Source organism: Tachyglossus aculeatus, chromosome 22 (assembly GCF_015852505.1).
Source record: "Tachyglossus aculeatus isolate mTacAcu1 chromosome 22, mTacAcu1.pri, whole genome shotgun sequence".
NCBI lineage: Eukaryota > Metazoa > Chordata > Mammalia > Monotremata > Tachyglossidae > Tachyglossus > Tachyglossus aculeatus.
Genome location: NC_052087.1, coordinates 50507365 through 50568312, shown reverse-complemented (window position 1 = coordinate 50568312; position 60948 = coordinate 50507365). Strand labels below are relative to the sequence as shown.

Below are 60948 nucleotides of genomic sequence, written 5' to 3'. Positions count from 1 at the left end.
AAGTCAGGGAGAGGACAAGGTTTGGGAGGGAAGACAAGGAGCTCAGTCTTCGACATGTTGAGCTTTAGGTGGCGGGCGGACATCCAGATGGAGATGTCCTGAAGGCAGGAGGAGATGCGAGCCTGGAGGGAGGGGGAGAGAGCAGGGGCAGAGATGTAGATCTGGGTGTCATCAGCGTAGAGACTCGGAGACAAGGCGTCAGTAATCAAATGACGCGTGCGCAGTTCCCTCCATCATTCATTCAATTGTATTTAGTGAGCGCTTACTGTATGCACAGCACTGTACTAAGCGCTTGGGAAGTACAAGTTGGCAACATATAGAGACGGTCCCTACCCAACAGTGGGCTCACAGTCTAGAAGGGGGGAGACAGACAACAAAACAAAACATGTGGACAGGTGTCAAGTCAGAACAAATAGAATTAAAGTTAAATGCACGATGGACTCGGAGACAAGGCATCAGTGATCAAATGGCGCGTGCGCAGTTCCCTCTATCCGGGACCCGGACACGGCGTCAGTGATTAAGTGGCACGTGCGCAGTTCCCTCTATCCGGGACTCGGAGACAAGGCGTCAGTAATCAAATGGCGCGTGCGCAGTTCCCTCTCTCCGGGACCCGGCGTCAGTACTCGTGGCGCGTGCGCAGTTCCCTCTATACGGGACCCGCGTCAGTACTCAAATGGCGCGTGCGCAGTTCCCTCTATCCGGGACTCGGAGACAAGGCGTCGGTAATCAAATGGCGCGTGCGCAGTTCCCTCTACCCGGGGCCCGGAGACATGGCGTCAGTGATAAAGTGGCGCATGCGCAGTTCCCTCTATCCGGAGACACGGCGTCAGTACTCGTGACGCGTGCGCAGTTGCCTCTATACGGGACTCGGAGACAAGGCGTCAGTAATCAAATAGCGCGTGCGCAGTTCCCTCTATCCGGGGCCCGGAGACATGGCGTCAGTGTTCAAGTGGCGCATGCGCAATTCCCTCTATCCGGGACTCGGAGACAAGGCGTCAGTCCTCAAGTGGCGCGTGCGCCGTTCCCTCTATCCGGGACCCGGCGTCAGTCCTCAAGTGGCGCGTGCGCAGTTCCCTCTATCCGGGACTCGGAGACAAAGTGTCAGTAATCAAATGGCGCGTGCGCAGTCCCCTCTATCCGGAGACACGGCGTCAGTACTCGCGGCGCGTGCGCAGTTCCCTCTATCCGGGACCCGGAGTCGCCCAGCTAGTGGCGCGTGCGCAGATCAGATGACAAACCAGGCCTAAACGGACGGCGGCTCGCGGCCACGCATGCGCATTACTGCCCAGGTAGCGGAAGCGGCGGCCCCCACACCGAGGAGGAGGAGCGCCAACGGAGGGATCACGTCCGCGACGGAAGCGGCCCCGCTCCTCTTCCGGCAACATCCCGAAGCCCGCCCTCCAACCCGGAAGACTTTCCGTCTGAGCCGGACGGAGGCTTCCGGTGCCGGACCCTGAGGAGTCGCCATGGGCTCCTCGAAGAAGCACCGGGGGGAGAAGGAGGGAGGGGGGGCTCCGCCGGCGGCGGCGGCGTCGTCGTCGTCGACGGCCCCGGCCCCGGCCGAGCAGCCCCCGCGGCACCGGGAGCACAAGAAGCACAAGCACCGCAGCGGGAGCGGCGGCGGCGGAGGAGGAGGGAGCGGCGGCGCCGAGCGCAGGAAGCGGAGCCGGGAGCGCGCGTCCGAGCGCGGGAGCGGAAGCCGGCGCGGGGGAGAGGCGGAGGCGCGGAATGGGAGCGCGCACGGGCGCGAGCGGGGCCAGACCGACGGCCCGGACCGCAGGGCCAAGCGGGACAAGCGCGAGGACGCCCACGAGCCCGGTGAGGGGCGGGGCCCGACGGACAGGGGGCGGGGCCTGACGCGATTGGTCGACGGCGGGGTGTGAGGCGGAGGCGGGGCCTGACGCGATTGGACGAGGCCCTGGTCGGGGGCGGGGCCTGACTTGGTGTGGGCGTGGTCAAGGCCTGTGTGTGGGCGGGGCCCGACGCGATTGGGCGGGGCGTTGGTCGGGGGCGGGGCCTGACTTTGGTGTGGGCGTGGTCAACGCCTGTGCGTGGGCGGGGCCTGACGCGATTGGCTGGGGCGTTGGGGGCGGAGCCTGACGCGATTGGGCGGGGCCTGACTTGATGTGGGCGTGGTCGGAGTCAATAATCATAATGACGGCATTTGTTAAGCGCTTACTCTGTGCAGAGCACTGCTCTAAGCGCTGGGGGGATCCAAGGTGATCAAGTTGTCCCACATGGGGCTCACAGGCTTCATCCCTATTTTACAGATGAGGGAACTGAGGCTCAGAGAAGTGAAGTGACTTGCCCAAGGTCACACAGCAGACGTGTGGCGGAGCCGGGATTCGAACCCGTGACCTCTGGCTCCCAAGCCCGGGCTCTTTCCACTGAGCCACGAATCGTATTTATTGAGCGCTTACTGTGATTGATTGATAGCACAGTGCTCTGCACACAGTAAGCGCTCAATAAATACGATTCATTGATTGATAGTACAGTGCTCTGCACAATCAATCGTATTTATTGAGCGCTAACTGTGTGCAGAGCACTGGACTAAGCGCGTGGGAAGTCCAAGTTGACAACATCTAGAGACAGTCCCTACCCAACAGCGGGCTCACAGTCTAAAAGGGGGAGACAGAGAACAAAACCAAACGTACTAACAAAATAAAATAAATAGAATAGATATGTACAGGTAAAATAAATAAATAGAGTAATAAGCATGTATATACATATATACAGGTGCTGTGGGGAAGGGAAGGAGGTAAGATGGGGGCGATGGAGAGGGGGAGGAGGGGGAGAGGAAGGAAGGGGCTGAGTGTGGGAAGGCCTCCTGGAGGAGGTGAGCTCTCAGCAGGGCCTTGAAGGGAGGAAGAGAGCTAGCTTGGCGGATGGGCAGAGGGAGGGCATTCCAGGCCCGGGGGATGACGGGGGCGGGGCCTGGGGCGGAGGCAGGGCCTGACGCGATTGGTCGGGGGCGGGGGCCTGGCTTTTTGTGGGCGTGGCTTCATCCGGGCGCGTGGGTGGGGTCTGTTTCGGGGCCTGACGTAGCGGGCGTGGTCTGGGCGGGGGGGCGTGGCCTTTCTCGGGGAGGGGCATGACGCTGCAGGGGGCGTGGTCTGGGCCTGAGGCGGGCGGGGCATGAAGGGGCGCGTGGGCGGGGGCAGTCGCGTTTGGTTGTGAGGCGGAGACAGAGCCTGACGCGATTGGGCGGGTCCTTGGTCGTGGGCGGGGCCTGTCTTGGTGTGGGCGTGGTCAAAGCCGACGTGGGGGCGAGGCCTGAGGAGGCGTCAGGGTCTGACGCGATTGGTCGAGCCACTTGGTCGGGGGCGGGATCTGACGTGATTGGTCGGGGCGGGGCCTGATGCGATTGGTCGAGGCCTTGGTTGGAGGCGGGGCCTGTCGGATGGGGGCGGGGGGAGGGCACAGTTCATTCAATCATTCAGTTGTATTTATTGAGTGCCTACTGTGTGCAGAGCACTGGACTAATAACAATGGTAATAATAATAATGATGGTGAATTGCCCTTCCCAAGCGCTTAGTCCAGTGCTGTGCACACAGTAAGTGCTCAATCAATACGATTGAATGAATGAATGGTATTTGTTAGGCATTCTCTACATGCCAAACATCGTTCTAAGCGCTGAGGTCATAATAATTATGATGATGATGGCATTTGCTAAGCACTTACTATGTGCAAAGCACCTGCTCTAAGCGCTGGGGAGGTGACAAGGTGATCAGGTTGTCCCAAGGGGGCTGACAGTCTTCATCCCCATTTTCCAGATGAGGGAACTGAGGCCCAGGGAAGTCAAGTGACTTGCCCAAAGTCACCCAGCTGACAACTGGCGGAGCCGGGATTTGAACCCGTGACCTCTGACTCCAAAACCCAGGCTCTTTAATCAGGTTGTCCCACGTGGGGCTCACGGCCTTCATCCCCATTTGACTGATGAGGGAACTGAGGCCCCGAGAAAAGAAGTGACTTGCCCAAAGTCACGCAGCAGCCAGGGGACGGTGGCGGGATTAGAACCCACAACCTCTGACTTCCAAGTCCAAGCTCTTGCCACTAAGCCCCACTGCTTCTCAGCAGAGCCCGGTTTAGAACTCAGGTCCTTCTGATTCCCAGGCTGGTGCTCTGCCCATCAGTCAATCAATCAATCGTATTTATTGAGCACTTACTGTGTGCAGAGCACTGTACTAAGCGCTTGGGAAGTCCAAGTTGGCAACATATAGAGACGGTCCCTACCCAACAGTGGGCTCGCAGTCTAGAAGGGGGAGACAGAGAAGCCACAGTGGTCATGCCTACTAACTCATTTCCACCCTCCCATTAAGCGCTTAGTACAGTGCTCTTCACGGGAGACTGTTACCTCCTCAGGGGCAGGGGTCTGGCAAAGCCCCTGCCCCTCATGAGGCACGCAGTCTAGGTGGGGAGAAGCAGTGCGGCCCAGTGGATTGAACCCGGACCTGGGTTCCAATCCCGGCTCCACCACTTCTCACCTTGGTCAAGTCACTTCACTCCTGGGCCTCAGATTCCTCATCTGTAAAATGGGGATTAAGAGCGTGAGCCCTCACGCGAGACGCGGGCTGTAATAATAATAATAACGATGGCATTTGTTAAGTGCTTACTATGCACTGTTCTGGGGAGGATGCAAGGTGATCAGGTTGTCCCAGTCTTCATCCCCATTTTCCAGATGAGGTCACTGAGGCCCAGAGAAGTGAAATGACTTGCCCTAGGTCACGCAGCAGACACGTGGCGGAGCCGGGATTCGAACCCATGACCTCTGACTTCAAAGCCCGGGCTCTTTCCACTGAGCCACGCTGCTTCTCTTTGTCCAGCCTTGTGTCTACCCAAGTGCTTAGAACAGTGCCTGGCTCGTAGTAAGCGCGTATCAAATCCCATAAATAATAATAATACGAATTGTACTGTAGTCTCCCAAGTAGCACGGAATTGGGTGCCCTGCTCACAGTAATAATAATAATGATAATGATGACATTTATTAAGCGCTTACTGTGTGTAAAGCACTGTTCTAAGCGCTGGGGAGGTTACAAGGGATCAGGTTGTCCCACGGGGTCTCACAGTCTTAATCCCCAGTTTACAGTTGAGGTCACTGAGGCCCAGAGAAGTGAAGTGACTTGCCCAAAGTCACACAGCTGACAATTGGCGGAGCCGGGATTCGAACCCATGAACTCTGACTCCAAAGCCCGGGCTCTTTCCACTGAGCCACGCTGCTTCCACGGTAGACCCTAAGGTCCTTGAAACTAACTACTAACTCAGTTATATCATCATCAATCGTATTTATTGAGCGCTTACTATGTGCAGAGCACTGTACTAAGCGCTTAAGTTATATCCTCCCGATAAGCACTTAGTACAGTGCTCTGCACGCAGTGAGCACTCAGTAAATACCCCCGATTTGATTACACACTCCTCGAGAGCGGGGATGTGTCTAAGGTAATCCCTTCAGTGCTTAGCACAGCGTTGTGTCAGCAAGGGCGTTTGATAAATATTTATTTATTTTATTTGTACATATCTATTCTATTTATTTTATTCTGTTAGTATGTTTGGTTTTGTTCTCTGTCTCCCCCTTTTAGACTGTGAGCCCACTGTTGGGTAGGGACCGTCTCTATATGTTGCCAATTTGTACTTCCCAAGCGCTTAGTACAGTGCTGTGCACATAGTAAGCGCTCAATAAATACGATTGATGATGATGATGATGATGATGATAAATAGTATCGATCGGGAGGAGATTTCCCCTCCTCTGAGCACGATCGGGCTGCCCGGGACACTGATCGAAAGCTCCCGGTTTCACCCACTCACCGTGTCATTCCTGCCGTTCAAGCGCTTAGTACAGTGCTCTGCACACAGTAAGCGCTCAGTAAGTAATAATAATAATGATGGTATTTGGTAAGCGCTTACTGTGTGCAGAGCATTGGGGAGGTTACAAGGTGATCAGGTTGTCCCAGGGGGGCTCACAGTTTTAATCCCCATTTTACAGGTGAGGTCACTGAGGCACAGAGAATAATAATAAGAATAATGATGGCATTTGTTAGGCGCTTACTATGTGCAAAGCACTGTTCTAAGCGCTGAGGGGGATACAAGGTGATCAGATTGTCCCACGTGGGGCTCACAGTCTTCATCCCCATTTTACAGACGAGGGTCACTGAGGTTCAGAGAAGTGAAGTGACTTGCCCAAAGTCACCCAGCTGACAGTTGGCGGAGCCGGGATTTGAACCCATGACCTCTGACTCCAAAGCCCGGGCTCCTTCCGCGATCGAATGAATGCCGTATTAAAATCCCATCTCCTCCAGGGAGCCTTTTCCGACCGAGCCCTCCCCGCCCCTACTCCCTCTCTTTTCGGTGTGGCCCTCGCTCATGGATTTGAGAAGCAGCGTGGCTCAGTGGAAAGAGCCCGGGCTTGGGAGTCAGAGGTCATGGGTTCAAATCCCGGCTCTGCCAACTGTCAGCTGGGTGACTTGGGGCAAGTCACTTCACTTCTCTGAGCCTCAGTTCCCTCTTCTGTAAAATGGGGATGAAGACTGCGAGCCCCCCGTGGGACAACCTGATCACCTTGTATCCTCCCCAGCGCTTAGAACAGTGCTCTGCACATAGTAAGCGCTTAATAACTGCCATCATTATTATTATTATTATTGTATCCTCCCCGGTGCTTAGAACAGTGCTCTGCACATAGTAAGCACTTAATAAATGCCATCATTATTATTGTTATTATTATTGTATCTTCCCTGGCGCTTAGAACAGTGCTCTGCACATAATAAGCGCTTAATAAATGCCATCATTATTATTATTATTATTATCATTGTATCTTCCCCAGTGCTTAGAACAGTGCTTTGCACCTAGGAAGCACTTAATAAATGCCATTATTATTATTATTATTATTATTATTATTATTGTATCCTCCCCAGTGCCTAGAACAGTGCTCTGCACATAGTAAGTGCTTAATAAATGCCATTATCATTATTATTATTATTATTATTATTATTATTATTATTATTATTGTATCCTCCCCGGTGCTTAGAACAGTGCTCTGCACATAGTAAGCGCTTAATAAATGCCATTATGATTATTATTATTATTATTATTGTATCCTCCCCAGCGCTTAGAAGAGTGCTGTACACATAGTAAGTGCTTAATAAATGCCATTATTATTATTATTATTATTATTATTATTATTATTATTATTGTATCCTCCCCAGCGCTTAGAACAGTGCTCTGCACATAGTAAGCGCTTAATAAATGCCATCATTATTATTATTGCATCCTCCCCAGCGCTTAGAACAGTGCTCTGCACATAGTAAGCGCTTCATAAATGCCATTATTATTATTATTATTATATCCTCCCCAGCGCTTAGAACGTGCTTTGCACATAGGAAGCACTTAATAAATGCCATCATTATTATCATTGCATCCTCCCCAGCGCTTAGAACGGTGCTGTGCACATAGTAAGCGCTTAGTAAACGCCATTATTATCATTATTATTATTATTATTGTATCCTCCCCGGCGCTTAGAACAGTGCTTTGCACATAGGAAGCGCTCAACAAATGCCATTAGTATTATTATTTGCCCTTTTGATTCACCCCACCCTCAGCACTTGTGTCCTTCATTGAACGCCGTCCCTCTCCCATCTAGAGCGTAAACTCCCGGTGGGCGGGGAACCTCTCAATCCACTGTGTTGTACCAGACTCTCCCAAGCAGTCAGTTAAGCGCTCAATAAATGCCCCCGATCGATTTGATTCCAGCTTCCAGCTCCAAGGGCAGCTCCGGAGATGCCTCCTCTCTCAGCATCGAAGAGACCAAGTAAGTGGAGTCGGGGCCGGGGGGCCGGCCGAGCTTCCCCAGAACCGCCTCCCGGGCCGCGGCTGCCTCCCTCACGGGCCTCCGACCTCCCCTCCACCCTTCCCGCTTTTCCCGAGCGGAGCCAAAGCATTCCCGCCGCCGCCACTGGCCCCAGAGGGCCGAAGCGACTGTATCCCATCCGGCCCTCGTCCCGTTTGTCTCGTTCGCAGTAAACTCCGGGCAAAGCTGGGGCTGAAGCCCTTGGAGGTCAATACTGTCAAGAAAGGTGAGAACGGGTTAGGGGCTATTTGGGGGGCGGGGGGGCTTTGGCGTTGGGGGGGTCGCCACCTGGAAACAGCTGCAGGAGGGGTGGGTGCTGGACCCTGGCCATCCTGGCGGGCTGCTCGGCGCGGCAGCACTAGCGAGGATGGGGTCCGATGGGGAAGAGGGGCATCCTAGGTGAGGCTTTCCTCCCCTTTCATTCATTCAGTCGTATTTATCGAGCGCTTACTGTGTGCGGAGCACTGGACGGAGCGCTTGGGGGTCCTAGGTGAGGCTTTCCTCCCCTTTCATTCATTCAATCGTATTTATCGAGCGCTTACTGTGTGCGGAGCACTGGACGGAGCGCTTGGGGGGTCCTAGGTGAGGCTTTCCTCCCCTTTCATTCATTCAGTCGTATTTATCAAGCGCTTACTGTGTGCGGAGCACTGGACGGAGTGCTTGGGGGGTCCTAGGTGAGGCTTTCCTCCCCTTTCATTCATTCAGTCGTATTTATCAAGCGCTTACTGTGTGCGGAGCACTGGACAGAGCGCTTGGGGGGTCCTAGGTGAGGCTTTCCTCCCCTTTCATTCATTCAATCATATTTATCGAGCGCTTACTGTGTGCGGAGCACTGGACGGAGCGCTTGGGGGGTCCTAGGTGAGGCTTTCCTCCCCTTTCATTCATTCAGTCGTATTTATCGAGCGCTTACTGTGTGCGGAGCACTGGACGGAGCGCTTGGGGCGTCCTAGGTGAGGCTTTCCTCCCCTTTCATTCATTCAGTCGTATTTATCGAGCGCTTACTGTGTGCGGAGCACTGGACGGAGCGCTTGGGGGGTCCTAGGTGAGGCTTTCCTCCCCTTTCATTCATTCAGTCGTATTTATCGAGCGCTTACTGTGTGCGGAGCACTGGACGGAGCGCTTGGGGGGTCCTAGGTGAGGCTTTCCTCCCCTTTCATTCATTCAATCGTATTTATCGAGCGCTTACTGTGTGCGGAGCACTGGACGGAGCGCTTGGGGGGTCCTAGGTGAGGCTTTCCTCCCCTTTCATTCATTCAGTCGTAGTTATCGAGCGCTTACTGTGTGCGGAGCACTGGACGGAGCGCTTGGGGGTCCTAGGTGAGGCTTTCCTCCCCTTTCATTCATTCAATCGTATTTATTGAGCACTTACTGTGTGCGGAGCACTGGATGGAGCGCTTGGGGGTCCTAGGTGAGGCTTTCCTCCCCTTTCATTCATTCAATCGTATTTATTGAGCGCTTACTGTGTGCGGAGCACTGTACTAAGCGCTTGGGAAGTCCAAGTTGGCAGCAGATAGAGACGGTCCCTACCCCACAGTGGGCTCACAGTCTAGAAGGGGGAGACGGACAGCAAAACAAAACATGGAGATGGGTGTCAAAATTGTCAGAATAAATAGAGTTATAGCTCTATGCACATCATTAACAAAATTAATGGAGTAGTAAATATGTGCAAGTAAATTAATAAATCTATACTAATATATACAAGTGCTGTGGGGTGGGGAAGGAGGTAGGGCGGGGGGGATGGGGAGGAGGAGAGGAAAAAGGGGGCTTATAGAATAGTAAATATGTGCGAGTAAATTAATAAATCTATAAAGATATATACAAGTGCTGTGGGGTGGGGAAGGAGGTCGGGCGGGGGGGGGTGGGGAGGAGGAGAGGAGAAAGGGGGCTCAGTCTGGGAAGGCTGCCTGGAGGAGGTGAGCTCTCAGTAGGGATTTGAAGGGAGGAAGAGAGCGAGCTTGGCGGATGGGCGGAGGGAGGCCATTCCGGGGGTGGGGAAGGAGGTCAGGCGGGGGGGGTGGGGAGGAGGAGAGGAGAAAAGGGGCTCAGTCTGGGAAGGCTGCCTGGAGGAGGTGAGCTCTCAGGAGGGCCTTGAAGGGAGGAAGAGAGCGAGCTTGGCGGATGGGCGGAGGGAGGCCATTCCGGGCCCGGGGGAGGATGGGGGCCGGGGGTCGATGGCGGGACGGGCGAGAACGAGGCCTAACGGTGAGGAGATTAGCGGCGGAGGAGCGGAGGGTGCGGGCTGGGCTGGAGAAGGACAGAAGGGAGGGGAGAGAGGGGGATGGCTGGACAGCCTCGAAGCCGAGGGTGACGAATTTTTGCTCGATTGGTGTGACAGAGGCGGGCACCAAGGAGGAGCCCCTGTCGGCCGACGTCATCAACCCCATGGCTTTGCGTCAGCGCGAGGAGTTACGGGAGAAGCTGGCCGCGGCCAAGGAGAAGCGGCTGCTCAACCAGAAGCTGGGGTGAGGAGGAAGGGAGGCCCGGGGAAGGCCGGGCCCCGGCGGGGAGACGCTCCCCTCTCCCCCACCCCACAATCAATCAATCAATCAATCAATCGTATTTATTGAGTGTTTACTGTGTGCAGAGCACCGGACTAAGCGCTTGGGAAGCCCAAGTTGGCAACAGATAGAGACAGTCCCTACCCAACGGTGGGGTCGCAGTCCAGGCTCTGCCACATGTCTGCTGGGTGACCTTGGGCAAGTCACTTAACTTCTCTTGTAACCTCCCCAGCGCTTAGAACAGTGCTTTGCACATTGTAAGCACTTAATAAATGCCACTAGAAGCGGCTGCTCAACCAGAAACTGGGGTGAGGAGGAAGGGAGGCCCGGGGAAGGCCGGGCCCAGGCAGGGAGACGCTCTCCTCTCCCCCACCCCACAATCAATCAATCAATCAATCGTATTTATTGAGCGCTTCCTGTGTGCAGAGCACTGGACTAAGCGCTTGGGAAGCCCAAGTTGGCAACACATAGAGACAGTCCCTACCCAACAGTGGGCTCGCAGTCCAGGCTCTGCCACATGTCTGCTGGGTGACCTTGGGCAAGTCACTTAACTTCTCTTGTAACCTCCCCAGCGCTTAGAACAGTGCTTTGCACATAGTAAGCGCTTAATAAGTGCCATTATTATTATTATTATTATTATTATTATACTCTGAGCCTCAGTTACCTCATCTGTAAAAGGAGGATTAAGACTGTGAGCCGTCCGTGGGACAACCTGATCGCCTTGTATCCCCCCCAGCGCTTAGAACAGTGCTTTGCACATAGTAAGCACTTAATAAATGCCATTATTATTCATTCATTCAGTCGTATTTATTGAGCACTTACTGTGTGCAGAGCACTGTACTAAGCGCTTGGGAAGTACAAGTTGGCAACATATAGAGACGGTCCCTACCCAACAGTGGGCTCACAGTCTAGAAAGCGCTTCATAATAATAATAATAATGGTATTTGTTAAGCGCTTACTATGTGCAAAGCACTGTTCGAAGCACTGGGGAGATACAAGGTGATCAGGTTGTCCCACGGGGGTTCACAGTCTTCATCCCCATTTATTATTATTATTATTCTCTGAGCCTCAGTTACCTCATCTGTAAAAGGAGGATTAAGACTGTGAGCCCCCCGTGGGACCACCTGATCACCTTGTATCCCCCCCAGCGCTTAGAACAGAGCTTTGCACATAGTAAGCGCTTAACAAATGCCATCATTATTTATTATTATTATTCTTAAAAGGGGGAGACAGAGAACAAAACCAAACATACTAACAAAATAAAAGAAACAGAATAGATAGGTACAAGTAAAATAAATAGTTAATAAATAGAATAAATTTGTTCTCTGTCTCCCCCTTCTAGACTGTGAGCCCACTGTTGGGTAGGGACTGTCTCTATATGTTGCCAATTTGTACTTCCCAAGTGCTTAGTACAGTGCTCTGCACATAGTAAGCGCTCAATCATCATCATCATCATCAATCGTATGTATTGAGCGCTTATTGTGTGCAGAGCACTGTACTAAGGGCTTGGAAAGTACAAGTTGGCAACATATAGAGACAGTCAATCAATCAATCAATCAATCGTATTTATTGAGCGCTTACTATGTGCAGAGCACTGTACTAAGCGCTTGGGAAGTACAAATTGGCAACACATAGAGACAGTCCCTACCCAACAGTGGGCTCACAGTCTAAAAGGGGGAGACAGAGAACAAAACCAAACATACTAACAAAATAAAATAAATAGAATAGATATGTACAAGTAAAATAAATAAATAAATAAATACGATTGATCATCATCATCATCATCAATCGTATTTATTGAGCACTTACTGTGTGCAGAGCACTGGACTAAGCGCTTGGGAAGTACAAGCTGGCAACATATAGAGACGGTCCCTACCCAACAGTGGGCTCACAGTCTAAAAGGGGGAGACAGAGAACAAAACCAAACATACTAACAAAATAAGATAAATAGAATAGATATGTACAAGTAAAATAAATAAGTAAATAAATACGATTGATCATCATCATCATCATCAATCGTATTTATTGAGCGCTTACTATGTGCAGAGCACTGTACTAAGCGCTTGGGAAGCCCAAGTTGGCAACATATAGAGACGGTCCCTACCCAACAGTGGGCTCACAGTCTAAAAGGGGGAGACAGAGAACAAAACCAAACATACTAACAAAATAAAATAAATAGAATAGATATGTACAAGTAAAATAAATAAATCATCATCATCATCAATCGTATTTGTTGAGCGCTTACTGTGTGCAGAGCACTGGACTAAGCGCTTGGGAAGTCCAAATTGGCAACATAGAGAAACAGTCCCTGCCCAACAGTGGGCTCACAGTCTAAAAGGGGGAGACAGAGAACAAAACCAAACATACCAACAAAATAAAATAAATAGAATAGATATGTACAAGTAAAATAAATAAGTAAATAAATACGATTGATCATCATCATCATCATCATCAATCGTATTTATTGAGTGCTTACTATGTGCAGAGCACTGTACTAAGCACTTGGGAAGTACAAATTGGCAACATCTAGAGACAGTCCCTACCCAACAGTGGGCTCACAGTCTAAAAGGGGGAGTCAGAGAACAAAACCAAACATACTAACAAAATAAAATAAATAGAATAGATATGTACAAGTAAAATAAATAAATCATCATCATCATCAATCGTATTTATTGAGCACTTACTATGTGCAGAGCACTGTACTAAGGGCTTGGGAAGTCCAAATTGGCAACATATAGAGACAGTCCCTGCCCAACAGTGGGTTCACAGTCTAAAAGGGGGAGACAGAGAACAAAACAAAACATACCAACAAAATAAAATAAATAGAATAGATAGGTACAAATAAAATAGAGTAAAAAATATGTACAAACATATATACAGGTGCTGTGGGGAAGGGAAGGAGGTAAGATGGGGACTGGTGATGATGATAGAGTAATAAATATGTACGAACGTATATACGGATATAGAAAGGACACGGGCTGTTGGGTAGGGACTGTCTCTATGTGTTGCCAATTTGTACTTCCCAAGCGCTTAGTACAGTGCTCTGCACATAGTAAGCGCTCAATAAATACGATTGATTGATTGATTGATTGAGGTCGGATCCTGGAGACCGCGTCCGCCCGGGCCCCCGTAGAGAGGTGCGGTGACTGGGATGGCCCCCCGACCCCCGGTCCATCTCCCACCCCAGGAAGGTGAAGACGCTGGGCGAGGACGACCCCTGGCTGGACGACACGGCCGCCTGGATCGAGAAGAGCCGCCAACTGCAGAAGGAGAAGGATCTGGCCGAGAAGAGGGTGAGGGCCTCGGGCCGGAGGGACCCGGCTGCCCGGGGAGGCCGCGGGGGAGCCCGCGGATTGCGGCCCTCTCTCCCCCTCCCGGGTGGCACCAGGCGGGCCGTCCCCTCGTTGCCGAGAAGCAGCGTGGCTCAGTGGAAAGAGCCCGGGCTTTGGAGTCAATCAATCAATCAATCAATCAATCAATCGTATTTATTGAGCGCTTACTGTATGCAGAGCACTGGACTAAGCGCTTGGGAAGTCCAAGTTGGCAACATAGTCCCTGCCCTACAGTGGGCTCACGGTCTTTATTATCATTAATAATAATAAGCAGCGTGGCTCAGTGGAAAGAGCCCGGGCTTTGGAGTCAATCAGTCAATCAATCAATCCGTCGTATTTATTGAGCGCTTACTGTGTGCAGAGCACTGGACTAAGCGCTTGGGAAGTCCAAGTTGGCAACGTAGACGGTCCCTGCCCTACAGTGGGCTCACGGTCTTTATTATCATTAATAATAATAAGCAGCGTGGCTCGGTGGAAAGAGCCCGGGCTTTGGAGTCAATCAGTCAATCAATCAATCCGTCGTATTTATTGAGCGCTTACTGTGTGCAGAGCACTGGACTAAGCACTTGGGAAGTCCAAGTTGGCAACATAGTCCCTGCCCTACAGTGGGCTCACGGTCTTTATTATCATTAATAATAATAAGCAGCGTGGCTCGGTGGAAAGAGCCCAGGCTTTGGAGTCAATCAGTCAATCAATCCATCCGTCGTATTTATTGAGCGCTTACTGTGTGCAGAGCACTGGACTAAGCGCTTGGGAAGTCCAAGTTGGCAACATAGTCCCTGCCCTACAGTGGGCTCACGGTCTTTATTATCATTAATAATAATAAGCAGCGTGGCTCGGTGGAAAGAGCCCGGGCTTTGGAGTCAATCAGTCAATCAATCAATCCGTCGTATTTATTGAGCGCTTACTGTGTGCAGAGCACTGGACTAGGCGCTTGGGAAGTCCAAGTTGGCAACGTAGACGGTCCCTGCCCTACAGTGGGCTCACGGTCTTTATTATCATTAATAATAATAAGCAGCGTGGCTCGGTGGAAAGAGCCCGGGCTTTGGAGTCAATCAGTCAATCAATCAATCCGTCGTATTTATTGAGCGCTTACTGTGTGCAGAGCACTGGACTAAGCGCTTGGGAAGTCCAAGTTGGCAACATAGACGGTCCCTGCCCTACAGTGGGCTCACGGTCTTTATTATCATTAATAATAATAAGCAGCGTGGCTCGGTGGAAAGAGCCCGGGCTTTGGAGTCAATCAGTCAATCAATCAATCCGTCGTATTTATTGAGCGCTTACTGTGTGCAGAGCACTGGACTAAGCGCTTGGGAAGTCCAAGTTGGCAACATAGACGGTCCCTGCCCTACAGTGGGCTCATGGTCTTTATTCTCATTAATAATAATAAGCAGCGTGGCTCGGTGGAAAGAGCCCGGGCTTTGGAGTCAATCAGTCAGTCAATCAATCCGTCGTATTTATTGAGCGCTTACGGTGTGCAGAGCACTGGACTAAGCGCTTGGGAAGTCCAAGTTGGCAACATAGACGGTCCCTGCCCTACAGTGGGCTCGCGGTCTTTATTATCATTAATAATAATAAGCAGCGTGGCTCGGTGGAAAGAGCCCGGGCTTTGGAGTCAATCAGTCAATCAATCAATCCGTCGTATTTATTGAGCGCTTACTGTGTGCAGAGCACTGGACTAGGCGCTTGGGAAGTCCAAGTTGGCAACGTAGACGGTCCCTGCCCTACAGTGGGCTCACGGTCTTTATTCTCATTAATAATAATAAGCAGCGTGGCTCGGTGGAAAGAGCCCGGGCTTTGGAGTCAATCAGTCAATCAATCAATCCGTCGTATTTATTGAGCGCTTACTGTGTGCAGAGCACTGGACTAAGCGCTTGGGAAGTCCAAGTTGGCAACATAGACGGTCCCTGCCCTACAGTGGGCTCGCGGTCTTTATTATCATTAATAATAATAAGCAGCGTGGCTCGGTGGAAAGAGCCCGGGCTTTGGAGTCAATCAGTCAATCAATCAATCCGTCGTATTTATTGAGCGCTTACTGTGTGCAGAGCACTGGACTAAGCGCTTGGGAAGTCCAAGTTGGCAACATAGACGGTCCCTGCCCTACAGTGGGCTCACGGTCTTTATTATCATTAATAATAATAAGCAGCGTGGCTCGGTGGAAAGAGCCCGGGCTTTGGAGTCAATCAGTCAATCAATCAATCCGTCGTATTTATTGAGCGCTTACTGTGTGCAGAGCACTGGACTAAGCGCTTGGGAAGTCCAAGTTGGCAACATAGACGGTCCCTGCCCTACAGTGGGCTCACGGTCTTTATTCTCATTAATAATAATAAGCAGCGTGGCTCGGTGGAAAGAGCCCGGGCTTTGGAGTCAATCAGTCAGTCAATCAATCCGTCGTATTTATTGAGCGCTTACGGTGTGCAGAGCACTGGACTAAGCGCTTGGGAAGTCCAAGTTGGCAACATAGACGGTCCCTGCCCTACAGTGGGCTCGCGGTCTTTATTATCATTAATAATAATAAGCAGCGTGGCTCGGTGGAAAGAGCCCGGGCTTTGGAGTCAATCAGTCAATCAATCAATCCGTCGTATTTATTGAGCGCTTACTGTGTGCAGAGCACTGGACTAGGCGCTTGGGAAGTCCAAGTTGGCAACGTAGACGGTCCCTGCCCTACAGTGGGCTCACGGTCTTTATTATTATTAATAATAATAAGCAGCGTGGCTCAGTGGAAAGAGCCCGGGCTTTGGAGTCAATCAGTCAATCGATCAATCCGTCGTATTTATTGAGCGCTTACTGTGTGCAGAGCACTGGACTAAGCACTTGGGAAGTCCAAGTTGGCAACATAGACGGTCCCTGCCCTACAGTGGGCTCACGGTGTTTATTATTATTAATAATAATAAGCAGTGTGGCTCAGTGGAAAGAGCCCGGGCTTTGGAGTCAGAGGTCATGGGTTCAAATCCCGGCTCCGCCAATTGTCAGCTGGGTGATTTTGGGCAAGTCACTTCACTTCTCTGGGCCTCAGTGACCTCGTCTGGAAAATGGGGATGAAGACTGGGAGCCCCCTGTGGGACAACCTGATCACCTTGTATCCTCCCCAGTGCTTAGAACAGTGCTTTGCACATAGTAAGCGCTTAACAAATACCAAAATTATTATTATTATTATTAGAGGCAGTCAGGCAGTCCCTGTCCCACATGGCGCTCACCATCTCGCCATATGTTGCCAACTTGTACTTCCCAAGCGCTTAGTGCAGTGCTCTGCACACAGTAAGCGCTCAATAAATACGATTGATTGATTGGAACGAGTCCCGACTGGGCAGACCCCTTCACTCTGCTGCCCAGATTATCTTTCTACAGAAACGCTCTGGGCATGTCACTCCCCTCCTCAAAAATCTCCCGTGGTTGCCTGTCGACCTATGAATCAAGCAGAAACTCAATCAATCCATCGTATTTATTGAGCGCTTACTGTGTGCAGAGCACTGGACTAAGCGCTTGGGAAGTCCAAGTTGGCAACATATAGAGACAGTCCCTACCCAACAGTGGGCTCACAGTCTAGAAGGGGGAGACGGACAACAAAACCAAACATACTGACAAAATAAAATAAATAGAATAGATAGGTACAAGTAAAATAATAGAGTAATAAATATGTACAAACATATATACAGGTGCTGTGGGGAAGGGAAGGAGGTGAGATGGGAGGATGGAGAGGGGGACGAGGGGGAGAGGAAGGAAGGGGCTCAGTCTGGGAAGGCCTCCTGGAGGAGGTGAGCTCTCATTAGGGTCAGAGGTCGTGGGTTCAAATCCCAGCCCCGCCGTCAGCTAGGTGAATTTGGGCAAGGCGCTTCTCTGGGCCGCCGTTCCCTCGTCTGTAAAATGGGGATGAAAACCGTGAGCCCCCCCGCGGGACAACCTGATCACCTTGGAACCTCCCCAGCGCTTAGAACAGTGCTTTGCACATAGTAAGCGCTTAACAAATACCACTATTGATTATTATTGTCTGAGCGGAGGCGCCCAGAGGTCGGCCCGGGTGCCATCGGGCGTGCCCCCTCTCCTGAGCCCGCTGGGCCGCGGAGGCGGACGCCTAACGGGCTGCCCCCCGACCCCCAGGCCAAACTGTTGGAGGAGATGGACCAGGAATTTGGCGTCAGCAGCCTCGTGGAGGAAGAGTTCGGGCAGAGGCGGAAGGTGAGGAGGGGTGAGCCGTCCTGGGGCGGCGGCGGTTCCGGGGACCCCCCACCCCGGCAGCGTGCCTCAGTGGAAAGAGCCCGGGCTTTGGCGTCAGAAGTCATGGGTTCAAATCCCGGCTCCGCCACTTGTCAGCTGGGTGACTCTGGGCGAGTCACTTCTCGGTGCCTCAGTCGCCTCATCTGTAAAATGGGGATGAAGACTGTGGGGCCAACCTGATCTCCTTGTGAGCTCCCCAGCACATAGTAAGTGCTTAATAAATGCCATTATTATTATTATTATTATTATTATTATTATCATCCATCCTTCGCCCAGCAGGAGCTGTACAGCTCCCGCGACCTCAAAGGCCTCACCGTGGAGCACACCATCGACTCCTTCCGGGAAGGGGAGACGCTGATCCTCACCCTCAAGGACAAAGGTGGGGGCGCGGAGGCGGGGCGGGGGGGCCCGGCCGGGGTTTTGGGGGGGGTCTCAGCGCCCGTGCCGCCCTCAGGAGTGCTCCAGGAGGACGACGACGTGCTGGTCAACGTGAACCTGCTGGACAAGGAGAGGGCGGAGAAGAACGTGGAGCTGCGCAAGAAGAAGCCCGACTACCGGCCCTACGCCGAGGAGGAGAGCGTGGATGACATGGTCCTGGTAAGGCGGCCGGGGGTGGGTCCCCCGGGGGGACGGGAGGCGGGGTGGGGGGCGTCCCCCCTAACGCCATCCCTTCTCTCCCCGCAGCAGAAACCCCGCTCCATCTTGGCCAAGTACGACGAGGAGCTGGAGGGGGAGCGGCCCCAGTCTTTCCGGCTGGACCAGGCCGGGGCGGCCGACGGGGCCCGGGAGCGCGAGCTGGACCAGATCCGCGCCAACCTCCGCCGCCAGGCCCAGTCCCTCAACGACGCGGGGCCCCGCCTCGCCTCCGAGTACCTCACCCCGCAGGAGATGGTGGGTTCCCCCCCGGGCGGGAGGGGACGAAGGGGGCCGCCGACCTCGGGGAGCGGGTCCCTCGTCCCGGGGCCGGGCCCCCGGACCGATCCCCTGCCGCTCCCGGCCCCCCGCCAGGTGACGTTCAAAAAGACGAAGCGGCGGGTGAAGAAGATCCGCAAGAAGGAGAAGGAGGTGGTGGTGCGCGCCCACGATCTCCTGCCCCTCGGGAACGAGGCCAGCGAGGGGGACTTTGGCTCCAGGTAACGACGACGATTTGGGCCAAGCGCTGTCGGTTGATGCCACTGAGGAGCAGCGTGGCTCGGGGGAAAGAGCCCGGGCTTGGGAGTCGGAGGTCGTGGGTTCAAATCCCGGCTCCGCCGGTTGTTGGCTGGGCGACTTTGGGCAAGGCGCTTCGCTTCTCTGGGCCTCAGTGACCTCATCTGGAAAGTGGGGGTGAAGGCTGTGAGCCCCCCGTGGGACAACCTGATCGCCTTGGAACCTCCCCAGCGCTCAGAACAGTGCTTTGCACATAGGAAGCGCTTAATAAATGCCATCATCATCATTAATCAATCAATCGTATTTATTGAGTGCTTACTGTGTGCAGAGCACTGTACTAAACGTTTGGGACGTACAAGTTGGCAACATATAGAGACGGTCCCTACCCAACAGCGGGCTCACAGTCATTATTATTAGAGGCAGCCAGGCAGTCCCTGTCCCACATGGGGCTCACCATCTCACCATGTGTTGCCAACTTGTACTTCCCAAGCGCTTAGTCCAGTGCTCTGCACACAGTAAGCGCTCAATAAATATGATTGATTGATTGATTTGGATTGATCATTCATCCCCATTTTCTAGATAAGGGAACTGAGGCCCAGAGAAGTGAAGCAGCAGCCAGGAGGAGGAGAGGGGAGGAGGTTGTAGGAGGGAAAGAGGGAGAAGAGGAGGAAGTTTGTGGAGGGAAGGGAGGTGGAAAAGAGGGAAGGAGGAAACGGGGGCGGTGCAGGAAGGCTAGGGGTGGCAGGTGGGAAGGGAGACGTAAGGTGGGACATCACGGGGGGCCCGGTCCTGCTGTCGGGGCGTCGGGGAGCGGTGGGAGGGGGTCCCCCCAGCCCCGCACGAGCCAGACGGGTGCCCGGGTCGGCAACGAGGCTGACGAGACGTCCGGCGCAGGCTGCGGGGCCGGGGGCGGCGCCGGCCGGCCGAGGCCGAGGCGGAAGAGGAGGAGGCGGAGGACGGAGGCGACGCAGGCAACGGAGCCCCCGCCCGGCCCCCTCAGTCGGACGACAACCGCGTGGAGAACATGGACATCAGCGACGACGACGGTGAGGAGCGGGAATCCCGGTGGGAGCCCCCCCGCCGCCGCCACCACGGGCCGGTGCCCCTCCTGACGGCCGGCCCCCTTTGCCCGCAGAGGAGGGCGGAGGCGCCGAGGCGGGCGAGGCCCTGGAGGAGGACGAGGTGGAACTGGAGCTGCAGAAGCAGCTGGAGAAGGGCCGCAGGCTGAGGCAGCTGCAGCAGCTGAAGGACAGCGGCGAGAAGGTCGGTTGCGGGGGTGGGCGCCGGGGGCGGGGGCCCGCGCCCCGGCCGCCGGACCCACCCGGGGCCCCCTCGCCCCGCAGGTGATTGAGATCGTCAAGAAGCTGGAGACGCGGCGGCGGAGCCGGGCGGAGGAGGACGACGACGAGGAGCGGAAGGGCGCCATCGTCTTCAACGCCACCTCCGAGTTCTGCCGCACCCTCGGGGAGATCCCCACCTACGGCCTGGCCGGAAACCGCGAGGACCAGGAGGAGCTCATGGTGCGCCCCGGGGGACCGGGACGGGCTGGGAGGACGGTCCCCCTCCTTTCCCTTCCCGCTGAGCGTCCCGCCTTTCTCCCGCCGCCCCTCCAGGACTTCGAGAGGGACGAGGAGCGGTCCGCCAACGGCGGCTCGGATTCCGACGGGGAGGAGAACATCGGCTGGAGCACCGTCAACCTGGACGAGGAGAAGCAGCACCAGGACGTGAGCGGGGGGCCCGGGGGGCGGGCCGCGGGGGGCCGGGGCCGCCGCGATGCCCTCCCTGCCCTCACCCTCCCGTTCCCTCCAGTTCTCCGCTTCCTCCACCACCATCCTGGACGAGGAGCCCATTGTCAACCGGGGCCTGGCTGCCGCCCTGCTGCTCTGTCAGAATAAAGGTTAGGGGGGACGGGGGGGACGGGGGGATCCCGCCGGGCCCCGGGGGAAGGAGGCGGGCGGACTAGAAGTGAGGCCCCGCCGTGGACACAGGCCTGCTGGAGACCACGGTGCAGAAGGTGGCACGGGTGAAGGCCCCCAACAAGTCCCTCCCGTCGGCCGTCTACTGCATCGAGGACAAGATGTGAGTGGGAGCCGGGGCGGGGGAACGCGCGTTTTATCGTCGTATCGTGTTCTCCCACGCGGTAAGCGCTCAACGAGTACCCCCCCTCCCACCCCTCCTCCCGGCCCCAGGGCCATCGACGACAAGTACAGCCGGCGGGAGGAATACCGCGGCTTCACGCAGGACTTCAAGGAGAAGGACGGCTACAAGCCGGACGTCAAGATCGAGTACGTGGACGAGACGGGCCGCAAGCTCACCCCCAAGGAGGTAGGAGGGGCCCGCCCGCGAGGCGCCTCGCTTCTCCGGCCCTCGGTCCCCTCGTCTGGCCGAGGGGGATGGAGACCGTCGGCCCCGCGTGGGGCAGGGGCCGCGTCCACCCCAGCGCTTAGTACGGCGCCTGGCCTGGAGTGAGCGATAACCCGGCGCGGCAATTATTTGTATTTATTATTATTAGTTAGGGTGTCCCCGGGGGGCCACGGGAGGCTGCTACTGTTGCGGCCGTCACACAGCCCGGCTCCAGGGGCCGTGAGGGGGAAACGGGAGGCGCGTGCCCCCGGTCCCCCCCCCAATGGATCCCAGCCCCTCCCGCGTCTCCCCCAGGCCTTCCGGCAGCTGTCCCACCGCTTCCACGGGAAGGGCTCGGGCAAGATGAAGACGGAGCGGCGGATGAAGAAGCTGGACGAGGAGGCGGTGAGCGGGGGGACCCCCACAACGGGGCGGGATGGGGGGCCCGGGTGGGAGCCTGACCGCCGCCTTTCCCCCCGGCAGCTGCTGAAGAAGATGAGCTCCAGTGACACCCCGCTGGGCACCGTGGCCCTGCTGCAGGAGAAGCAGAAAGCCCAGAAGACGCCGTACATCGTGCTGAGCGGGAGCGGGAAGAGCATGAACGCGTGAGTCGGGGGCGGGCGGTACACCTCGGCCCCCCTGGATGGGAGGGTACCCGCCCCAGAATGTCTGACTTTTCTCTCTTCTCTCCCCAGAAACACCATCACCAAGTGAGGCCGCCCACTGCCCCCCATCCACCCGCCCCCTTTAATATTAAATAAACCACCCCCTATTTTTTTTTTTCCTCCCTGTACTGGTTTCACTGTCCGTCGGTCACCATCGCCCTCCTCCCGCCCCCGACAGGAGGCAGGGGCTGGGTGGTCAGCTCCGGTTTACTGTACACGCTGCTGGCGGGCAACGGTCCCGGTCCTTCGGCCGAGGCCGGCGGGGGCCTCCGGCTCAGGTCGCCGCGTCCTCCTCATCGTTGTCGTCGTCGTCCTGGCTGTCTTCGCTCTCCTCGTACTGCACCCGATTGGTGTTGACGAAGAGGTCGGAGTCGTCCTCCGAGTCGGCGGAGCGGGGCCCGGCCGGGGCCCGGCCGTCAGCCTCTCTGCGGAGCGGGGGACGAGGGAGCTTTGAGGGACGCCGCGCCGTGCTCAACTCTCCCCCCCCGCCCCCGTCACCAGCTCCGGGGAAGAAAAGGACAAGTCCCAGGGGATTCCTTAGGGCGAACCCCGTAGCACTTAACGCAACCATGGCTGTGGAAACTAGGGAATCCTTCGCTCAAACGTCCAACGGTTTAATCCAACTCACATTTCCCCTTAGGCCACGTGAGAAAATGCCACACGTGGCAGACGCGCTAATAATAACGACGGCGTTTATTAAGCGCTTACTATGTGCAAAGCACCGTTCTAAGCGCTGGGGAGGTTACAAGGTGATCGGGTTGGCCCACGTGGGGCTCACAGTCTTCATCCCCATTTTGCAGATGAGGTAACTGAGGCCCAGAGAAGTGACTTGCCCAAAGCTGGGATTTGAACCCATGACCTCTGACTCCAAAGCCCGGGCTCTTTTCACTGAGCCCCGCTGCTTCCCAGCCCTCCTGGGGCTCAGAGTCCAACAGGGATGACAGACACAGATGGGAGTGAAATGGGCGTAGAAGCGGCGGGGCTCAGGGGAAAGAGCCCGGGCTTGGGAGTCAGAGGTCGTGGGTTCTAATCCCGCTCTGCCACTTATCTGCTGGGTGACTCTGAGCAAGCCACTTCAATTCTCTGCGCCTCGGTTCCCTCGTATGGGAGCTGGGAATAAAAACCGTGAGCCCCATGATGGGGACTGTCCAACCCGACTAACTTGTATCGACCCCAGTGCTTAAAATAAAAATACAATAAATAAATTATGGCATTTGATAAGCGCTTACACTGCTTTAAGCGCTGGGCGGGGGGGGGGGGGGGGGCGATACAAGGTTGTCCCACGTGGGGCTCACGGTCTTAATCCCCATTTTACAGATGAGGGAACTAAGGCCCAGAGAAGTGAAGTGACTTGCCCAAGGTCACATAGCTGACACATGGCGGAGCCGGGATTAGAACCCACGACCTCTGGCTCCAAGCCCGGGCTCTTTCCACTGAGCCACGCTGCTTGCTCAAAGAATACTGTAATAATAATAATAATGGCATTTATTAAGCGCTTACTATGTGCAAAGCACTGCGTTTAGCGCTGGGGAGGTTACAAGGCAATCGGGTTGTCCCACAGGGGGCTCACAGTCTTAATCCCCATTTTCCGGATGAGGGAACTGAGGCCCAGAGAAGTGAAGTGACTTGCCCAAAGTCACACAGCTGACACATGGCAGAGCAGGGATTAGAACCCAGGACCTCTGGCTCCAAGCCCAGGCTCTTTCCACTGAGCCACGCTGCTTGCTCAAAAAGAATACTGTAATAATAATAATAATGGCATTTATTAAGCGCTTACTATGTGCAAAGCACTGCGTTAAGCGCTGGGGAGGTTACAAGGCAATCGGGTTGTCCCACAGGGGGCTCACAGTCTTAATCCCCATTTTCTGGATGAGGGAACTGAGGCCCAGAGAAGTTAAGTGACTTGCCCAGAGTCACCCAGCTGACAATTGGCAGAGCGGGGATTTGAACCCATGACCTCTGACTCCAAAGTCCGTGCTCTTACATGAAGTTGAGTTAGTGGTTAATTAGGTACTAGAGAATTGAAAGTATGGGCAGAAGGGAGAAGCGGGAAGGGTGTTCATTTGACTGCACCGAGCACTTACCGTGGGCAGAGCACTGTACTGAGCGCTTGGGAGAGTACAATATAGCAGACACATTCCCTGCCCACAACAAGCTTACAATTAGAGAAGCGGCGTGGCCCAGTGGAAAGAGCCCAGGCTTTGGAGTCGGAGGTCACGGGTTCAAATCCCAAACTGTCAGTTGGGTGACTTCGGGCAAGTCACTTTGCTTCTCTGTCATCCGGAAAACGGGGATGAAGACTGGGAGCGCCCCGTGGGACCCCCCGATCGCCTTGCAACCTCCCCGGCGCTTAGTACAGTGCTCTGCACATAGTAAGCGCTCAATAAATACGATTGATTGATGATGACTGTCTCTATATGTTGCCAAATTGTACTTCCCAAGCGCTTAGTCCAGTGCTCTGCACACAGTAAGCGCTCAATAAATGCGATTGATGATGATGATTACCCTCTAAAGGGGGACCTCGAGGAGATTAGAGGTGAGGAAGATGGGCAGAAAAAGAGGCAGGGGTTGGTGGGAGGGGTGCTTCCGGAGGGGCTGACCAGGGGACCAATTTTCCCGGTGCCGGTTGCCCACACCCGCCCGCCCCGTGAAGAATTCCACAAACTCCATCCTTCAGCCCCTCGCCAATGGCTACAGTCCCTCCCTCCTCACCTGTTCCTGTTGTCGGATTTCCCGGCCGCCGCGGAGAAGGCTTCAGGCCTGGAGGAGACGGAGAAAAGAGTCCGGTAAAGGTCGGCCCTCGTGGGATTCCCCCAGGAGGGAGCCGGGAATGAGCCTTCAGTCGGGATCCATCCCGGGGCCCCCTTCCTCCTCCCTAGGGCCCGGAGGGACGTCCCCGGGGCCCCATACCAGAGCCCGTCCTTCTGCAGGGAGCGGACGTGGTCCTTGCAGAGGACGAAGGAGATCTCGGCCTTCACCTTCTCCCCCTCTTCAATGGGGTCCACGATGAGGTAGTCGCCTGGAGGGAGGAGGACGGGAAGCGTGGGGGGCGGCCCGGGGCTCAGGCCCTGGACCCCCTGGACCCCCCGGGCCCCCCGGGCCCCCCGGACCTGCGGCCGTCTTCTCACCTCTCTTGATCCAGATGTTCTTGCGGTATTTGGAGGGCATGCTGACCAGGAACCGCTGGCCTTGAGCCGTCTCGATCTCGTGGAGATTGTTGCCGGGGGTGCCCAGAACCTGCCCAAGGGGAGAGGGAGGGAGGGTGGGTGCCCGTTGATGATGATGATGGCGTTTATTAAGCGCTTACTATGTGCAAAGCACTGCTCTAAGCGCCGGGGAGGTTCCAAGGGGACCAGGTTGTCCCACGGGGCGCTCACAGTCTTCACCCCCATTTTACAGATGAGGTCACTGAGGCACCGAGAAGTGACTTGCCCCAAAGTCACCCAGCTGACAACTGGCGGAGTCGGGATTTGAACCCATGACCTCTGACTTCAAAGCCCAGACTCTTTCCACTGGGCCACGCTGCTTCTCTATCAACTATATCTTCTGTATCAACTCTGCACTTGGTTATGCATCCCTTCAATCAATCAATCATTCGTACTTATTGAGCGCTTACTGTGTGCAGAGCACTGGACTAAGTGCTTGGGAAGTACAAGTTGGCAACATACAGAGACGGTCCCTACCCAACAGTGGGCTCACAGTCTAGAAGATACGGTTCCCTGCATGCAGTAAGTGCTCAATAAATACAATTAATTGATTTTTTTAAGTATTTGTTAAGTGCTTATAATAATAATAATGGCATTTATTAAGCACTTACTATGTGCAAAGCACTGTTCTAAGCGCCGGGGAGGTTACAAGATTATCAGGTTGTCCCTCATGGGGCTCACAGTCTCAATCCTCCTTTTACAGATGAGGGAACTGAGGCCCAGAGGAGTGAGGTGACCTGCCCAAAGTCCCACCCGGCCGGCTTCGCCTCCCTTTGAAGCCATTCATTCGTTCGTATCGGAAGTTATCGGAGGGAGAGCGTCCGCTCCTTAAGGGTGGCATTCCTGTCCCTGCAAGCTGTTGCATCGCCCTCTCCCAAGCGCTTAGTTGAATCGTATCGGAAGTTATCGGAGGCAGAGTGTCCGCTCCTTAAGGGTCTCTCCCTCCTCGTGTCTGTCCCCACTTCAATCCATCCTTCACGCTGCTGCCCGGATTATCTCTGTCCAGAAACGCTCTGGGCATATCACTCCCCTCCTCAAAAATCTCCAGTGGCTACCAATCAATCTGCACATCAGGCAGAAACTCCTCACCCTGGGCTTAAAGGCTGTCCATCCCCTCGCCCCCCTCCTACCTCACCTCCCTTCTGTCCTTCTCCAGCCCAGCCCGCACCCTCCGCTCCTCCACCACTAATCTCCTCACTGTACCTCGTTCTCGCCTGTCCCGCCGTCGACCCCCGGCCCACGTCATCCCCCGGGCCTGGAATGGCCTCCCTCTGCCCCTCCGCCAAGCTCGCTCTCTTCCTCCCTTCAAGGCCCTGCTGAGAGCTCACCTCCTCCAGGAGGCCTTCCCACACTCAGCCCCTTCCTTCCTCTCCCCCTCGTCCCCCTCTCCATTCCCCCATCTTACCTCCTTCCCTTCCCCACAGCACCTGTATATATGTATATGTGGTTATACATATTTATTACTCTATTTATTTATTTATTTATTTATTTTGCTTGTACATTTCTATCCTATTTATTTTATTTTGTTGGTATGTTTGGTTCTGTTCTCTGTCTCCCCCTTTTAGACTGTGAGCCTACTGTTGGGTAGGGACTGTCTCTATGTGTTGCCAATTTGTACTTCCCAAGCGCTTAGTACAGTGCTCTGCACATAGTAAGCGCTCAATAAATACGACTGATTGATTGATTGATTGATCCCCTCGCCCCCTCCTCCCTCCCCTCCCTTCTGTCCTTCTCCAGCCCACCCAGCACCCTCCGCTCCTCCGCCGCTAACCTCCTCACCGTTAGGCCTCATTCTCGCCTGTCCCGCCATCGACCCCCGGCCCCCGTCCTCCCCCGGGCCTGGAATGCCCCCAATCCCTCTGCCCATCCGCCAAGCTGGCTCTCTTCCTCCCTTCAAGGCCCTGCTGAGAGCTCACCTCCTCCAGGAGGCCTTCCCACACTCAGCCCCTTCCTTCCTCTCCCCCTCATCCCCCTCTCCATCCCATCTTACCTCCTTCCCTTCCCCACAGCACCTGTATATATGTATATATGTCTGTACGTATTTATTACTCTATTTATTTATTTATTTTACTTGTACATATCTATTCTATTTATTTTATTTTGTTAGTATGTTTGGTTTTGTTCTCTGTCTCCCCCTTTTAGACTGTGAGCCCACTGTTGGGTAGGGACTGTCTCTAGATGTTGCCAACTTGTACTTCCCAAGCGCTTAGTCCAGTGCTCTGCACACAGTAAGCGCTCAATAAATACGATTGATGATGATGATGATGGTTAAGGGTGGGGTTCCTGTCCACGCAAGCTATTGCATCGCCCTCTCCCAAGCGCTTAGTTGAATCGTATCGGAAGTTATCGGAGGGAAGGTGTCCGCTCCTCAAGGATGGGGTTCCTGTCCATGCAAGCTATTGTATCACCCTCTCCCAAGCGCTTAGTTCAGTGCTCCGCACACAGAGAGTGCTCTCTAAGTAATAATACTAATGATAGCATTTATTAAGTGCTTCCTATGCGCGAAGCACTTTTCTAAGCACTGGGGAGGATACAAGGTGATTAGGTTGTCCCACGGGGGGCTCACAGTCTTCATCCCCATTTGACAGATGAGGCAACTGAGGCCCAGAGAAGTGAAGTGACTCGACCCCCGGTCACCCAGCTGACAAGTGGCGGAGCCAGGATTTGAATCCACGCCCTCTGGCTCCCAAGCACGGGCTCTTTCCACTGAGCCACGCTGCTTCCCAGGGAGTCCGAAAGCACAGTCGAAAGCTTCCGAAAGCACAGTCTTTTAGACTGTGATCCCGCTGTTGGGTAGGGACCATCTCTATATGTTGCCAACCTGTACTTCCCAAGTGCTTAGTCCACTGCTCTGCACACAGTAAGCGCTCAATAAATCCGATTGATTGACTAATCAATCTGCGCGTAAGGCAGAAACTCCTCACCCTGGGCTTCAAGGCTGTCCATCCCCTGGCCCCCTCCTCCCTCACCTCCCTTCTCTCCTTCTCCAGCCCAGCCCGCACCCTCCGCTCCTCCACCACTAATCTCCTCACTGTACCTCGTTCTCGCCTGTCCCGCCATCGACCCCCGGCCCACGTCATCCCCCGGGCCCGGAATGGCCTCCCTCTGCCCATCCGCCAACCTAACTCTCTTCCTCCCTTCAAGGCCCTACTGAGAGCTCACCTCCTCCAGGAGGCCTTCCCAGGCTGAGCCCCTTCCTTCCTCTCCCCCTCGTCCCCCTCTCCATCCCCCCATCTTACCTCCTTCCCTTCCCCACAGCACCTGTATAGATGTATATATGGTTGTACATATTTATTACTCTATTTATTTATTTATTTATTTATTTTACTTGTACATTTCTATCCTACTTATTTTATTTTGTTGGTATGTTTGATTCTGTTCTCTGTCTCCCCCTTTTAGACTGTGAGCCCACTGTTGGGTAGGGACTGTCTCTATGTGTTGCCAATTTGTACTTCCCAAGCGCTTAGTACAGTGCTCTGCACATAGTAAGCGCTCAATAAATACGATTGATTGATTGATTGCCGACCTGTACTTCCCAAGCGCTTAGTCCAGCGCTCAATAAATACGATTGAATGAATGAATGAATGTACAAACATGCGCACGGTAAGCGCTCAATCAATAGGATCGAACGCTTGAATGATTTGTTTTCTCCCCCTCGTCCCCCTCTCCATCCCCCCCATCTTACCTCCATCCCTTCCCCACAGCCCCCGTATATATATGTTTGCACATATTTATTACTCTATTTATTTATTTTACTTGTACCTATCTATTCTATCTATTTTATTTTGTTAGTATGTTTGGTTTTTTTTTGTTCTCCGTCTCCCCCCTTTTAGACCGGGAGCCCGCTGATGGGTAGGGACTGTCTCTAGATGTTGCCAACTTGGGAGTTCCCAAGCGCTTAGTAGAGTGCTCTGCACATAGTAAGCGCTCAATCATCATCAATCGTATTGATTGAGCGCTTACTGTGTGCAGCGCACTGGACTAAGCGCTTGGGAAGGACAAATTGGCAACATCTAGAGACGGCCCCTACCCAACAGTGGCCTCACAGTCTGATAATAATAATGATAAGCTATTATCATTATAAGCATTATTATTAATAATGATAAGCTATTCTTAATGATAATAATAATGATAATGATAATCAATAAATATGATTGATTGATGGTTGTGCTGCTGCTGCTGCTGCTGCTGCTGCTTACCCTGACGATCTGCTGTCGCCCCGAGGGCACGACGCGGTCGCCGAGCAGCCGCTCTCGCGCCACGTGCTTCCGCTTGGTGGCCTGGGACATACCGGGCTCCCGCCACACACGCTCCGGCTAAGGATGCGGGGAAGACGGGGAACCCACGGACGCGCATGCGCGCACACACACACTTCCGCCCAGCTGAAGCTCCTTCCTCCCTCCCCACTTCCGGTCCTCCCGCCCCACTTCCGGTCCGTCCGCCTAACCCGTCCCCCGCCCCGGAAACAGCCCCCCCTCGGCTCTCCCGTTCCCCTCACCCATTCTCACATCCGGTCCCGTCGCCTAACCCGTCCCCCGCCCTGGAAACAGCCACCCCTCGGCTCTCCCGTTCCCCTCACCCGTTCATTCGATCGATCGATCGTATTTATTGAGCGCTTACTGTGTGCAGAGCACTAAGCGCTGGGGAAGTCCAAGTTGGCGATATCTAGAGACGGTCCCTACCCGACAGCGGGCTCACAGTCTAGAAGGGGGAGACAGACAAAACAAAACATATTAACAAAATACAATAGAATCGATATCATCATCATCATCAATCGTATTTATTGAGCGCTTACTGTGTGCAGAGCACTGGACTAAGAGCTTGGGAAGTACAAATTGGCAACATATAGAGACAGTCCCTACCCAACCAGTGGGCTCACAGTCTAAAAGGGGGAGACAGGGAACAAAACCAAACGTATTAACAAAATGCAATAGAATCGATATCATCATCATCATCAATCGTATTTATTGAGCAATTACTATGTGCGGAGCACTGTACTAAGCGCTTGGGAAGTCCAAATTGGCGACATATAGAGACAGTCCCTACCCAACCAGTGGGCTCACAGTCTAAAAGGGGGGGACAGAGAACAAAACCAAACATACTAACAAAATAAATAGAGTAGATATGTACAAGTAAAATAAATAGAGTAGTAAATATGTACAAACATCTATACATATATACAGGTGCTGTGGGGAAGGGAAGGAGGTAAGATGGGGGATGGAGAGGGGGACGGGGGGGGGAGAGGAAGGAAGGGGCTCAGTGTGGGAAGGCCTTCTGGAGGAGGTGAGCTCTCAGTAGGGTCTTGAAGGGAGGAAGAGAGCCAGCTTGGCGGATGGGCAGAGGGATTGGGGGCATTCCAGGCCCGGGGGAGGACGGGGGCCAGGGGTCGATGGCGGGACAGGCCAGAATGAGGCCTAACGGTGAGGAGATTAGCGGAGGAGGAGCGGAGGGTGCGGGCTGGGCTGGAGAAGGAGAGAAGGGAGGGGAGGGAGGAGGGGGCGAGGGGATGGACAGCCTTGAAGCCCAGGGTGAGGAGTTTCTGCCTGATGCGCAGATTGATTGGTAGCCACTGGAGATTTTTGAGGAGGGGAGTGATATGCCCAGAGCGTTTCTGGACAGAGATAATCCGGGCAGCAGCGTGAAGGATGGATTGAAGTGGGGAGAGACACGAGGAGGGGAGATCAGAGAGAAGGCTGATGCAGTAGTCCAGACGGGATAGGATGAGAGCTTGAACGAGCAGGGTAGCGGTTGGGATGGAGAGGAAAGGGCGGATCTTGGCAATGTTGCGGAGCGATATGTGCGATATGTACAAGTAAAATAAATAAAGTAATAAATATGTAAAAACATATATACATATATACAGGTGTTGTGGGGAAGGGAAGGAGGTAAGACAGGGAGGCGAGGGGGAGCATTCAGTGATGCTCCGTCCGTCCCACCTCCGGCCCATCCGCCTAACTCGTCCCTCGCCCTGGAAAGAGCCCCCCTTTGCTCTCCGGTTCCCTTCACCCATTCATTCATTGATGCTCCGTCCGTCCATCCCCGTGCCCCACAACCGGTCTTTTAGACTGTGAGCCCACTATTGGATAGTGTGTGGGCTGGCGGCTCCCTCTACCCACCAAATCAGAGTCCGGGTCAGGATCAGAAAGAGTCTTTATTCTTTCTCACGAGAAAGGACACCACCCCCGTCGCTCCAACAGCATCGGCCGGGGAGTGCGCTTGTTGATTGTACGAAGCCGATCTTTATAGCCCCAACGCATCCTCAATGGAAAGAGCACAGGCTTTGGAGTCCGAGGTCATGGGTTCGAATCCCAGCTCCGCCAACTGTCAGCTGGGTGACTTTGGGCAACTCACTTCACTTCTCTGGGCCTCAGTTCCCTCATCTGGAAAATTAGGGTGAAGACTGTGAGCCCCCCGTGGCACAACCTGATCACCTTGTATCCTCCCCAATCAATCAATCATCAATCGTATTTATTGAACGCTTACTATGTGCAGAGCACTGTACTAAGCGCTTGGGAAGTACAAATTGGCATCACATAGAGACAGTCCCTACCCAACAGTGGGCTCACAGTCTAAAAGGGGGAGACAGAGAACAGAACCAAACATACCAACAAATAAAATAAGTAGGATAGAAATGTACAAGTAAAATAAATAAATAAATAAATAGAGTAATAAATATGTACAACCATATATACGTATATACAGGTGCTGTGGGGAAGGGAAGGAGGTAAGACGGGGGGATGGAGAGGGGGTGCTTAGAACAGTGCTTTGCACATAGTAAGCGCTTAACAAATACCAAAATTATTATTATTATTATCCTCTTCCTCCCACCGACTATCCCCTTTCTCTATTGTCTGGATACTTGGGGCATACAATTTAATCGCGGCAGCTAGGCCCCAACACGCGCTCACGTACAAGGCTGACAGTGGCCTTGCGGTTTAACATGCATCCTGTTTTCCGGTTAGCTGCGTCCTGTTTTTTTTTTGTAAACAGGTCCTGCAGCGTGGCTGTTTTATTTTCCCTTTATCTCCTCCCTGTTTGTTGTATCTGGTGTAACCCGGCCTGGCCCGGGGAGCTAGCTTCTGCCTTCCCTCCTGGGGGCTCATGAGGAAACTTCACTGGGTTCCATCCCTCACAATAGGGACTGTCTCTATATGTTGCCCACTTGTCCTTCCCAAGCGCTTAGTCCAGTGCCCTGCACACAGTAAGCGCTCAATAAATACGATTGATGATGATGATCCAAGCCGTCACCAAAACCTGCCGGCCTCAGCTCCGCAACATTGCCAAGATCCGCCCTTTCCTCTCCATCCATACCGCTACCCTGCTCGTTCAAGCTCTCATCCTATCCCGTCTGCACTACTGCACCAGCCTTCTCTCTGATCTCCCATCCTCGTGTCTCTCTCCACTTCAATCCATCCTTCACGCTGCTGCCCGGATTATCTCTGTCCAGAAATGCTCTGGGCATATCACTCCCCTCCTCAAAAATCTCCAGTGGCTACCAATCAATCTGCGCATCAGGCAGAAACTCCTCACCCTGGGCTTCAAGGCTGTCCATCCCCTCGCCCCCTCCTCCCTCACCTCCCTTCTCTCCTTCTCCAGCGAAGCCCGCACCCTCCGCTCCTCTGCCGCTAATCTCCTCACCGTTAGGCCTCGTTCTCGCCTGTCCCGCCATCGACCCCCGGCCCACGTCCTCCCCCGGGCCTGGAATGCCCCCAATCCCTCTGCCCCTCCGCCAAGCACGCTCTCTTCCTCCTTTCAAGGCCCTGCTGAGAGCTCACCTCCTCCAGGAGGCCTTCCCACACTCAGCCCCTTCCTTCCTCTCCCCCTCATCCCCCTCTCCATCCCCCCCATCTTCCCTCCTTCCCTTCCCCACAGCACCTGTATATATGTAAATATGGTTGTACATATTTATTACTCCATTTATTTTACTTGTACATATCTATCCTATTTATTTTATTTTGTTGGTATGTTTGGTTTTGTTCTCTGTCTCCCCCTTTTAGACTGTGAGCCCACTGTTGGGTAGGGACTGTCTCTATATGTTGCCAATTTGTACTTCCCAAGCGCTTAGTCCAGTGCTCTGCACATAGTGAGCGCTCAATAAATACGATTGATGATGATGATGCGGTCAGTCTGCCTAACTCGTCCTCCGCCCTGGAAACAGCCCTCCACCTTTCCCCCCCGAAGTCGCCAAGACGACGGGCGGGCGGGCGGACGGACGACCATAGAGAGCGGGGGAGGAGAGAGCGGCCCCTCTTCTCTATGGTGGGGCGGCGGAGAGAGCGCCCCCTCTCCTCTATGGTGGGGGCGGCGGGAGGAGCGGCCCCTCTCCTCTATGATAGGTGGGGCGGCGGGAGGAGCGCCCCCTCTCGCCGCCTAGAAATGGGCTGGCGATCGGCCCTGCCCCGGAAGCGGCTGTGCCGGGCGCCCCGGAAGCGGAAGCCGGGAGCGGCGCGGTGCGGCGCGGCGGGGCGGAACTGGCGGCCGGAGAGGCTGATTGGCGGGAGGAGCCGTTACAGGAGCTGGAGTCCGAGTCGGCGCCGGTACGCGTGCCCAGGGGGCCGGGGGCTGGGACCTGCCCGAGGGACCCCAGGGAAAAAGGCGGGCGGGCGGGCGGGCGGGGGGGGGGGGTCGGTCTGCCGGGAGGGCCGGGTCGGACGGGGATGGAGGGAGGGAGGGGCTCCCTCAGGCCTTCGGCTCGTGGAGGAGGAGGCGGGGCCTGCGGCGCGTGGACCATAACTCAGGGCGCCCGGAAAGGGGGCGGGGCCGGCGGCGCGTGCAGCACGCAGGGGGCGGAGCCAGCGGCACGTGCTCCATTATTCAGGGCGCTTGGCCCGGGGGGCGGGGCCCACGTGACAGGGGGCGGGACCACCGGCACGTGCTCCATTGTTCGGGGGCGGGGCCCACGTGACGGGGCGTGGTCAGTGGCGCGCGGACCATTACTCAGGGCGCGCGGCATGGGGGGCGGGGCCCACGTGACAGGGGGCGTGACCAGTGGCGCGTGGACCATTACTCGGGGCGCGCGGCATCGGGGGCGGGGCCACGGGCACGTGCTCCATTGTTCGGGGTGCGCGGCACGGGGGGCGTGGCCCACGTGACGGGGCGTGGTCAGTAGCGCGTGGACCATTACTCAGGGCTTGTGGCATGGGGGCGGGGCCCACGTGACTGGGGGCGGGGTCAGTGGCACGTGCTTCATTACTCGGCGGGCGGCATGGGGGCGGGGCTAGGGGCACGTGGACATTACTCAGGGTGCGCGGCAGGGGGCGGGGCCCACGTGACAGGGGGCGGGGCCAGTGGCACGTGGACCATTACTAGGGTGCGAGGCATGGGGGGCGGGGCCCACGTGGCAGGGGGCGGGGCCAGTGGCACGTGCTCCATTGTTCAGGGTGCGCGGCACGGGGGGCGTGGCCAGTGGTGCGTGGGCCATTATTCAGGCCGCGCGGCATGGGGGCGGGGCCCACGTGATAGGGGCGTGGTCAGTGGCCTGTGGACCACTACTCAGGGCGCGTGGCATGGGGGACGGGGCATGCGGCACGTGGACATTACTCAGGGCTCGAGGCATGGGGGCGGGGCCCACGGAGCAGGGGCGGGGCCAGTGGCACGTGCTTCATAGTTCAGGGTGCCCCTCACAGAGGGCGGGGCTCACGTGACCGGGGGCGGGGTCAGTGGCGCGTGGACCATTGCTCTGGGTGCGAGGCATGGGGGGCGGGGCCCATGTGACACAGGTGGCCTACGCGTTTAGGGGCGGGGCTCGTGGCACGTGTTCATTACTCAGGGCGCGGCATGGGGGGCGGGGCCCACTTGACAAGGGGCGGGGCCAGTGGCTGGTGGAGCATTACTCAGGGCACGAGGTATGGGGGCGGGGCCCACATGACATGGGGGTCTGCGCATCAGGGGGCGGGGCCTGTGGCGCCTGGACCATTACTCGGTGCGAGGCATGGGGGCGCGGCCCACGTGACACGGGGGGGGGGACTGCGGCGCGAGGACTATTACGCAGGGTGCGCGGAAAGGAGGGGGCGGGGCCACTCATGGTGTGCCACATGGAGGGAGTGGGTCCACGTGACATGGGGCGGGGCCAGCGGCGCGAGGATGGTTCAGGGCGGGGCCCACGTGACAGGGGTGGGGCCTGCGGTGCGTGGGCCATTACTCAGGGTGCGTGGAAAGGAAGGGGCGTGGCCATTACGGTGGGCAGCATGGAGGGGGTGGGGCCCACGTGACAGGGGACCAGTATAGAAGAGTGTGGACCATTATGCAGGGTGCGTGGCATGGGGGGCGTGGCCCACGTGACAGGGGTGGTGCCATTACTCAGGGGGCGGGGCCTATGGCGCGTGGTCATTACTCAGGGGGCGGGGCCAAAGCATTGCTGGGCGGGGCCAGCGGCGCGAGCACCATCGCACATGGTGTGCAGCATGGAAGGGGCAAGACCTGCGGCACGTGGACCATTACTATGGGAGCGTGGCCATGGCAGGGGGCGGGTCCCGTTACTCATGGCACGCGGCAAGGAGGGGAAGGGGACAGTGGCGCGTGGACCATGACTCAGGGGGAGGGGCCAAAGCGTCACTGGGTGGGGCCACAGGTGCAAGCATCATTACTCATGGTGTGCAGCATGGATCATCATCATCATCAATCGTATTTATTGAGCGCTTACTTTGTGCAGAGCACTGTACTAAGCGCTTGGGAAGTCCAAGTTGGCAGCACATAGAGACAGTCCCTACCCAACAGTGGGCTCACAGTCTAAAAGGGGGAGACTGAGAACAAAACCATACATACCAACAAAATAAAATAAATAGGATAGATATGTGCAAGTAAAATAAATAAATAAATAGAGTAATAAATATGTACAACGCTTGGGAAGTACAAATTGGCAACACATAGAGACAGTCCCTACCCAACAGTGGGCTCACAGTCTAAAAGGGGGAGACTGAGAACAAAACCATACATACCAACAAAATAAAATAAATAGGATAGATATGTGCAAGTAAAATAAATAAATAGAGTAATAAATATGTACAACCATAATATGTTGCATGGATGGGGCGGGCCCCACGCGTCAGGGGACGGGGCCAGCGGCGTGTGCGTCTTTACCCGGCGTGCGGCTTGGGGGCGGGGCCAACGTGACAGGGGGGTGGGGCTTGCGGCACGTGCAGCATTACTTAGGGTGTGCGGTAGGCGTGGAGGCGGGGCCGGCGGCGCATGCTCCGTTACTCATGATGTGCAGCATGGAGGGGGCGGGGCCAGCGGCTCGTGGACCATTACTCAGGGCTGGCGGCATGGGGAGTCGTGACCCACGTGACAGGGGTGGGGCCTGCGGCGCGTGGCCCATTAGGGTGCGTGGAAAGAGGGGGACGGGGCCATCGGCACGTGCACCACGACTAAGGGGGCGGGGCCAGCGGTGCGAGCCCCATTACTCATGATGTGCAGCATGGAGTATGGGGGCGTGGCCAACGTGACAGGGGGTGGGGCCGGCAGCGCGTGCACTATTACTATGGGGGCGTGGCCAACGTGACAGGGTGGGGCTGGTGGTGCGTGCATCCTTACGGCACGTGGTGTGGAGGGGGCGGGGCCTGTGGGGCGTTCATCATTACTCGTGGCACACAGCATGGAGGGGGTGGGGCCAGCGACGCGTGCGCCTTTATTCAGGGTGCTCCGCAAGGGGGGCGGGGCCTGCGGCATGTGCAAGGTGCGCGGTGAGGGGGCGGGGCCGGTGGCGTGTGGACCCTTGATAATAGTAATAATAATGATGGTATTTGTTAAGCGCTTACTATGTGCCAAGCACTGCTTCAACCGCTGGGTAGGATACAAGGTGATCAGGCCCCACGTGGGGTTCACAGTCTTCATCCCCATTTTACATATGAGGTCACTGAGGCCCAGAGAAGTGACGTGACTTGCCTGAGGTCACACAGCAGCCATGTGGTGGAGCTGGGATTTGAACCCCTGACCTCTGACTCCAAAGCCCGGGCTCTTTCCACTCATCCATTTATTACTCTATTTATTTATTTTACTTGTACATATCTATTCTACTTATTTTATTTTGTTACTGTGTTTGGTTTTGTTCTCTGTCTCCTTTTATACCGTGAGCCCACTGTTGGGTAGGGACTGTCTCTATATGTTGCCAACTTGGACTTCCCAAGCGCTTAGTCCAGTGCTCTGCACACAGTAAGCGCTCAATAAATACGATTGATTGATCCAACGTGCTTCTCTGTGCCCCTGTTCCGTCGTCTGTAAAATGGGGATTAAAACCGTGAGACCCACGTGGGACAACCTGATTACCTTGTACCCCCCCCCAGCGCTTAGAACAGTGTTTAGCACATAGTAAGCACTTAACAAATGCCTTCATTATTATTATTATTACTCAGGGCGCACAGCAAGCAAGGGGGTGGGCCAGATGTGTGCAGCATTACTAGAGAAGCAGCGTGGCTCAGTGGCAAGAGCCCGGGCTTGAGAGTCAGAGGTCGTGGGTTCAAATCCCGGCTCTGCCACTTGTCTGCTGTGTGACTTTGGGCAAGTCACTTCGCTTCTCTGGGCCTCAGTTCCCTCATCTGTCAAACGGGGATGAAGTCTGTGAGCCCCATGGGGGACAACCTGATTACCTTGTAACCTCCCCAGCGCTTAGAACAGTGCTTGGCACATAGTCAGCGCTTAACAAATGCCATCATTATTATCATTTTCATTATTATTATTACTGATGGCGCGCGGCAAGCGAGGGGGCGGGGCCGGGGGCGCGTGCGCCGTTGCTCAGGGGGCGGGGCCGGCGGCGCGTGCGCCGTTGCTCAGGGCGCGCGGCAACTGAAGGCGGGAGCCGGCTGCGCGTGCGCAGTTGCTCAGGGGGCGGGGCCGGCTGCGCGTGCGCTGTTGCTCAGGGCGCGCGGCAATTGAGGGGGCGGGGCCGGCTGCGCGTGCGCCGTTGCTCAGGGAGCGCGGCAAGCTGGGGGCGGGCAGCTGCGCGTGCGCCATTGCTGAGGGCGTGCGGCAAGCGGGGGGGGGGGGGAGGGGCCTGCTGCGCATGCGCAGGGGGCGGGGTTTGCGAGCGCGGGAAAAGGCGAGGCGCGAGGCCAGCAGGCCGCCTCCTCTCACGACGACGACGACGACGGCTCCCCTCAGGGTTGGGACCCAAGAGCCCCTTCCCCATTCATTCACTCATGGAGCGCTTAACTGTGTGCAGAGCACTGTGCTAAGCGCTTGGGAAGTACACGATAGCGCCGGCCCCTACCCAACAAGGGGCTCACAGTCTAGAGGGGGGAGACAGACGACACAACAAAACCCAATCCCCCTGTGGGTTGGGCCAGGGGAAGGGGCTGACCCGAGTTTGCCCCCCACCCCTTCTCTCCCCACCCCCCTCTCGGGGGTCCCAGGTCCGCGTCCGCCGCCATGACAACCTCCCAGAAGCACCGGGACTTTGTGGCAGAGCCCATGGGCGAGAAGCCGGTGGGGACCCTGGCCGGGATTGGCGAGGTGCTGGGCAAGAAGTTGGAGGACAAGGGTTTCGATAAGGTCCGGGGGGAACCGGGATTGGGTGGGGGGGTGGGGACGGGGGGCTACGGGCAACCCCAAGGGTTGTTGTTGGGTGGGCGTCCCCCCCGGGGAGTCAATCAATCAATCATATTGATTGATTACTGTATGCAGAGCACTGGACTAAGCACTTGGGAAGTCCAAGTTGGCAGCATGTAGAGACGGTCCCTACCCAACAGCGGGCTCACAGTCTAAAAGGGGGAGACAGAGAACAAAACCAAACATACTAACAAAATAAGAGAAATAGAATAGATAGGTACAGGTAAAATAAATCAGTAGAGTAATAAATATGTACAAACATATACAGTCAGGGACTGTGGGCCTGCTTCCTTTCTGTCAGCAACCATGGTGGGCCGGGGATGGCTGACGACTTGACACCTGTCCTCGTGTTTTGTTTCGTGGTCTCTCAATCAATCAATCAATCGTATTTATTGAGCACTTACTGTGTGCAGAGCACTGGACTAGGCGCTTGGGAAGGACAAGTTGGCAACATATACAGTCCCTACCCAACAGCGGGCTCACAGTCTAGAAAGGGGAGACAGAGAACAAAACCAAACATACTAACAAAATAAAATAAATAGAATAGATATGTACAAGTAAAATAAATAAATAGAGTAATAAATATGTACAAACATATATACAGTCAGGGACTGCGGGCCTGCTTCCTTTCTGTCAGCAACCATGGTGGGCCGGGGACGGCTGACGACTTGACACCTGTCCTCATGTTTTGTTTCGTGGTCTCTCTCAATCAATCAATCAGTCGTATTTATTGAGCACTTATTGTGTGCAGAGCACTGGACTAAGCGCTTGGGAAGTCCAAGTTGGCAACATGTAGAGACGGCCCCTACCCAACAGCGGGCTCGCAGTCTAGAAGGGGGAGACAGAGAACAAAACCAATCAATCGTATTTATTGAGCACTTACTGTGTGCAGAGCACTGGACTAAGCGCTTGGGAAGTCCAAGTTGGCAACATATAGAGACGGTCATCATCATCAATCGTATTTATTGAGCGCTTACTATGTGCAGAGCACTGTACTAAGCACTTGGGAAGTACAAATTGGCAACATATAGAGACGGTCCCTACCCAACAGTGGACTCACAGTCTAAAAGGGGGAGACAGAGAACAAAACCAAACATACTAACAAAATAAAATAAATAGAATAGATATGTACAAGTAAAATAAATAAATAGAGTAATAAATATGTACAAACATATATACATACATATAGTCAGGGATTGTGGGCCTGCTTCCTTTCTGTCAGCAACCATGGTGGGCTGGGGACGGCTGACGACTTGACACCTGTCCTCATGTTTTGTTCTCTGTCTCAATCAATCAGTCAGTCGTATTTATTGAGCGCTTACTGTGTGCAGAGCACTGGAGTAAGCGCTTGGGAAGTCCAAGTTGGCAACATGTAGAGACGGACCCTACCCAACAGTGGGCTCACAGTCTAGAAGGGGGAGACAGACAACAAAACCCTGCTCTGTCAGCTGTGTGACTTTGGGCAAGTCACTTCACATCTCTGTGCCTCAGTTACCTCATCTGGAAAATGGGGATGAAGACTGTGAGCCCCCTGTGGGACAACCTGATCACCTTGTAACCTTCCCAGCGCTTAGAACAGTGCTTTGCACATAGTAAGCGCTTAACAAATACCATTACTATTATTATTATTATGTTAACAAAATAAAATAAATAGAATAGATATGTACAAAATAGATATGTCTCCCCCTTCTAAACTGTGAGCCTGCTGTTGGGTATGGACCGTCTCTCTATGTTGCCAACTTGTACATCCCAAGTGCTTAGTACAGTGCTGTGCACACAGTGAGCGCTCAATAAATACGATTGAATAAATAAATAATAATAGAAGGCTAGAAGTCTAATGGAAGTCTAGTCTAGACTGTGAGCCCACTGTTGGGTAGGGACCGTCTTTCTATGTTGCCAACTTGGACATACCAAGTGTTTAGTGCAGTGCCCTGCACACAGTAAGCGCTCAATAAATACGATTGAATGAATGAACGAATAATAACAATGATTACGGCATCTCTTAAGCGCTTATTATGTGCCAGGCACTGTCTTAAGCACTGGGGTAGATACAAGATGATCGGGTTGGCCACAGTCCCTGTCCCACATTAGGGCTCCCAGTCTTAATAGAAGCAGCGAAGCTTAATGGATAGAGCAAGGTCATTCATTCAGTCATATTTATTGAGCGCTTACTATGTGCAGAGCACTGTACTAAGCGCTTGGGAAGTAGGGACCGTCTCTATATGTTGCCAACTTGTACTTCCCAAGTGCTTCGTACAGTGCTCTGCACACAGTAAGCGCTCAATAAATACGATTGAATGAATGAATACAAGTCGGCAACATATTCGTTCATTCAATCATATTTATTGAGCGCTTACTATGTGCAGAGCACTGTACTAAGCGCTTGGGAAGTCCAAGTTGGCAACATATAGAGACGGTCCCCACCCGACAATGGGCTCACAGTCTAGAAGGGCGAGACAGACATCAAAACAAAATATGTGGACAGGTGTCAAATCACCAGAATAAATAGAAGTAAAGCTAGATGCACATCATTAACAAAATAAATAGAAACCTCAGCGCTTAGTACGGTACCTGGCACATAGTAAGAGCTTAATAAATGCCACATTTATTTAGAGGTGAGCCCCACATGGGACAACCTGCTTACCTTGTTTCTCCCCCGGCGCTCAGAACACTGCTTAGCGCGTAGTAAGCGCTTAAGTAATACGATTATTATTTCTTGATCCCAGCTCCGCCACTTGTCAGCTGTGTGACTTTGGGCAAGTCACTTCACTTCTCTGGGCCTCAGTTACCTCGTCTATAAAATGGGGATTAAGACTCTGAGCCTCCCCGTGGGACAACCTGATCACCTTGTAACCTCCCCAGCGCTTAGAACAGTGCTTGGCACATAGTAAGCGCTTAATAAATGCTATCATTATTTTTATGGAGCCCCACATGGGGCAGGAACTGATTTGCTGGTGTCTACTCCAGCGCTTAATACAGTGCTGGGCACATAGTAAGAGCTTAAAACAAATACCACAATTATTTTTATCGTTATTATTAACCCCCCTTTTACAGGTGAGGGAACGGAAGTGCAGAGAAATGAAATGATTTGCCCAAGGTCACACAGCGGACAAGTGGCAGAGGCAGGATTAGAACCCGTGACCTTCGGACTCGCAGTAAAGCATTTACTCAATGTGTTCGAAGTACTTGGGAGAGTCCAAAAGAGTTAGCAGGCTTCTCTGCCTTCCAAATAGCTTCCAGTTTTCCGTGGGCAGGGTGCTGTACTGAACGCCTGGGAGAGTCCGGCGGAGTTCATAGATAGGATTCTCCTTTAGTAATTAAGTGGTGTTTATAGAGCACTTACTCCGTGCAGAGCACTGTACTAAGCACTTAGGAGAGGACAACAGTAATCAGTGGAATTTATTAGGTGCTTACTGTGTGTACTAAATGTTTGGGAGAATATAGCGGAGTTGATAACCATGTTCCCTGCCCACATTGAGCTTACACTCTAGGAGGGGAGACGGGAGTAAACTGTTACGTTACCTTAAGAGCCCAAGTCTGGGAGCCAGAAGGACCTGGGTTCAAATTCTGATTCCACCCATGTTTGCTGTGTGACCTTGGGCAAGTCGCCTCGCTTCTCTGTGCCTCAGCTCCCGGCGTAGCTCAGTGGAATTTATTCCACTCATTCTATTTATTTTATTTTGTTAGTATGTTTGATTTTGTTTTTTGTCTCCTCCTTTTAGACTGTGAGCCCACTGTTGGGTAGGGACCGTCTCTATATGTTGCCAACTTGGACTTCCCAAATGCTTAGTCCAGTGCTCTGCACACAGTAAGCACTCAATAAATACGATTGATTGATTGGAAAGAGCCCAGGCTTTGGAGTCAGAGGTCATGGGTTCCAATCCAGGCTCCGCCAACTGTCAGCTGCGTGACTTTGGGCAAGTCACTTCACTTCTCTGAACCTCAGTTCCCTCATTTGTAAAATGGGGATGAAGACCGTGAGCCCCCCACCCCGCCCTGTGGGACAACCTGATCGCCTTGTAGACTGTGTTAGACTGTGAGCCCACTGATGGGTAGGGACTGTCTCTATATGTTGCCAGCTTGTACTTCCCAAGCGCTTAGTACAGTGCTCTGCACACAGTAAGCGCTCAATAAATACGATTGATTGATTGATTGTAACCTCCCCAGCGCTTAGAACGGTGCTTTGCACATACTTGAGAGAAGCAGCGTGGCTCAGTGGAAAGAGCCCGGGCTTTGGAGTTAGAGGTCGTGGGTTCAAATCCCAGCTCCGCCACTTGTCAGCTGTGTGACTTTGGGCGAGTCACTTCACTTCTCTGTGCCTCAGTTCCCTCATCTGGAAAATGGGGATGAAGACTGTGAGCCCCCCGTGGGACACCTTGATCACCTTGTAACCTCCCCAGCGCTTAGAACAGTGCTTTGCACAGAGTAAGCGCTTAATAAATGCCATCATTATTATTATTATTATTATTATACTAAGCGCTTAGTAAATGCCATTATTATTATTACTCCAACGTTCAGAACGGTGCCCGGTACATAGTAAGCGTTCAACAGATTTCACATTTATTATTATTATTACCAAGCCTGTGGTATTGTCCTCTCCCAAGCGCTTAGTCCAGCACGGGGTGCTGAGTAAGTAGCCCTGATGGATTTGTTCCCCTGGGGGGGGGGGGGGGGGGAAGGGTGGGCGACCGTCCCTAACGGCTGTGCGTCGCGAACACAGGCCTACGTGGTGCTCGGCCAGTTCCTGGTGCTGAAGAAGGACGAAGACCTGTTCCGGGAGTGGCTCAAGGACACCTGCGGGGCCAACGCCAAGCAGTCCCGCGACTGTTTCGGCTGCCTGCGCGAGTGGTGCGACGCCTTCTTGTGAGCGAGAGGCCGGGGCGGGGGTGGCCGTCGCCCCCGCCACCCCCCCGGAGTCGGGCCTCGGCCGCCAGCGCCCCAGTGGGAACCCCCGTCTCCCTCTCCCCCTGGCAGGGAGAAATTTCCGCTGTCGCATCTCCTCGGACATCCCCCCCGTTGGCAGGAGGTTGCGCGGCCCCGGTCCCTTCGGCCGTTTGGCCTCCTGCCTCCCTGCCCGTCCCGCTCCCCTCACCCCCCCCCCCCAAAGCTTGCCACCCCCGGGGCCGCGGGAGCGCCGGCGACCCGCTCCCGTGGCCGTCCCGTCTCCCCGGCCTGTTTTATGCCGTCCGGCCTGCCTTTCCGTCGGCGCGCTCGACGCTGCGGTTGTAAAGGTTTTTTTAAAATCAATAAAGTCTGTCACCTCGAGGTGTGGTCTCGCCCCAAGGGCCCTGGCCCGGGAATGGTTTGGCGGGGGGGGGGGCCGCGGCGGCTTATCATCCCGAAACCGGCAGCTGCCCTCCCCTGCCACCCTCGGAGGCCGCGGCTGCCAACGGCGTGGGACTCGGCCCGGAGGTTTCGGGTGTCTCAACCACCCCGGGAATTGGAGCAAAGGGCTGGACCGCCGCCGAGCTCGAGGGATCGGGGCGGGGCTGCCCGCCGGAGCGCCGACCGCCGTGCCCAGGGCGAACCTGAGGGCCCGGGCCCCGGCCGGAGAACCGGACAACGACGGTGGCGAGGGCTCGGGGTTGGGGGGGGGACGTGACCGGCGGCTGCGGAGAGATTGGTTCCCGGCTCCTCCCGGCGGGCTGGGGGCGAGGCTAATTGTAATCAATCAATCAATCGTATTTATTGAGCACTTACTCATCATCATCAATCATATTTATTGAGCGCTTACTATGTGCAGAGCACTGGACTAAGCGCTTGGGAAGTCCAAGTTGGCAACATATAGAGACAGTCCCTACCCAACAGTGGGCTCACAGTCTAAAAGGGGGAGACAGAGAACAAAACCAAACATACTAACAAAATAGAATAGATATGTACAAATAAAATAGAGTAATAAATATGTACAAACATATATACATAATAATAATGGCATTTATTAAGCGCTTACTATGTGCAAAGCACCGTTCTAAGCGCTGGGGAGGTTACAAGGTGATCAGGTTGTCCCACGGGGGGCTCACAGTCTTCAACCCCGTTTTACAGATGAGGTAACTGAGGCCCAGAGAAGTTAAGTGACTTGCCCAAAGTCACACAGCTGATAAGTGGTGGAGCCGGGATTTGAACCCATGACCTCTGACTCCAAAGCCCGGGCTCTTTCCACTGAGCCATGCTGCTTCTCATATACATATATACAGGTGGTGTGGGGAAGGGAAGGAGGTAAGATGGGGGGGATGAGGGGGAGAGGAAGGAAGGGGCTGAGTGTGGGAAGGCCTCCTGGAGGAGGTGAGCTCTCAGCAGGGCCTTGAAGGGACGAAGAGAGCGAGCTTGGCGGATGGGCAGAGGGAGGCCATTCCGGGCCCGGGGGAGGACGTGGGCTGGGGGTCGATGGCGGGACGGGCGAGAACGAGGGACGGTGAGGAGGTACTTACTGTGTGCAGAGCACTGGACTAAGCGCTTGGGAAGTCCAAGTTGGCAACACACAGAGACGGTCCCTACCCAACAGTGGGCTCACAGTCTAGAAGATAATTGTAGTATCCGTTAAACGCTGCCCATGTGCCGACCGCCCTGCCAAGAGCTGGGGTTGGTACGAGATCGTCGGGTCGGACACGGTCCCCGTCCCCATGTGAAGCTCAAAGTCTAAGTAATCATTCATTGTCGTATTTATTGAGCGCTTACTGTGTGCAGAGCACTGTACTAAGCACTTGGGAAGTCCAAGTTGGCAACGTACAGAGACGGTCCCTACCCAACAGCAGGCTCACAGTCTAGAAGGGGGGAGGCAGACAACAAAACATATTAACAAAATAAAATAAATAGAATTAATATGTACAAGTAAAATAGAGTAATAAATATGTACGAACATATACCACTAAACCATGTTGCTTCTCTGATGCATCACTTTGCTATTTTCTGTAACTCGAGTATGACAGTCTTTGAAGGGTGAGGGTCCATGTAATACTTCAACTCACAAAGTTATGCTACTGCCATTTCATAACCTGAGAAATGTAATTATGCAGTTGAGGAAAATGATAAGTAGACTTTGGGCTTCTAGACTGTGAGCCCAATGTTGGGTAGGGACCGTCTCTATATGTTGCCAAGCGCTTAATACAGTGCTCTGCACACAGTAAGCGCTCAATAAATACGATTGAATGAATGAATAGGAGGGAGGCTATGGGGCGAGTCCCACCCCAGCCCCCATTTTACAGATGAGGAAACTGAAGCACCGAGACGACGTGACTTACCCGAGGTCACGCGGCGGGTAAGTGGAACCTGGGTGAGAAGTCGGGTCCTCTGACTCATTCATTCATTCATTCATTCATTCAATCGTATTTATTGAGCGCTTACTGTGTGCAGAGCACTGTGTGCACTAGCTAGCTAGCTAGCTCTCTTCCTCCCGTCAAGGCCCTGCTGAGAGCTCACCTCCTCCAGGAGGCCTTCCCAGACTGAGCCCCTTCCTTCCTCTCCCCCTCGTCCCCCTCTCCATCCCCCCATCTTACCTCCTTCCCTTCCCCACAGCACCTGTATATATGTATATATGGTTGTACATATTTATTACTCTATTTATTTATTTATTTATTTTACTTGTACATTTCTATCCTATTTATTTTATTTTGTTGGTATGTTTGGTTTTGTTCTCTGTCTCCCCCTTTTAGACTGTGAGCCCACTGTTGGGTAGGGACTGTCTCTATGTGTTGCCAATTTGTACTTCCCAAGCGCTTAGTACAGTGCTCTGCACATAGTAAGCGCTCAATAAATACAATTGATTGATTGATTGATTGCACTGTGTGCAGAGCAGACTCCCGGCCCAGGCTCTTGCCACCAGGCCATGGAGGCTGCTTGAAGGGGAAGGATGGGGAGCAGCAGAGTAACTCCGTGGAAAGAGCACGAGTTTTGGAGTCAGAGGTCAAGGGTTCAAATCCCGGCTCTGCCAACTGTCAGCTGGGTGACTTTGGGCAAGTCACTTCACTTCTCTGGGCCTCAGTTACCTCATCTGGAAAATGGGGATTAAGACTGTGAGCCCCATGTGGGACAACCTGATTACCTTGCATCCCCCCAGCGCTTAGAACAGTGCTTTGCACATAGTAAGCGCTTACTAAATACCATCATTATTATTATATTATTATTCTCTGGGCCTCAGTTACCTCATCTGGAAAATGGGGATTAAAACTGTGAGCCCCCTGTGGGACAACCTGATCACCTTGTAATGTCCCCAGCGCTTAGAACAGTGCTTTGCACGTAGTAAGCGCTTACTAAATGCCATCATTATTACATTATTATTCTCTGGGCCTCAGTTACCTCATCTGGAAAATGGGGATTAAGACTGTGAGCCCCCTGTGGGACAACCTGATTACCTTGTATCCCCCCAGCGCTTAGAACAGTGCTTTGCACATAGTAAGCGCTTAATAAATACCATCATTATTGTTATATTATTCTCTGGGCCTCAGCTACCTCATCTGTAAAATGGGGATTAAGACTGTGAGCCCCCCGTGGGACAACCTGATCACCTTGTAACCTCCCCAGCGCTTAGAACAGTGCTTTGCACATAGTAAGCGCTTACTAAATGCCATCATTATATTATTATTCTCTGGGCCTCGGTTACCTCATCTGTAAAATGGGGATTAAAACTGTGAGCCCCCTGTGGGACAACCTGATCACCTTGTAACCTCCCCAGCGCTTAGAACAGTGCTTTGCACACAGTAAGCATAGTAAGCGCTTAACAAATACTATCACTATTATTATTAATGCAACTGAGTTACCCAGGGCACTTATGAGAGACTTCTCACAGTCTTCTAGACTGTGAGCCCACTGTTGGGTAGGGACCGTCTCTAGATGTTGCCAACCTGGACTTCCCAAGCGCTTAGCACAGTGCTCTGCACACAGTAAGCGCTCAATAAATACAACTGAATGAATGAATGAGAGCTTAGAGAAGCAGCGTGACCCAGTGGCTAGAGCCCAGGCCTGGGAATCAGAAGGAGCTGTATTCTATCATCATCATCATCAATCGTATTTATTGAGCGCTTACTATGTGCAGAGCACTGTACTAAGCGCTTGGGAAGTCCAAGTTGGCAACATATAGAGACGGTCCCTACCCAACAGTGGGCTCACAGTCTAAAAGGGGGAGACAGAGAACAAAACCAAACATACTAACAAAATAAAATGAATAGAATTCTAATTCTAATAAATAGTGTTCTAATCCACTGATTGATTGTCTGATCTTTCCAATTCTCCCCAGTGCCTAGTTCTGACCAGGTTTCTAATTCCAGCTCCACCACTCGTCTGCTGTGTGACCTTGGACCAGTCACTTCCCTTATCTGGGCCTCAGTTACTTCATCTGTAAGATGGGGAATAAGCCTGAGCGCCCTACGTGGGACAGGGACTGTGTCCAACCCCATTACCTTGTATCTACACCAGCGCTTAGTATAGTACCCGGCACATAGGAAGTGCTTAACAAAGACCACAATTACAATTATTATAGTAATAATGATAGCACTTATTGAGCGCTCACTATGTGCAAAGCACCGTTCTAAGCACTGGGGAGCTTACAACTGTGAGCCCACTGTTGGGTAGGGACTGTCTATATGTTGCCAACTTGTACTTCCCAAGCGCTTAGTACAGTGCTCTGCACACAGTGAGCGCTCAATAAATACGATTGATTGATGAGATTGTCCCAAGTTTCTAATTCCAGCTCCACCACTCATCTGCTGTGTGACCTTGGACCAGTCACTTCCCTTATCTGGGCCTCAGTTACTTCATCTGTAAGATGGGGAATAAGCCTGAGCGCCCTACATGGGACAGGGACTGTGTCCAACCCCATTACCTTGTATCTACACCAGCGCTTAGTATAGTACCTGGCACATAGGAAGTGCTTAACAAAGACCACAATTACAATTATTATAGTAATAATGATAGCGCTTATTGAGCGCTTACTATGTGCAAAGCACCGTTCTAAGCGCTGGGGAGCTTACAACTGTGAGCCCACTGTTGGATAGGGACTATATATGTTGCCAACTTGTACTTCCCAAGCGCTTAGTACAGTGCTCTGCACACAGTAAGCGCTCAATAAATACGATTGATTGATTACAAGGTGATGAGGTTGTCCCAAGTTTCTAATTCCAGCTCCACCACTCGTCTGCTGTGTGACCTTGGACCAGTCACTTCCCTTATCTGGGCCTCAGTTACTTCATCTGTAAGATGGGGAATAAGCCTGAGCGCCCTACGTGGGACAGGGACTGTGTCCAACCCCATTACCTTGTATCTACACCAGCGCTTAGTATAGTACCCGGCACATAGGAAGTGCTTAACAAAGACCACAATTACAATTATTATAGTAATAATGATAGCGCTTATTGAGCGCTTACTATGTGCAAAGCACCGTTCTAAGCGCTGGGGAGCTTACAACTGTGAGCCCACTGTTGGGTAGGGACTATATATGTTGCCAACTTGTACTTCCCAAGCGCTTAGTACAGTGCTCTGCACACAGTAAGTGCTCAATAAATACGATTGATTACAAGGTGATGCGGTTGTCCCAAGTTTCTAATTCCAGCTCCACCACTCATCTGCTGTGTGACCTTGGACCAGTCACTTCACTTATCTGGGCCTCAGTTACTTCATCTGTAAGATGGGCAATAAGCCTGAGCGCCCTACATGGGACAGGGACTGTGTCCAACCCCATTACCTTGTATCTACACCAGCGCTTAGTATAGTACCCGGCACATAGGGAGTGCTTAACAAAGACCACAATTACAATTATTATAGTAATAATGATAGCACTTATTGAGCGCTCACTATGTGCAAAGCACCGTTCTAAGCGCTGGGGAGCTTACAACTGTGAGCCCACTGTTGGGTAGGGACTATATATGTTGCCAACTTGTACTTCCCAAGCGCTTAGTACAGTGCTCTGCACACAGTAAGTGCTCAATAAATACGATTGATTACAAGGTGATGCGGTTGTCCCAAGTTTCTAATTCCAGCTCCACCACTCATCTGCTGTGTGACCTTGGACCAGTCACTTCACTTATCTGGGCCTCAGTTACTTCATCTGTAAGATGGGCAATAAGCCTGAGCGCCCTACATGGGACAGGGACTGTGTCCAACCCCATTACCTTGTATCTACACCAGCGCTTAGTATAGTACCCGGCACATAGGGAGTGCTTAACAAAGACCACAATTACAATTATTATAGTAATAATGATAGCACTTATTGAGCGCTCACTATGTGCAAAGCACCGTTCTAAGCGCTGGGGAGCTTACAACTGTGAGCCCACTGTTGGGTAGGGACTATATATGTTGCCAACTTGTACTTCCCAAGCGCTTAGTACAGTGCTCTGCACACAGTAAGTGCTCAATAAATACGATTGATTACAAGGTGATGCGGTTGTCCCAAGTTTCTAATTCCAGCTCCACCACTCATCTGCTGTGTGACCTTGGACCAGTCACTTCCCTTATCTGGGCCTCAGTTACTTCATCTGTAAGATGGGGAATAAGCCTGAGCGCCCTACATGGGACAGGGACTGTGTCCAACCCCATTACCTTGTATCTACACCAGCGCTTAGTATAGTACCCGGCACATAGGGAGTGCTTAACAAAGACCACAATTACAATTATTATAGTAATAATGATAGTGCTTATTGAGCGCTTACTATGTGCAAAGCACTGTTCTAAGCGCTGGGGAGCTTACAAGGTGAGGTTGTCCCATGGGGGGGGGCTCACAGTCTTCATCCCCATTTGACAGATGAGGTCACTGGGGCGCAGAGAAGTGAAGTGACTTGTCCAAAGTCACACAGCTGGCAATCGGCGGAGCCGGGATTTGAACCCATGACCTCTGACCCCAAAGCCCGGGCTCTTTCCACTGAGCCACGCTGCTTCTCTATTATTAATAATAATAACACTTACCGAACATTTATTCTGTACTAGAGCATCACAGTAAGAATTTGGGAGGTTACAGTAGAGCTCATAGGAGCCATCCATGCCCACAAGAAGCTTACAAACCTAACAAGTGACAGATCATCATCTATCCATTTTTTAATTTTGTTTTATTTTACTTATACATATCTATTCTATTTTATTTTGTTAATATGTTTTGTTTTGTTCTCTGTCTCCCCCTTCTAGACTGTGAGCCCGCTGTTGAGTAGGGACCATCTCTATATGTTGCCGACTTGGACTTCCCAAGCGCTTAGTCCAGTGCTCTGCACCCAGTAAGTGCTCAATAAATACGATTGATTGATTGATTGATTGATAGCCAACTGAGGATTCATCGGTGATGTTTATTGAGCGCCTACTATGTGCGCAAAGCAGCACGTTGAGGGTTTGAGAGAGTACAACAGGGAAAACGTGGAGCCCCACCTTAAAGGTTTTACACAAAGGGAACAGACATAAAATGGTGTAAGATGGGTGTGACGGGGATCCCCGCCTACCAATTCTGTGGGATTAAGCAGCGTGGCTCAGTGGAAAGAGCCCGGGCTTTGGCGTCAGAGGTCATGGGTTCAAATCCCGGCTCCGCCGACTGTCAGCTGGGTGACTTTGGGCCAGTCACTTCACTTCTCTGGGCCTCAGTGACCTCATCTGTCAAGTGGGGATGAAGACCGTGAGCCCCGCGTGGGGCAACCTGATCACCTTGTAACCTCCCCAGCGCTTGGAACAGTGCTTTGCACATAGTAAGCGCTTAATAAATGCCATTATTATTATTAAGGGAAAAAGCCCTCAATGCGGAGGCCTGGACGGGTGTCATTATTATTATTATTATTTTTAATGGAATTAAGCATTTATTCTGTGTGAAACACCCGATCTACATGCTGGGGTAGAATCAAGTTAACTAGGTCGGGCCCTGTCGCGCATGGGGTTCATAGTCTAAGTAGGAGGAAAATTGAGGGCCAGAGAAGTGAAGTGACTTACCCAAGGTCACAGAGCAAGCAACTGGCAGAGGCAGAATGAGAATGCAGCTCCTCTCCCAGGCCCATGCATAATAATAATAATAATAATAATAATAATAATAATAATAATAATAATGGCATTTGTTAAGCGCTTACTATGTGCAAAGCACTTTTCTAAGCGCTGGATGACAGTAAGGGCTTAATAAATGCCATTATTATTATTATAATTCATTCATTCATTCATTCAATCGTATTTATTGAGCGCTGACTGTGTGCAGAGCACTGGACTAAGCGCTTGGGAAGTCCAAGTTGGCAACATCTAGAGACGGTCCCTACCCAACATTAAGACGTGAGTCAGGTCGTGGGTTCTAATCCCGACCGCCACTTTTCAGCTGTGTGATTTTGGGCAAGTCACTTGATTGATCAATCAATCAATCAATCGTATTTATTGAGCACTTACTGTGTGCAGAGCACTGTACTAAGCGCTTGGGAAGTACAAATTGGCAACATACAGAGACAGTCCCTACCCAACAGCGGGCTCACAGTCTAGAAGGGGGAGACAGACGACAAAACAAAACAGATTAACGAAATAAAATAAATCGAATAAATATGTACAAAATAAATAAATGGAGTAATAAATAAATAAATACCAATGGGATTTCTGGGCAAACTTATGCATATCCCTTGAGCCTTTAGCACAGCACTAAAGAGCAGCACTTCTCAGTCCTGGCACAATTAAATTCTTCCCATGGAAAGCCAGATGACACTTCTGCCCTCCACGTACACGTAACAATCAATCAATCAATCGTATTTATTGAGCGCTTACTGTGTGCAGAGCACTGTACTAAGCACTTGGGAAGTCCAAGTTGGCAACATATAGAGACGGTCCCTACCCGACAGCGGGCTCACAGTCTAGCAACAGGGATCAATCAATCAATCGTATTTATTGAGTGCTTACTGTGTGCAGAGCACTGTACTAAGCACTTGGGAAGTCCAAGTTGGCAACATATAGAGACGGTCCCTACCCAACAGCAGGCTCACAGTCTAGCAACAGGGATCAATCAATCAATCGTATTTATTGAGCGCTTACTGTGTGCAGAGCACTGGACTAAGCGCTTGGGGAGTCCAAGTTGGCAACATATAGAGACAGTCCCTACCCAACAGCGGGCTCACAGTCTAGCAACAGGGATCAATCAATCAATCGTATTTATTGAGCGCTTACTGTATGCAGAGCACTGTACTAAGCACTTGGGAAGTCCAAGTTGGCAACATATACAGACAGTCCCTACCCAAAGGGATGTCAGGGTATCTTTTCAAAATCGAAATAGGTTTTCCGTCATAAATCCACATGCCTCTTTCCAAGAGGAACTGCAGTCACAACGTACTATGAGCGAGATGTTCGAGGAAAACTATGCTCCATTTGCATTGTGTTCAGAAAAAGCTATGTTAGAGACAAGTTTTACTACTAGTAGGACTTCATTCAGCACTGGCAGGGAGAGTCGAGCAGCAGAGAAGCCGCGTGGCTCAGTGGAAAGAGCCCGGGCTTTGGAGTCAGAGGTCATGGGTTCAAATCCCGGCTCCACCAGTTGTCAGCTGTGTGACTTTGAGCAAGTCGCTTAACTTCTCTGTGCCTCAGTTACCTCATCTGCAAAATGGGGATTAAGATTTTGAGCCCCACATGGGACAACCTGATCGCCTTGTATCCCCCCCAGTGCTTAGAACAGTGCTTTGCACATAGTAAGCGCTTAACAAATGCCATCATCATCATCATCACCAGAGACTTTCCCTTCTAGTCAAGGCCAGCTCAAAGTGTCTGCAGATTTGAAAGGCCTTTAAACACGCCATCATTCATTCATTCATTCAATCGTATTTATTGAGCGCTTACTGTGCGCAGAGCACTGGACTAAGCGCTTGGGAAGTCCAAGTCGGCAACATCTAGAGACGGTCCCTACCCAACAGTGGGCTCACAGTCTAGAAGAGCAGTGTGAGTTACTCTATTGTCCCCTAAATTCTAAATTCGTTCATTCATTCAATCGTATTTATTGAGCGCTTCCTGTGTGCAGAGCACTGGACTAAGCGCTTGGGAAGTCCAAGTTGGCAACAGATAGAGACGGTCCCTACCCAACGGCGGGCTCACGGTCTAGAAGGGGGAGACAGAGAACAAAACAAAACATATTAACAAAATAAATAAAAAAACAAAATGTATTAACAAAATAAAATGAATAGAATAAATATGTACAAGTAAAATAGAGTAATAAATCCATACAAATATATATACAGGTGCTGTGGGGAGGGGAAGGAGGGAGGGCGGGGGGGATGGGGAGGGAGAGAGGAAAACGGGGGCTGAGTGTGGGAAGGCCTCCTGGAGGAGGTGAGATCTCAGTATTCATTCATTCAATCGTATTTATTGAGCGCTTCCTGTGTGCAGAGCACTGGACTAAGCGCTTCATTCATTCATTCAATCGTATTTATTGAGCGTTTACTGTGTGCAGAGCACTGTACTAAGCGCTTGGGAAGTACAAGTCGGCAACATATAGAGACGGTCCCTACCCCACAGCGGGCTCACAGTCTAGAAGGGGGAGACAGACAACAAAACAAAACATATTAACAAAATAAAATAAATAGAATAAATATGTACAAGTAAAATAGAGTAATGAATCTGTACAAACATAAGTACAGGTGCTGTGGGGAGGGGAAGGAGGGAGGGCGGGGGGACGGGGAGGGAGAGAGGAAAAAGGGGGCTGAGTGTGGGAAGGCCTCCTGGAGGAGGTGAGATCTCAGTATTCATTCATTCAATTATATTTATTGAGCACTTACTGTGTGCAGAGCACTGTACTAAACGCTTGGGAAGTACAAGTCGGCAACAGATAGAGACGGTCCCTACCCCACAGCGGGCTCACAGTCTAGAAGGGGGAGACAGAGAACAAAACAAAACATATTAACAAAATAAAATAAATAGAATAAATATGTACAAGTAAAATAGAGTAATGAATCTGTACAAACGTATGTACAGGTGTTGTGGGGAGGGGAAGGAGGTAGGGCGGGGGGGAGAGGAAAAGGGGGTCTGAGTGTGGGAAGGCCTCCTGGAGGAGGTGAGCCGTCAGGAGGGCTAGAGCCTCGGCCTGGGAGGTAGAAGGTCATGGGTGTACTTCCCAAGCGCTTAGTACAGTGCTCTGCATACAGTAAGCGCTCAATAAATACGATTGATTGATTGATTGATGAGTTCTAATCCCAGCTCGTCTGCTGTGTGACCTAGGGCAAGCCGCTTCCCTTCTCTGGGCCTCAGTTTCCTGATCTGTCAAAGGGGGATTGAGACCGCGAGCCCACGGCAAGCTGCCGTGTGACCGACGGAGACCCCCGTGAACGGCGACGAGGAAAAGACTTTGCGAAGCCACCTGAGGAGCGAGGTGATCGTTGGCACAATTTGTCCATTCGTTCAATCGTCTTTTTAGAGAAGCAGCGTGGCTCAATGGAAAGAGCCCGGGCTTTGGAGTCAGAGGTCATGGGTTCAAATCTCGGCTCCACCAATTGTCAGCTGGGTGACTTTGGGCGAGTCATTTCACTTCTCTGGGCCTCAGTTCCCCCACCTGGAAAATGGGGATTAAGACCGTGAGCCCCCCGTGGGACAATCTGATCACTTTGTAACCTCCCCAGCGCTTAGAACAGTGCTTTGCACGTAGTAAGCGCTTAATAAATGCCATTATTATTACTATTATTATTTACTGAGCGCTTACTGTGTGCAGAGCACTGGACTAAGCGCTTGGGATGTACAAGTCGGTGACATATAGAGACAGTCCCTACCCAACAACGGGCTCTGAGCTCACAGTCTAGAAGGGGAGACAGGCTTGAATAATAATAATAATAATAATAATAGCATTTATTAAATGCTTACGATGTGCAAAGCACTGTTCTAAGCACTGGGGAGGTTCCAAGGTGATCAGGTTGTCCCACGGGGGGCTCACAGTCTTCATCCCCATTTTACAGCTGAGGGAACTGAGGCCTAGAGAAGTTAAGTGACTCACCCAAAGTCACCCAGCTGACAAGTGGTGGAGCCGGGATTTGAACCCGTGACCTCTGACTCCAAAGCCCGGATTCTTTCCACTGAACCATGCCGTTTCTCCTTGCATATCAATTAATTACGGATTTGTGCACTAGGGCTGGGTGTCTATTAAGTGCGTAAAGGGTAGAGGTGACGCCCAAGGGAGGAGGAGGAGGGGAAAAGGGATTCAACAGGGAAGACTTCCTGGAAACCTGACTTCAATGAGGCTCTGAAGCGTGGGAGAGTCATTTGTCTGTCAGATATCAATCAATCAATCAATCAATCGTATTTATTGAGCGCTTCCTGTGTGCAGAGCACTGGACTAAGCGCTTGGGAAGTCCAAGATATGAAGAGGAAGGGCATTCCAGGCCGGTGACAGGATGTGGGCGAGAGGTTGGCGGCGAGATGGGCGAAATCGAGATAAAGAGAGTGGGTTGGTGTTAGAGGAATGAAGTGTGAGGGCTGAGCTGTGACGGAAATCAATCAAACAATCAATCAATGGTATTTATTGAGCGCTTACTGTGTGCAGAGCACCGCACTAAGCGCTTGGGAAGTCCAAGTTGGCAACATATAGAGGCGGTCCCTACCCAACAGTGGGCTCACAGTCTAGAAGGGGGAGACAGAGATCAAAACCAAACATATTAATAAAATAAAATAAATAGAATAGATATGTACAAGTAAAATTAATCAATAAATAGAGTAATAAATCTGTACAAACATATATACATATATACAGGTGCTGTGGGGAAGGGAAGGAGGTAAGGTGGGGGGGTTGGAGAGGAGGAGGAGGAGGGGGAGAGGAAGGAGGGGGCTCAGTCTGGGAAGGCCTCAGTTTCCTCATCTGTAAAATGGGGCTTTAATACCAGTCCTCCCTCCCTCTTGCCCCCGGGGCTTGCCACAGTGCCCGGCCCTGGCCCTGGTAGCGGTTAGGGTCCCTGTCTATTCTATTTATTTTATTCTGTTAGTATGTTTGGTTTTGTTGTCTGTCTCCCCCTTCTAGACTGTGAGCCCGCCGTTGGGTAGGGACCGTCTCTATATGTTGCCAACTTGTACTTCCCAAGCGCTTAGTCCAGTGCTCTGCACACAGTAAGTGCTCAATAAATACGATTGATTGAATGAATGAATATTTATTACTCTATTTTACTTGTACATATTTATTCCATTTATTTTATTTTGTTAATGTTTTGTTTTGTTGTCTGTCTCCCCCTTCTAGACTGTGAGCCCGCCGTTGGGTAGGGACCGTCTCTCTATGTTGCCAACTTGTACTTCCCAAGCATTTAGTACAGTGCTCTGCTCACAGTAAGCGCTCAATAAATACGATTGAATGAATGAATGAATATTTATTACTCTATTTAACTTGTCCGTATTTGTTCTATTTATTTTATTTGTTAATATGTCTTGTTTTGTTGTCTGTCTCCCCCTTCTAGACTGTGCGCCCGCTGTTGGTTAGGGACCGTCTCTATATGTTGCCAACTTGTACTTCCCAAGCGCTTAGTCCAGTGCTCTGTACACAGTAAGTGCTCAATAAATACGATTGAATGAATGAATGAATATTTATTACTCTATTTTACTTGTCCATATTTATTCTATTTATTTTATTTTGTTAATATGTCTTGTTTTGTTGTCTGTCTCCCCCTTCTAGACTGTGAGCCCGCTGTTGGGTAGGGACTGTCTCTATATGTTGCCGACTTGTACTTCCCAAGTGCTTAGTATAGTGCTGTGCACACAGTAAGCGCTCAATAAATATGATTGATTGATTGATTGATTCCCACGGCATCACCCCACGTAAACTTGTCTCTACCCCAGCGCTTAGAATGGTGAGAAGCAGTGTGGACTACTGGGTAGCGCACAGCCCTGCCGTGTGACCCTGGGCGAGTCGCTTCACTTCTCTGGGCCTCAGTTCCCTCATCTGTCAAATGGGGATGAAGAGCGTGAGCCCCATGTGGGACAGGGACTGTGTCCAACAGCCTTCCCAGACTGAGCCCCTTCCTTCCTCTCCCCCTCGTCCCCCTCTCCATCCCCCTCATCTTACCTCCTTCCCTTCCCCACAGCACCTGTATAGATGTATATATGTCTGTACATATTTATTACTCTATTTATTTATTTATCTTACTTGTACATATCTATTCTATTTATTTTATTTTGTTAGTATGTTTGGTTTTGTTCTCCGTCTCCCCCTTTTAGACTGTGAGCCCACTGTTGGGTCGGGACTGTCTCTATATGTTGCCAACTTGGACTTCCCGAGCGCTTAGTCCAGTGCTCTGCACACAGTAAGCGCTCAATAAATACGATTGAATGAATAAATGAATATGCTACTCAACCTCAATGCATCTATATCTTCCTGTTCTCCCAGGAAACCCAAAAGGTCAAAAATAAATGAACTTTAAATTAACATATCCCGTTTTGGGAGACTACAAAGCCACTAAAATGCGAACACTACGCAACGCGTGGCAATCGAGTTTTTGATTCCCACGGAGCAACGAAACATTCAACCGTGGTAGCAAAGTTAATTTTAACATTTCTTTTCAAACCTATCAAGCACCGTTGTAAGCGCCGGGGTAGACACAGAGCAATTGTCCCCCGGCGGGGCTCACAGTCATCATCATCCATCGTATTTATTGAGCGCTTACTATGTGCAGAGCACTGTACTAAGTGCTTGGGAAGTACAAATTGGCAACATATAGAGACAGTCCTCGCGCCCATTTTCCGGAGGAGGTCGCGGAGGCCCAGAGAAGAGCAGTGGCTTGCCCAGGGTCACCCAGAGTGAAGGCGAGCGGGGAGGTGGAGGCTGCGAGCGTCCGGGGTCGGGCCACGATGTCCCTTCCAGTGCTCTGCACACAGTAAGCGCTCAATAGATACGATTGATTGATTGATTGATTGATTGAGTAGACCTTCGCGTGACTCGATGGGTCTCGCCCACCCAGAAGAAGCAGTAAATCGGCCTCGATTCCCGAATAATAATAATAATAATAATGGCACTTATTAAGCGCTTACTATATGCCAAGCACTGTTCTAAGCGCTGGAGAGGTTACAAGATGATCCCACGGGGTGGGGCTCACAGTCTTCCTCCCCATTTTACAGACGAGGTAACTGAGGCCCAGAGAAGCGAAGTGGCTTGCCCAAAGTCACCCAACTGATTGGCAGGGTCGGGATTTGAACCCGTGACCTCTGACTCCAAAGCCCGGGCTCTTTCCCGCCGAGCCGTGCTGCTTCGGAATGCCCTTCCGAGGCCCGCGGGCCCGGTGTGGGCCCATGGAAAGCGGCCAAATGTGGGCAGGGAGAGAGGGCCGGGGGCGGCCACGGACAGATGAAGATGAAGATAAAGTCTTTTAGACTGTGAGCCCACTGTTGGGTAGGGACTGTCTCTGTATGTCGCCGATTTGTGCTTCCCAAGCGCTTAGTACAGTGCTCTGCACATAGTAAGCGCTCGATAAATACGATTGATGATGACGACGACGATGGGGAAACAGCCGGCCGGCGGGAAGGGTGACAAACCGCTCCCGCCCGCCGGGCCCCAGGTGTCCGGATGTCCGGCCGGCCGCCCCCGCCCTCGGCCGCTCCTCCACAGGGCCTGGACGGGCCAGGCCGGCTGGCAGCAGGCCCAGGGCAAGTCAGAAGGTCATGGGTTCCGATTTGGCCACCGCCACTCGTCTGCTGGGTGGCCTTGGACCGGCCACTTCACTCCTCTGGGCCTCAGTTGCCTCATCGGTCAAAGGGGGATTACGAACGTGAGCCCCACGTGGGACAACCGGATCACCTTGGCACATAGTAAGCGCTTAACAGATGCCATTGTTAGTATTCTCTGGGCCTCAGTTTCCTCCTCTGGCAGATCAATCAATCAATCGTATTTATTGAGCGCTTACCGTGTGCAGAGCGCTGTACTAAGCGCTTGGGAAGTACAGGTTGGCAACGTATGGAGACGGTCCCTACCCAACAGTGGGCTCACAGTTTGGAAGATGGGGATGAAGACGGCGAGCCCCTATTGGGACGGGGACTGTGTTCAACCGGATTTGCTTGAATCCACCCCAGGGCTTTGTACAGTGCTTGGCACATAGTAAGCGCTTAATAAATACCATAATCATTATTATTACGCTTATTATTATTATTATTACCGGAGAAGCAGCGTGGCTTAGTGGAAAGAGCCCCTGCTTGGGAGTCAGAGGACATTCATTCATTCATTCATTCATTCATTCATTCATTCATTCAATCGTATTTATTGAGCACTTACTGTGTGCGGAGCACTGTACTAAGCGCTTGGGAAGTACAAGTTGGCAACATATAAAGACAGTCCCTACCCAGCAATGGGCTCACAGTCTAGATTGATTCATTCATTCAATCAATCACATTTATTCATTCATTCAATCACATTAATTAATTCATTCATTCAATCACATTTATTCATTCATTCATTCAATCGTATATATTGAGCGCTTACTGTGTGCAGAGCACTGGACTAAGCGCTTGGGAAGTAAAAGTTGGGAACATAGAGAGACAGTCCCTACCCAACAGTGGGCTCACCGTCTAGAAGGGGGAGACGGACAACAAAACAAAACATGTGGACGGGTGTCACATCATTAGAATAAATAGAAATAAGGCTAGAAGCACGTCATTAACAAAATAAATAGAATAGTAAATATGTCCAAGTAAAATAGAGTAATAAATCTGTACAAACATATATACAGGTGCTGTGGGGAGGGGAAGGAGGTAGGGCAGGGGGGATGGGGAGGAGGAGAGGAAAAATAATAATAATAATGGTATTTGTTAAGTGCTTACTATGTGCAAAACACTGTTCTAAGCGCTGGGGGGGGATACAAGGTGATCAAGTTGCCCCACGTGGGGCTCACAGTCTTCATGCCCATTTTACAGATGAGGGAACTGAGGCCCAGAGAAGTGAAGTGACTTGCCCAAGTTCACACAGCAGACATGTGGCAGAGTTGGGATTAGAACCCATGACCTCTGACTCCCAAGCCCGTGCCCTTTTTTTAAAAAATGGCATTTGTTAAGTGCTTACTATGCGCAAAGCACTGTTCTAAGCGCTGGGGGGGGATACAAGGTGATCGGGTTGTCCCACATGGGGCTCACAGTCTTAGTCCCCATTTTACAGATGAGGGAACTGAGGCTCAGAGAAGTGAAGTGACTTACCCAAGGTCACACAGCAGACTTGTGGCAGAGCAGGGATTCGAACCCACGACCTCTGACTCCAAAGCCCAGGCTCTTTCCACTGAGCCACGTAATCATTGCAAAAGGGGGCTCAGT

At 52.6% G+C, this 60948-nt stretch overlaps 3 protein-coding genes across 4 annotated transcripts; 2 read left to right on the top strand and 1 right to left on the bottom strand.

Moving 5' to 3' along the window:
- The first annotated feature begins 1190 nt into the window (after positions 1-1190).
- SART1 (spliceosome associated factor 1, recruiter of U4/U6.U5 tri-snRNP) lies at positions 1191-22156 on the top strand. 2 transcript variants are annotated; one of them, XM_038764384.1, is made up of 20 exons: positions 1191-1818; positions 7741-7798; positions 8008-8063; positions 10173-10299; positions 13523-13628; positions 17766-17843; positions 18159-18261; positions 18337-18479; positions 18567-18773; positions 18891-19015; positions 19926-20077; positions 20167-20294; positions 20375-20551; positions 20645-20755; positions 20841-20928; positions 21020-21110; positions 21221-21356; positions 21690-21779; positions 21858-21979; positions 22070-22156. In XM_038764384.1, the coding sequence occupies exons 1-20, from the start codon at positions 1467-1469 to the stop codon at positions 22086-22088; spliced, it is 2469 nt and encodes an 822-aa protein (XP_038620312.1). In that variant the 5' UTR covers positions 1191-1466; the 3' UTR covers positions 22089-22156. The 2 variants fall into 2 exon arrangements, with proteins under 2 accessions (XP_038620312.1, XP_038620313.1); XM_038764385.1 differs by having other exon boundaries at positions 1192-1818; positions 18162-18261.
- A 96-nt stretch (positions 22157-22252) lies between these two features.
- EIF1AD (eukaryotic translation initiation factor 1A domain containing) lies at positions 22253-29571 on the bottom strand. Its single transcript, XM_038764386.1, has 5 exons — positions 29445-29571; positions 25168-25276; positions 24950-25058; positions 24752-24799; positions 22253-22464 (listed from the first exon to the last, which is right to left on the bottom strand). Exons 1-5 carry the CDS (start codon positions 29532-29534, stop codon positions 22314-22316), a joined length of 507 nt encoding a protein of 168 aa, XP_038620314.1. The 5' UTR covers positions 29535-29571; the 3' UTR covers positions 22253-22313.
- A 4134-nt stretch (positions 29572-33705) lies between these two features.
- On the top strand, positions 33706-44052 carry BANF1 (BAF nuclear assembly factor 1). The gene is made up of 3 exons (XM_038764796.1): positions 33706-33782; positions 38592-38730; positions 43508-44052. Exons 2-3 carry the CDS (start codon positions 38608-38610, stop codon positions 43652-43654), a joined length of 270 nt encoding a protein of 89 aa, XP_038620724.1. The 5' UTR covers positions 33706-33782; positions 38592-38607; the 3' UTR covers positions 43655-44052.
- Positions 44053-60948: the final 16896 nt, after the last annotated feature.

Bases quoted from the DNA above. Each gene is read 5' to 3' on its own strand.
- SART1 (XM_038764384.1), top strand. From the start codon at position 1,467: ATGGGCTCCTCGAAGAAGCACCGGGGGGAGAAGGAGGGAGGGGGGGCT. The intron at 8,064-10,172 runs GTGAGAACGGGT...TTGGTGTGACAG, and splicing joins GGTCAATACTGTCAAGAAAG to AGGCGGGCACCAAGGAGGAG. The intron at 21,357-21,689 runs GTAGGAGGGGCC...CGTCTCCCCCAG, and splicing joins GCAAGCTCACCCCCAAGGAG to GCCTTCCGGCAGCTGTCCCA.
- EIF1AD (XM_038764386.1), bottom strand. From the start codon at position 29,534: ATGTCCCAGGCCACCAAGCGGAAGCACGTGGCGCGAGAGCGGCTGCTC. The intron at 24,800-24,949 runs GTATGGGGCCCC...CGTCTCCTCCAG, and splicing joins CTGCAGAAGGACGGGCTCTG to GCCTGAAGCCTTCTCCGCGG. The intron at 22,465-24,751 runs GTGAGGAGGGAG...CCCGCTCCGCAG, and splicing joins AAATCCGACAACAGGAACAG to AGAGGCTGACGGCCGGGCCC.
- BANF1 (XM_038764796.1), top strand. From the start codon at position 38,608: ATGACAACCTCCCAGAAGCACCGGGACTTTGTGGCAGAGCCCATGGGC. The intron at 38,731-43,507 runs GTCCGGGGGGAA...TCGCGAACACAG, and splicing joins AGGACAAGGGTTTCGATAAG to GCCTACGTGGTGCTCGGCCA.